The following is a 50,899-nucleotide window of genomic DNA, read 5'->3' as shown; positions in this document are numbered from 1 at the left end:
CTTTTTCTGGATTTCCAGTGTCACCATTGTCACTGTCCATAAAGTTTTTGGGAAGTTGATCTTCTAATCAAATTTACTTTACCATCGTTCCAAATCATTGCTGATTCAGCAGCACCAAGCAAATAGATATGATCATTAAGGTTCATGTCATAGTCTGTTTCATAGTAGTCCCAAAGGAACTCACTATGTGACTTAGAAAGTGATTGAACATCCAACTTTCTCAAGACTTTGACACCCAACTCTCCCGGCTTGTCAATATGTGACTTCATCTCTAAGATGTGATCACACATAGACCTTGCTTGCCATTAGGGCTTGAGTGACATTGAACTTGTGGGTTACGGAGAATAATTGGAGGAGGTGGAGGAAGAGAAGTATGACTTCCATGAGCCAAACTCGGGAAGTCATATTCATTAGGAAAGCTTGGTTTGGGAAGATCATTGTTGTCTAAACCAGACATCAACAATGGGAGAAATTCACGTAAAGTTGATTTAAGTCCTTAATATAACACCCAATATGATATATTAAGGCTAGGACCCAACAAACTCTTTTATAACTTGGAAGAGGGATGTCGTAATCCAAGCTATAAAATATTTGAAGGTAGGTGAATGACGATTCACCAATTTCCACCAAGATAAACGAAACGTATTATTAGGTTTTAATTGGTTTTGAAACTCCTAGATTCTTTTGAGATTCATTGAAATTTTCAATGACATGTTTCAATCTCGAGTGTGCCCTTCAGGTTTTGTGACTGGGATGCCGAGGATCACAAAACAAGATGTGAAGTAACCATGCAAATATACTTGGTACCCTTAATATTTACCCCTCAATCGATGTGCCGGTTAACCACACACGCTCCAACGATACTATGATAAACATTAAGTTACCCTTTGCCTACCTTGTTAAGTCCAGGTTAGTGTGCCGGTTAACCACACACGCTCCACTAACAGCTTAAACAAAGTGCAAAGTGTAATTTCATGGATTAGCACCTTATTCACATTTTCCTAAGTAACTAAGATTGGGAATTTATAAGTGTTTAGTTACTTAGTATTTATCATTATACTTATAATAAAGGGAGAATTATAGTCCTTGTCCTACCTGTTCGGCTAACGACCCTCCACCGGTCAAGGAAGCGGTGAGTGAGAGTGGACACCCATTAAACTGCCATTTTATAAGCAATAACCTTATACCCCCCTTATAGACCGGCTTCGTGAATGAGGTCTACTAATGGTAATACGACTTGCTCTTATGCATATAATATATTAAACTTTTAATATTATAATAGTATAAGGGTGTATTTTAGACATTTAAAATACTTGGTGGTTTAATCTATTAATTAAACTATACTCTTAATTTAATTAAATTTAAACCATGTCATTATGGAATTATTAATTCTTTTTTAATTAAACACTTTAATTATCTATTAATAAAGTCCATAAGAGTTAATTGAATTATTCAATAAAAACATCATAATTCCAATTATTAAATTCAAAATTAAAACCATTTAATTAATTGTTTAAGTTATGAACCCAAGAGTTTTAGAATTCAATTCTTTTTTTTTTATCATAAAAAAAACTTTTTCCAAATTCCAAAACTTGAGGGCAAGTTTTGTAACTCTTGAAAACTTTTGGATTCCATAACTTATGGAGTTAAATACTTGTTTTATGATGAAACTTTTCATGTTCCATAACTTAAGAACAAGTTATGGAATTCTTTAAAACATTAAGACTAAGTTTTGTAACTCCATAAAAAACTTTGAATCAATTTTTTTAAAAACCTTTTCATATCCATAACTTATGGAGGTTTCAAAAAACTCTTTAGATCAAACTTTTAAAACTAATAAAATAATCATATCATTTTATCTTTTACTAAATTTGACCTAGTTCAACTCATATAGCAAATGATTCAAATTTTACAAATAATTAGTTTTTCACAAAAACAAGTAATTATCTTAAAATTTGACAAACGTCATGTTTTTTTCCTTTTTTTTCCAACTTTGAAAATAAAACATTTGCATCAATATAACAGAAAACACTAACCTGGCTTTGATACCACTGTTGGGTTTTGAGCATTCTAACACTCCTATGGTGTACATGCAACCCTATAAACATTGGATCTATGTTTTCTCTATTATACATGCAAATATTAACTATTCCAAGGTTTCATCCTAACTAGCATATTATGAAGCACCTATACTACAAAGTTCTAGTTAGATGACATACTTTTTGATGTAGCTTGATGTCTTCAAGCTTTAAGAGCTTAGCCCCAATAGTGTGGAAGCCTCAAATGGAATCACAAATCACCAAAACACCTTGGAAGAACTTGAGAGAATATGTATGCACACTAAAATCGACCCACTCTTATTTTCACACACTTGTGTCAATTTTGTGAGCCAAGGACCCCTTTATATATTATGGAGGATTAGGGTTACATCCATGTAAACCCTAATACCCATGACCTTTCATTTACATAGGATCCATGGGTTAAAAGCTCCATGGACCATCCATGAAAGCTTAGCCCAACCTAAATGAACGTGGCCCATTCCATATATATAAGAGTCCATATTTAATTAGTTCTTTTTGATCACTTAATTAATTCTAAATTAATTCTTGATCAATACTAATTAAATAATATGATTCCATATTAATATATTAGAACTTATAATATATTAATATAAATCATAAATATACTATTCTCAAAAGACTATCCATATAAATTGTGCCGGTGAAGTGCAACCCAAATGGACCATGCCGGGTCGGGTCAAGTACATACCAAATATAGTTATGGACTTAGACATTAATCCAACAGTCTCCCACTTGGATAAGTTTAAAACTATTATTGAGTATGACTTCAAAACCTAACTGGCAATCGTAGCTCTTAAAGCCGCTGTCGAACTCTGACCTTGTCAATGACTTGTCCATTAGATAAGGGATCATATATTCCTCCATTCTAGATATCATATGGACTGAGACATGGATTATAATCATTCTCTCTGTCCATTTGTTGTTTTCCGATTTTTGATTTATGATGACTGACTGATTGAACAAATCAAATCAGTCCTGGCTTGGCCAAGCACTCACATGTGTCATCGCTAAATCATCGAGGGGCCCACAGATATCGCTTTTATCCCGAAGGTAAAAGGAATGGATAAACTTCGACTCATATGGCTTGTTCTACTACTTGTTGAATCATACACAAATGCACGTTTTATAACATCGAGTTACCAAATGCGTTTTCGTGCAATCAATGTATAACCAACTCATAGTAACAACTCATATCTCTAGGTTTGAAGAATATAAGATATTATCGTCTCATGATCACTTGTGATAAAATCCATGAAGTGATTCAAATGAGCGCGGGTTGAATCCAATACTCAGAACTTATGAGCACTCATGAGTGTTGTAGCACCACTTTGTCCACCAACTTGGACCTCTACAAACCAACCCTTGACAGTCTTGATTCATATATACTTCCAACATATGACCGACTGTGGATGGTTTGAATAACTTAATCATTCAGGAAGAGCGACTTAGTTATTCTGGAAGTCAAAACATGCAAAGTGAAACACAAGAATAAATGAATCAAATATGGTATCAAACCCTATGAATATAAATAAACACTTTTATTTATCACCATACTGATTACTCATTAGTCATTGTTTCGGTTTTATCAACTTTATACTTGAATTAAAAACACTAGTTGTCCCATGCTCCAAGCATGTACACTATGTTTTTCTTAAACAATAGCTTTGCCATACACCAAGTATGCACTCTATGTTTGTCTATGATCCTTACTTTGTGAAATAAACCCATTGAACATAATTTCAATGATTCTAATTTCACACTCCCAAATCCTTATCGAAAAATGTGAGAATTTCAAATTCCTATCATTTATCGAAATCTGTTTAGATTTTAAACTTATATGCACTGACCCTCCTGTAATGAATATGTACAAAGTCACAAAGACTTGTCAACAGTCATTATAAGGTATTCCAATGGAGATCAACTCCATGGAAACTAAGTCTCATATTCAAAGTACATTGCTTTGGACATGCTTCTTGCATTAAGTTTTCTAATCTTACACAAATAATTTCCACCTATGGAGACAACTCCATATTCTCATTTTGACTATCACTTCTGAATAAGAGATGCCTCTTTTCAGAATATGTCAATATGGTCCTTCCAAAATTAGCACTATACTTCCAACTGTCCCTGAGCAACCAATCGTTGGTAAACCTCAGATTGTCCTCGATAATTGCTTAATCATTTTAGTCATATCCAATTCTAGACCTTTTCCCTTCTTAATGCCTCTGGGCATTTGGAAAAATTTAGAAATGACAAATATTATAGCACATGCAATCGATCCTGTACCCAAAGAAAATGGTACACGATTCACGATGTCTCACATAAAGACATGATTCTAGACCAGTCTTTTGCTACAATATTTTTATTTGCCATGTTTTCAAAATTTGACTATGAAGAGGGATGCCGTAATCATAATCGAATTTTGAGAACGCAATATATAGAATTTCCTTAAGTTGAACCAATCCAACATGAAATTCATATATATATTCTTGACTAAAGATGATTAAGGTCTCAATCTAAGCCTTTAGAACTGAAATGAAGTATATCCTCTCCCTTAATTATAGCAAAACAACTTTTTCAATCTCTGCAGCCTCACGAATTGAAACTTTTGTTTTCTATAATTAACATTGCTAACTTGTAACACTAACAATAATTATCATACTCCCACTAACATGATGATTATTAGCATAACACTTATGCTCCCACTAGCTTTGACATGTACTCAGAAATCAGCTGGACTTCTAGAAATCAATACTTTATTGACTTTCTTACCAAAGTTCAGATTTCTAATACGAGATGCTTTGATAAAACTTTATCAAAATCATATACCTTTCCTTAGATAGCATGCATGTGTGTCTAAACAATTTTAGAACTATGAAAAGGGATGCCGTAATCATAGTATCAATTGTTTAGACCTTTTGTCATCTGCTTCAAATCTACTTGGTGGAAGTGTTTCTTCACCATCATTTTCATGAATCGGAGAGAAAACTTTAGCACGAATTTTCACCCGCAGACGGATGGTCAAAGTGAGTGGACCATCCATACATTAGAGGATATGATGGGAGCATGCGTTCTGGATTTCGGCGGTAGTTGGGATACGTATCTTCTGTTAGCAGAATTTTCGTATAACAACAGTTATCATGCCAGCATCGATCGGCCTCCTTTTGAGATACTCTATGGGAGGAAGTGTAGGACGCCAATATGTCGGGTTGAGGTCAGTCAGAAGGTCATGAGGAGTACCGAAGTGGTACTCAAGACTATTGACATGATTCAGTAGTTTCAGAGTAGACTTCAGACAGCGCAGAGTCGGCAGAAGAGCTACGTAGATAGACGTCGGTCAAATTTGGAGTTCCAGGTTGGGGATATGGTTCTTCTGAAGGTGTCACCTTGGAAAGGTGTCATCCGATTCAGTAATAGGGGCAAGTTAGGCACTAGGTACATCTGTCCTTTTAGGGTTTTGGCCTGGGTGGGCCTAGTGGTTTATTGCTTGGATCTTCCTGGGGAACTTAGTCAGATCCATAGCACGTTTCATGTCTCTCAGCTGCGGAAGTGTTTGGTTGATGATTCTGCAGTGCTTCCATTGGAGGATATTCAGGTGGATGATCGCCTGAATTATATCAATATACTGGTAGCGATCCTTGGCCGAAAGACAAAACATTGAGGAACAAGGTTGTTGAGTTAGTGAAAGTACAGTGGCAGCACCGCAAGGGTTCTGAGTGGACGTGGGAGCCTGAAGAAGAGATGGGGGAGCAATACTCTTATTTATTTGCGATAGCAGACTTCCAGGATGAAGTTTGATTCAAGTGGGGGTGAATTGTAACGTCCGGATCGCCATGTAAAAACTCTTGCAATTAATTTCCTTTATCCGTGGACTAGACCCGAGTACACTGGGCGTACACAAGGTACACATGGCGTACTCCCATGCATGTGCAAAGACGGGGTGTCCCCTACGTATGTTGGGTGTACCCATGCGTATGCAGGGCATACACAAGCCAGGAGAAAACCTTAAGTTTTAGGGTTTGCACCCTATTTAAGCTCGTTAAACCCCTCAAGCCTTTCACCTTATCATCCCCCATTGCCTTTTTGAGCTAATCTCGAGACCCTAGCCATCTTAAGAGCATTTTTGAGCTTACAAATATTTTTTAGGTGTTCTTTTGTGATCTTGAAGAATAAAGAGGCTTGAGGAGAAGCATTGGACAAGAAGAAGCTTGTAGATCCAAAGATTGCTCATCATTTCTAGCTCATTGGAGGTATAAATTTTGAAACTTGTTCATTCTAAGTCTAGATCTAGGTTTAGGGAAGAACTTAGCATCTTTTGCTCCCATAACTTGGTCTCATGGAGTATGGACTACTCCAGACCATTTGATCTGTCCTTTTGGGCTCTTAACGGTGCATGAAGTCATAAAAATTGTATCTTGGAGGTTAGAACTCAACATGCATGAGTTGGTGACCACTTAAGGGATATAGAAGGCTTAATCCATGGTTTGAGTCTCATTAAGTCATAAAAAAGCATAAAGTTTGCAACTTTATGGCTTAATATACTTTAATGACCTTGGATCTGATTTTGGACGACAAAAGCTTAATGGATTAAGACAATTCAAGATGGGGTGGTTGTCTGACCAGTACGTCGGGCGTACTCACGAGTACGCTGTGCATACTGGGCCAACGCCCCAATTCTGGATCAGTAACGTACGTCGAGTGTACGAGCCAAGTACATCACATGTACGCTCATTTGTAGGCCTTTAGAGTTTTAGGCTCGGGATTAGTTGGGCTTTTTTCCTTGAACGAGTTTGGGCCTTAGGCCTATTTGTAGTATCAAGTTATTTATGGGCTTTAGGTCATCATGAAGTTCTTGGGCCCATGTTGCGCCTTAGGGTCCTTTTTAGTTGGACTTGGAATGCCTTTTGGGCTAGTTTAGAGTTGGGCCTTAGTAAGGTAGGCCCAATAAGGCAAGGATTAAGCAGCCTTTTACCCATAAAGCCAAGATTTTGGGTTTGGACTCTCAGGTTGGATTATTGACCTAATTTCTAATTAGGGTTTTAAACTTGTGATTTAGTTAGAGGATTTCGCAAGTCAGCATCCCGAGTGTGATTTGACATCTTCAGTCTGAGGTAAGTTTTCTTCACTATATCCGTGGGTCGAATGCACCAATATCGACCCACTAGATTATGTTTATAGTATAATGATTGTCTTCGTGACAATTGCTTGTTATGTTTGTATTTGCTTGATGTCTCTGTGACTCTTTTTCTATGATTATATATGGTAGTGGTAGGGGTGAAATAGACCCGATATCGGTTGAAAGATACCGAAGGGCTTGAAATATGCCCAATACCGGTTGAAAGAGACCGAAGGGGTTGAAATATACTGTGACATCCCCATTTTCACGTCCAGAAAAGACCAATTTTGTTTATGCTTTATAAAATCAGAGTACCTCTTTTAATAAAAATGTTGCGGAATTTGTTCCCAGTAAAACATGATAGATACGTTATCAAAGCATTTCCGAAGAAATGTATTTTTATTCATTTTAAAACATTTGGGATGTCATCGTCAATACCGAAACATAAGCATAAACAGAACTTACATTCATTATCACTAATTATTTATATCTCCTTAATCTCTCAGTGTACTGTAACTTCATATCGACACCTATGATACAAATAAACTTGAGTGGGGCAGGTTGGGAAACCTGGTGAGTACATAGGGTTTTCAACCCACAATAATATAATTATTATGCTTTAAACATCAAACAATCAACCCAATAACTCATCCCCATTATCTTCTTTACTCTTAAGGGTCTACCCTAAGAGTCACCTATCCTGCATTCGTTCATTCCGAAGTCCATTGCTTCCAGGGTTTATAAGATAGGCATTAAGTCCATAGCTGCCAATGCTCGTTCGTAAAGCACTAATTCCATAGTTGCTAAAGTTCATTCATCGGTTACTAAATCCATAGCTACCAGTGTTTATCTAATAGGTACTAAGTCCATAGCTACCAACGTTTATCTAACGGGTACTAAGTCCATAGCTACCAGCGTTTATCCAATAGGCACTAAGTCCATAGATGCCGATGTTATTTATTAGGCACTAAGTCTATAGTTGCCAATGTTCACTCATATCATCTTTCATCTCTCATCATTCATCTACCCATGTTTTACCCAACATATTCGTAGATATAAAATATATATACAGTTTAAATCATTTAAAACATGTATAAAATCGTTCATCCAGCATAGATAGCAAGTATACAAACAATATGCACACATAGCACGTAATTTATATAAAATACTTCATATCTATGTGTAAGATGAAAGTAACTATGCACTCACTTGATAAGGTGGTGATTCTTCACTCGGACAACGCTTCATTTCTTAAAAACAATTTCCTTTGATGAAACCTATTATTATTATCACTAGAGTTTAGTCTAATATTCACCGAGACTAATTAATAGTCTTAGCATTATTACTATTATATAAGCGTTTAGTCTAATTTTCACCCACTATATACAGACAGGGGCCAGACATGAAACACCGGAGGGTAGGACCATTTTGGCAATAAACACTTCTGAAATCCAACAACCCAAGCGGCCCTTCAAACCAGATTCCCCGTACCGTGAGTGGTTAAAAAGATATTATAACGACACTTATATAAATCATAATGATAGCCCAAATATTTATTATAAGGTCCTAATAACAATACTAAATTTAAACATAAGCTATACTTAAAGTAGGGTAAGCATAACTCACTTATATTGGAGTTTAGCGAAGAACCGGGCTCTGCGCGGGAAGAACTTTTGAGCCGAAAGCTCTTCTTCTCGGGGCCTTCTGGCGCTCCGGGACTCGCTACTAACTCCTAAGAAAGGCTAGAGAAAAGCCTTGAGGCTTTGGGGGTGTTTGGGAGAGAAGTTGAGAAAAGGTGTGAAGAAAAATGAGGAAAAACGCCTCTATTTATAGGCTGTCAGCACCGAGTACGCTGAGCGTACTCAAGAATTACGCTGAGCGTAATGGGTTTTTAAGGGTTATGCTGAGTGTACTCAAAATTACACTGAGTGTAATGTGCCACGTGTCGCGATCTCGTGCAAAGCCGTGGGGAAGAAGGTGTGGCTCAGATTGCGCCACGTGTCACTCGTTGGTTACTCCAAAAACTAATTATCTTTTAAAATCCGTAACTTTTAAATACGTGCTCCGTTTTCGACGTTATTTATATCCACGCGTAGGTGGGACCATACTCTACAACTTTCGTTTAGACTCCGCCGGCTAATTTTGAATTTATTTTAAAGTTATATTTTTAACAGGCCGGGACAGGAAAAGTTCGTTAAAAATTCATAACTTCTTCGTGTGACGTCCGTTTTCGTCTGTCTTTTTACCGTTACGCTACTATTAACGAGATCTTCGATTCTAGTTTAGGTTGTGTCAGCTAAAAATCGGTCGATCTAAAATTCGAATTTCGGACTGCATACTGTTATGCCAAATCTTATAAAAATCATAACTTCCTCATGCGAAGTCAGATTTGGGTGTTCTTTTTATGCATACTCTCGGTTTAACATATACTATGACTTTTGTTTAGAATGCTAAAGTCTAAAAAGTAATTTATCGTAAACTCACTTTTTACGTCACACAGCGTCGTGCCGGTTTTGTCGCGAAACTTCGACGGGTAGGCATGGCAATTGGGTTGGGTTCGAGTTGGCGGGTCACAGGTTGGCGGGTTGGCGGGTCAGAAAACATAAACTCAACCCAACTCATATAACATATGGGTTGACGGGTTGGTGGGTCACTAGTTGGTGGGTTGGAAACCTCAACCCAACCCAACCCATATAACCCATTTAAGTATATGGGTTCGCGGGTTCACAAGTTAGTCGGTCGAACACAACTCATATAACCCGTTTAATAAATAAGCAACACATTTTAAAAAATGAGGTTTTTTTCAAGATAAAGTTATAAAGCGATTAAAGTAATTAACATCAAAAAAGAGGTTTTCAACATAAATTCATAAAGTCATTAACATCCAAATAAAATTGAAAATTTAAAACATTGATACAAAATGGATGTGTTCTTCGTTCGTGACTCATGAGTATCTAAAAATGACAGCATATGTTTTTTTCTTTTTTGACTAGGGCACTGCAAATGCAGACTAGCCACATACGAATACGAAAGGAATACAATGATACGAAATATTACGAATACATAAAGAAATCATATTTCTTAATAATTAAATATATCTATTTTTTAAATGTAATATATATATATATATATATATATATATATATATATATATATATATATATATATATATATATATATATATATACGGGTTGGCGGGTTGACCCGCGAACCCAAACATGTAACGCAACCCAACCCATAAAATAAACGGGTTGATGGGTTGGCAGGTCAAAAATCTCAACCCAAACCCGTCTATTTTTGGGTTGGATCAGTGTCGGGTTACGGGTTGGGTCGAGAGTTGCCACCCCTATCGACGGGCCATAACTTCTTCGTTATAACTCGGATTTCAGCGTTCCTTATATATACGGAACCCTTATGACATATACTACAACTTAGTTAAGATTATTCATTATAAATAATCTTCTATCGAAAAGTCATTTTCGACAATTATTGTTTCTAAATCAACTAGCCCGGATCTACGGGCGTTACATGTACCCAATACTAGTTGAAAGAGACCAAGAGGGTTGAAATATACCTGGTACCTATTGAAAGAGACTGAAAGGGTTGAAAAATACCCAGATATGTCTGATTGTTATATATGTATAGTATGGGGTATTTTGGGGGAACTCATTAAGCTTTGCGCATACGGTTTTCAGTTCATCTTTTAGGTACTTCTAGCTCGAAAGGGAAGGGTCCGGCCTGATGGCACTGCATCCACCTATGATTTTCCGTATCACGTGATTTTGGCTTTTATACTTTGATAATATGTTATTTTGATATACTCTCGACTATTTTGATATGATTATCGTATGATTGAAATGGATTTAAAAATGAAAATTTTATTTGAACTTTGGGATGTTACAGTGCCAGGGTTGATTTAAAATTGTTTCTTTAATTATACCTACATACATATCATGCAAAGCTAGCTAAACCATTACCACCATTCCATCCATAGCACATATATTTAGAACATATTCCTTCTTCCAAACTCTACTATGTTTTTCAGGATTGTTAGGGTGCTCCCCTCTAACAATGTAGTGTCCCAATTCTTGAACCAGATCATGCATATCAAACTTTCCATTTGAAATGGTTATAAGAGCCTTTTGTATCAACACCTTCACTCCTACAACCAGATGAAAACCACAGGCATCAAGGATCTTCATTGCCTCATCTTTGTATTCCGACCTAAAAAAACATGCAATATCCAGGAACAAATCTTTCTCAACAGGTTTAAGCCCATCAAAGCTGATTTTTAGCTTTTCCACAATATCAGTATCCATGATCTCTTTCAGTCTCACTAATTCACTCTTCCACTCATTAATGTCCTTGTCACACAAAAAAGAACCGAGAACTTTAAGTGTTAATGGGAGCCCACAAGAATAAGAGACCACCTCTTTTGCAAGATGCTCATAATCTTCCGTAGCTCTGTTATCTCGGGGAGCATGCTTGTAAAAGAGCTTCATAGCCTCATCATTGTTTAACAAGATAATATTGTGTATCGCATCTATTTTGTGAGCAGTTAATATACGCTCATCTCTAGTTAGCTTCCTTCACCAAACCAATCACGTGATCCAGCTAACGCTTTTAGTTGATCAGGGTGATCGACATCATCTAGAACAATCAGGACCTTTCTATAGAGAAACCTATAATTTATCAAGGATCTTCCTCCTCCAGCTCTGTTTACTCCCATTTGTGAAAGAATTTTGTCTTTTAGTTTTCCCAAACCATACCTGCCTGATTCCTCTCGAATACTTTCTACAAAGCAGTAGCTGTTAAACTTGGTAAAAATTTCATTGTAGATAGAAGAAGCAAGAGTAATCTTACCACCACCCCCAACACCCCATATTCCAACCATTCGAACACCACCTGACCCAATTATTAACTCCAATTTCAAACCTTGCAACCGAGCAGCCATTCCGACTAGGTTTTGATCATTTAAACTTGAAGTTATTGGCTGCAACTTCTGTGAAATTTCGTATACAATTTGTTTGATGTCTTTTGCTTCATGCCTAAACATTGGATATACAAGCATAATTAACATATGATCACACATTCACACTCATAAAAGATCAAAACTAGTTTGTAACAATTGGGAAAGATGGAACAGTTTATGCTATATAGAATTGTTATTGCTTTAACTGAGGTACAAAATTTAGAACTACATCATGATAAATTACATTATAACTTAATTTGAGCTTATCCATATACATATGACCTGAGATATCTTTTAACTTGCCCACTAACATCTACTGAAAGTATCTCATAATCTGGTTCAGGTTTATATTAGATCGGCTCTGATCAAGTGATGTATTCAAAGCCTGAGTGAGGTTATAAAGGTCATCAACTTCATCATCAAAGAATAATTATAACATTTGTATAAAAAACTTAAAAGGTATAAGTATAAATGTGTTGTAGAGCACTCATATCTTAAGCGTAAAAGGTACAAAATTAAACATAGAAGAAATTACCCATTGGCAATGTGCTTGGGTTCCCATTCAGAAATGTTACTTGCATCCACAAGTGCTTTTCTCCATGATTCAACCTCGGTTTTATTCTCCCGCTCGTATTTCGCAAACACTTCTCCGTATTTCCGTTTTTGTTCTTGTACTTCGGTGGGAGCCATGTCATAAAATATAGGCATAACAATTTGGCCTATCGTATCATAATATGTGCAAATTCATCTAGACACCATGACGAATCACCATAGTTTTTTGAAAAGACGATGACGACTATCTGTGATTCTTTGACAGCCTTCATAAGGGATAGGTGGATCGATTCGCCTCGGGGAAGTGTTTCGTCGTCTTTGTATGTGTGGATTCTTTCTTGTTCAAGAGTCGAATAGAGATAGCCCATAAATGTATTGCGAGTATTTTCTCTTCTAAAGCTAAGAAAAACATGGTATTTACATGACTGAGAAGAAAATCCTGTGGAGGAAGGAGAAGATGATGATGATGATGATGATGATGATGATGATGATGTTATCGATGTGTTAATTTGTCAAGATATAATGTAAGGGGGATGTGATTTGAGCACCTCAATGAAAGGAAATATATATACAGAGAGAGATGTAAGTTTCCAAGAGAACTTTTAAGGGAAAATGACGCAACAGACCAATAATGTATTTTGACTTTAACCTTTAAGTCACTAAAAAAAATTTCTTGACTTTTAAGGGAACAAAATTTGTTGAGACATGTTCAGTTAGTCCCTTTCACTTATTTTTACCGGTCACAAATGCCATGTCACAAAATTAAGCCAACTCTATTATACTGTGGAAGAAACGATGTCGTTTTGGACATGACACAACATAAACTAGTACACAATTGAAGTTGCCCATACGACGTCGTTTAGAGTATCACCCTTAGGGAGCAAGTTTCGGCTCTTCATTACCCGAAGTGGTTATAAAAAGGATGTTGGCGCCCTAAAACGATCACTACCAGTAACTTTGTTGCCCTAAATTCGCAAACCAAACTGTACCCTAACTAAGCCGAAAATGCCTTCTGTGACGTCGCCTCGCAACAGTTGGTCCTTCGAAGACCGGTGTCACTTTCCAGCCAATGGCTCTATTGCAGGCGAGCCACAAGACATCCAGATAACACTTCTACAACTTCATCTTGAGGTGTCACTCATCAGGGAGGTAGTAAATGTAGACCAGCGGGAGCTCCAGTAAAGTTTGCGCCGAGAGTTGGATGTCATGAATCGGGAGGTCGACGATGTAAGGGCAGGTGTCTTGGAGATGTCCCATTTGACGGATGACCTCAGGAACCATTTTTATTCCCTCCATCCGACGTATGTCAGGGCATCGACTAAAATTGGTAAGATGAAGAAGATGCTTGTTGTTACAAGTGTATTTGGAGTGCTAGTTGTTGTGGGAGTGGTGGAAGCATACAAGTAGTTTTGATGAAGGGTCGTTGCTTTGCTTTGTTTGGGTTTTCATTTTGGGTGTTAACTGTTAAGTGTTAGTGTTTTGGTAGACGCCGGTATTATAGTTATGGCAATCTGAGTTTGGCATGGTAGATAGTGTTTCTTTGTTGATGGCAAATATGGAAGCCACTCTTTTGGTTGTCAATGATGTTATGTAAAACACCCAATGATTGCAAATGACTATTATGGCATTATACATATTGTGTCTTTATTTTAGTATATGTCAACGCCTGTTGGAGAATCCAAAGCTTTAACTTGTTCTATATACATATTTGGGACCACATGCCTTATAGGAAAAAAAATTGTTTTGTATGCTCACATGTTGTAAAGGTATAAAGGAAAAAGGTCTGTTTTGGACATGAGGCCCCACGACTTGCATATACAATTTATCGAATAAAGTAAGCACATATATAGATAGAAAGCTACCGACTTTGACAAATTTGGTAGGGCAAAAAAAAAATACATGCATAGGCCAAAACTATGACATGCAGTTATTCTTGATTGGTAAGTTAAGGGGCAATTCTGGAAAGTATTTAAACCAACATATAACAATAACAATTAAAATGCAATACAAATTACATAAACATTTAAAAACCAATTCAGAGTACATAAACATTTAAACACCAATTCAAAGTACACAAACACCCTTGTGTACAATATATTACATTAAAAGAAAAAGAATTATGTAATTACCCCTCCATAATAAACTACACCCACACTACTCCAAATCCATTGGCTTTGATGTACTGTTACCTTCACCTTCAATTTTCTTTGCCAACTTCAATTTAAGGATTCTTTCAGATTTTTTCCTCAGCCTTGGTTGTTCTACTTTACCAAAATGCACTTCGTACTCATTAACCATGTTATCTTAACCACCAACATCATCCATTTCAACATCTTCCCTATCAACGTCACCCATTTCAACATCTTCACCATCCCTCTCCATGTTCACTGACCCTTGTGTTTGTTTCACACTTTCTAGTTTCCTACCATTAGTCTTAGGAGGCCTTTTAACTTGAGGACAAGTGGTCTTGTTGTGTCCTTTCTGTTTACATACACCACAACATACAAATTTCCCAGCCTTTGATATTAATTGTGTGTCTATCAGGCCTTTCTGAACCATCTCTTTTTCTCTTCATAGTAGGTCTGCCAGGCATTCTTCTTTTAATTGGGGGCAAAGGAGGGACTTTGTTTGTAGATGGCCACATGTTCATGCCATTCATCCCATGTATGGGCTCTTTGTAAGTATTATGGTATAATGCTGCAAAGTACATTCTGTCCACATGTGCTTGATAATGTGTAATATTTATGAAGGATAAGGTTGCAAATGAGTGCACAAAACCGTAGCCATTCAATTGCCACAACCTACATGTACATTCCCTCTTCTGGACATCAACAACATCAGACTGATCCAGGTTTCTTGTTTCAAACTTCATAACCCCATAAGAAATAATTTGCCAATACCTAAATTTAGCAATAATTGTTAACTTTAATTCTAATTTGTGAAATATTTCATTCAATAGTAAATTTAGGGACATACCTTTGCTTCATTTTTAACAAATTCAACTTGTCCCTGATATCAAGACATATATTTAAACGATCTCATCCTTGACCTTAACTTGCATCTTTACCATCCTTTGCATGATATAAATACGAATATCCTCTAACATACTGATAATAGGTTTCTTCCTAGCATCCAATATAATATTGTTGAAGCTTTCAAAGTATCCATTCTCCACATATTCACAAGCTTGGTGAACTTTGAAGAAAGCCAAAGACCATGTCCTAGGATCCTTGTCCATAAGATGCATAAAAGCATCATGATTTAGTTCTTGAATCTCCTTCATGGCTGCATTGAAATGTTCTTCAGTAGTTGCTTTACTGGCCCTCTAGAAAATATTTTCAAATTGTGCTCCAAGATTTTTTTTTCTGATGGTAGCATATATATATATGCATTGCACACTGTCTATGTTCTGCTTTTGGAAGTACCTCTTTCACTGCCTCAATCAATCCCTAAATAAATATCAATGATATAAGAATTTAGAATGATATACCATATATTGTCCTTATATTGTAACAAATTAACAAAAGAAAAAATACCATACCTTATGTTGATCAGATATTAGTACAACCCCAAATCCTCCATCTTGTAGGTTCAAGTATTGTGTAAGATTATCAATAAACCATATCCAATTGTCTTTGTTCTCTACACATACAACAGCCCAAGCAATTGGGAATATGCCATTGTTAACATCCTTACCAACAACACAAAGTAACTCACCCTAACAGTAACTTTTCAGAAAACAACCATCAAGGTTAATTATCCTTCTACACCTACCCCTCCAACCCTGTTTCACTCCATGAAAACAAATATATATCCTACTGAAGTAGTTTTTTTTCCATCAGGCATTGAATAAACAAATATTTTTACAGTTGAACATGGATTTGATCTTTTAATCTCCTCACCATATGACCATAACTTGGCATAGTTGTTTGCAAGTGTATCTTCAACTAGAGCAAAAGCAAATTTCTTGGCTCTCTTACATTGACTCATACTCACTTCAATCCTAAATGTGTTTTTGACCTCCTCTCTAAGCAGCCTAACACTCATCTAATTGTTTACAAATTCTTGGGTGAAATGGCTTCCTATCCATCTGTAAGTGACAATTGACCCAAATTTAAAATTCCTAGAACAATTATGATCAATTATCAGAGACTTTATCTGGAAAGACTTATCACTCATCCAAGACCCCCAAAGCCTAAATGTACAACTTCCATCACAACATTTAACTAACAACCTTCTACTATTATTTTTCTTAAAACATGGTTGATAACCATTAGCAACTTCCAGGGTTGCTCTTCATTGAATATATTTGGCAAATTAGTATCAACATCAGCCTCATCATCTTCATTCTCCCCCGTGTCACCATTAACAGGTTCAACTGCACCTACATTGTCACTCATCTCACAGTCTGCCTCATTATCTTTTTTGAAAAAATGAGGGTGGCCATTGTCATCTATATGCCCTGTCTCATCTGTTTCACCATAATTATGGACATTATCAACAACTTCTTCATAATTAGTATCAACAACATCCTCTCTTTCTTCATCCACACACTCCTGTGCAACATCTTAAATTTTCAAACAAAATTTTCAATTTTAAATTTCTCAAAACACAGTTCATAGCATCAACCCATGCCAAAATTTAATTGTCAAATACAAATATCATGAAACAAAGTCAAGTATCCCAGAATCCACATAAACCCTAATCATCAAGCTGGTGTGTACAATCATGTCGGTGCCTTCCCGCGATCCTATGATGTACCTGAAACACATTTAATCTACACTGTAAGCACAAAGCTTAGTGGGTTCCCCAAAATACCATATACAAAAATAATTAGCCCCTCGTGGCTAAACCTCGATAAGGACCCTCCGGTCCTGTGTCTCGGTGAAGACCCTCCGGTCTCACGTCTCTGTATGGACCCTCCGGTCATAGCTCAATAGATACACAAAATAATATAACAACATAAGTCACAAAGACAGAATGCATAAAACATATAAATAGATAAAACCCTATGGTTAGTAATACAACTAATACCCTCCGATCCATAACATGAATAAGACCCTTCGGTCACACAAAAGTTACCACAGAGGTAAATATAGTGAGACGACTCACCTCTCGTTGGAAAGCAATCAATCTCGCACCCAAACTGTCGGTCTAGACTCCGCCTAATTATGTCATATTCAACTCTAATTAATAATTAATACTAGTAACCTCAAAATGATAGACCGAGTCTCTCTACAAAATCTCAAGAGGGTGAAAAGACCATTTTCCCCCTCATTGGCCAAAGGTCCATAAATTGACCAAAAGCTCAACGAAAGTCGACACCTAGCGAGTACGTTGGGCGTACAACCAACCATGCATGCATCGCGGGGTCTCAGCACTACGCTGCGCGTAGCTAGGAGTACGCACGGCGTACTCCTCAGATTTCCACTCCTCACTTCACTTGGTCTTAATCCGTTAAGACAAATGCTACAACTACATATCTGAGCTGAATAGGGCCTATTACTTCATAAAGTCGTGGACTTTAAGCCTTAGCAAGGCTGAACAAGTCCCAAACGCACAAACTCTAACCTTCTCTACACAAAAGTCCACATAACTCATGCATGGAGAGGTTTAGACAATCAAGTTCCCATTTTTATGAATCTAGACAACCAAATACACTTAAAAGGACAAAAGATACGCTATGGAGTTCACCAAACTCACAAAGCTCCAAACTTGGGACATAAAACCCTAAAAATGGACCCAAAACATGAACTAACACAACAATGAGCAAGTTTCGAACTTGATACCTCTGGAAGATGCACCAACAAAAGTAGAATTCAGATCCAAGAGCTAGAAGCACAAACAATCCTTCCTTCAAGGCTCCTTCTTCACCAAAAGCTTCACAAGAACACTCAAATGAGCCACAAACACTCACACAAGCTAGGAATACGAAATTAGGGTTTGAGGGAGGTTGAAGGATGGAAATAGTGGCTGGAAATGAGCCCATCGTGTTCCTTAAATAGGGGCACAAAAGGGCATTAGGGTTTTATTCTGAGCCTAGTACGCCCAACGTACTAAGTGGCCTCCACGCTCATGCAAAGTACATGAGTACGCTACGCGCACACATGCGTACTCCCCGTGTACTCAATTGCCACCTTTTCTCAATAAGGACTAGTCTTGACAAATACATAAAAGATTAAGGTTAGAGAACTATACCTCTTTTCTGGATGTTACATCCTGCACGTTAATAGTACCAAAATGGTCTACATACAGTGGGAGTACGAAACGACTAATAATCAAGTTCATTCCTAATTAACCTCAAAACTTTTGGAAAATCGATATCAGGAAGACAGTAGTACAGTTTCTCACATTTTTCTCCTATGAATCTTTCCATAAAATAGTAGCACTAGTTCTTGTCCATACGTGCGAAATCAATGTTCTCTAGTCTCTGCGTAGTACCATCGTTGTATCGTATGGGGTACCTTTCAAATATTCCTTGAAAATGCACATCAACAGCGATGTAGATAGTCATGGTTGAATCAAGATAGTCGATATAAAGATTTGATGAAGACGAAAAGAGTGGGAGAACTGTTGTCGGTACGTCATTAAAAACCCTAACTAAACATAGTCAGCCGTAACATGTGGAAATTTTAATTGATGTGGCAAGGATGTTACCGGCTGACTCCTTCAATTCTTTCAAATGGACCAAATCGACCTGACAATAAATATTTTGTTCCCATAAAAGGCAAGAAAAAAAGTTTAGTGACTGAAAGAGTAAAGTCAAAATACATTATAGGACCGTTGCGTCATTTTCCTAATTTTCAATTTACAAAAATCTCGAGAGTTTTCTAATAATGTAAATATTAAATGTTGAGATAGAAATAGAATATATGTTGTCTGAGTTGCTCCGCAAACTATACAAAGACAGAGAGATGTTGAGTTTCTTAGGAATTTCCAATTAACAAAAAGCAAAATAAATATCTTTTCGACCACTTAATTTTTTCAATATTAGTTGAGTTGGTTTCACATTGAGATAATCAATGATAATGTTACCATTTCATCATTCACGTCATCTGCCATGCAGAAAAAACCAAGGATGTGGAATTTTCTAAATTCAAAGAATGTTAAATTAATTATGTATTGTCAATATAAAGGTTAAATATTTAAGTATTATTTCCGGCTCACCTTTCTCACAAAAGTCAAAACCGATGATGGGAAAAGAATCCAAGTTCTTTGAGGCAATTTTTTATTTTATTTTTTTGAAACGGCAATTAAAAAAGAAATTTCAAAATTCCGACCTGCCGGATTCGAACCAGCGACCTAAGGATGGCTATTGGCTTATTGCCTACTACAGTCCTCCGCTCTACCAACTGAGCTAAGGTCGGTTTTTGTCTATCAATGCAAATTTACTTACATCAAATAACCAATCTGCCAAAACACTAGTTTATTCATATTCCAACATCAATCATCCAATATTGTGATTTGTAGACCTCAAGATTCATAATTATTTTTTCATTATCACTCAGTCATTGCCAATTGCCAAGATGAAAAAAAGGATGATGAAGTGACATTGTCGAGGAGAATTGACAATGATAACTGAAACAAAAATCTTAACCCCAAATCTAGTCCAAAAACTTGAATCAATCAATTAATCAATACAAAACCTGATCTTTTGTCTTTCTATATGTTCAAATCAAAACAAAGCCTAGAGAAATCGATACCTTTACTTGTGTTCTAACAATGATAAAGAACGTTAAGCTGCATTAGGTTGAACTAAATCAGACAGGCAATGAACCTTTGTGTTGGATTGTTGATTAGGGCTTTTCAACTGACGCGGTTGCAGGGGACGGCGAATAGGTATGCCAATTTCTAGTTTTGTTGTTTGATTTTTTTGCATATTGCTTATAAAAAGAATGTAGTCTTTTTAATGCTTCCACCACGCAATCACCCATTGCCACACTCTTCATCGAATCATCTGCGACGAGCCCTATTGGTCTGTAGCAGAAAAAAACCGTAATGATTTCTAAGATGGAATAAGAAAGGTCAGCGGGGACAGGAGATGAGGTAAAAAAGCGAGTCAGGGGAGTTGGCGGTTGCCGGTTGCAGTGGACTGGTTGAGGGGAAAGATGGGGAAGAGTCTTATATATTTGGACCATATAAATTTAACCATGATTAATTAATGTACTAAAATAAAATCGTTTCAAAAAAATGTACTATATAATAAAATAATACCAAAGGGCTTCTAGCCCAGCGGTATCTGGTGTTTCCTTGAGGTTGAGGGTTCAAGTTTCGTCGTGGACATAAGTGGATTTGCCGTTTCAAATATATATATATATATATAATGTTCGAAAAATGCATTGTTTTTTTTATCGTTAGCTCTAGTTAAAACATAAAAAAAAAAAATGGTGTTGGTGATCTGTATCACCAATGTATATTTAAGTGTAATTGATTAATTTGTTGACCGAATATAATCTTGATAAATACTAAACAAGGGATATACAGAGTGCACAATTGTTTAAATTTGTTCCAAATTCATAGTAGACCGTCATTTAGGGACGAAATCCATGAACAAATGGGGATCTAGAGGCAATGCCCCTGGGAGCGGGGTCCAAGGAGCGGCCGCCTCTGGGGGAGTCCAATGGACACAACCACTAGCTGGGGTCGAGCTAACAGATCAGCTCGGAAATTTTTTTTATTTGGGTTATATTGCTATGTTAAAAATGCATCATAAATCCAAATTTTGAATAATTGACCCGATTTTTGACTTTGTCTAGACCCTTATAGAAAACCCGATTTTGTGACAGTTTTTTTATTGTTACAAACTGTCTTGTGGCGGTTTGGACAGTTTTAGGACATGAAACTGTTGTGACAGTTTTCAGACAAAGATATACATAATCCAGTTTTTGGTCATATCTTTATGGTACATACAAAAATCATAACTTCTCATTCTATGTTCTTGTTCTCTCATATTCGTCTTATCCAATTGAAAATTTGAGAATACCACCCAAATACTTCAATTCGAAAGTGATTGCACGATTCTCATAATTCCAAAGTGTTATTTCTTACCCCATAAATTTAACAACCGGTATGGAGACTCTACTTTCTATTTCTATTGAAGTAATTAAGACTTTAAACACATCTAAAAAATAACAAAATATACATAAAATACAGGGTCCCATGAAATATATGCACGATTAACATCCTCAAAATTAAAAACTACGCCATTCAAGTAACTACAACCTCAACGTAAAATTTTTGACCTTAGAAACAATTACAAACATTTTAATAAATGTTATATTGGTAATGTCGTTAGGCTAATCGTGTGCGAGTAAACTTGTAACTCTGATCTAAAACCTTGCAAGCGAGCCTCCATTCCTATCAGGTTTTCATCAGCACTTGAAGTTACTAGGTGCAACTTGTGTGAAATTTCGCCAACTATTTGTTTGATGCCTTTTAATTCATCCCTACACATTGGATATACAAGAATAACTAACATATGCATACATTGACAAAAGAAGTAATTTTTTTTTCATGTTCCATGGGATAAGGAAAAGTAGTCCAAAGTCCTAACTACCCTTAATGTTTCACATCCAAGTAGTACTTGTTAAGTCAATGTCACAAGTAATTTGTAGTCATTTCCTTGGGAAAGATGCAATGGTTATACGATGGATTTGTCACTGTAGCTTGATGTCAGGTTTTAAGTTCTGAATTAGAACTAAAACTCAATAAATTTAATCTTAACTTAATTTCAGCTTATCCATAATCCTAGGACTTGGGATATCTTTTAACTTGCCCATATCACAAGTGACCACATTCTGAAAGCATGTCCGAATCTTCTACAGGTTTATATTTGACTCCGATAAGTGATGAAGTCAAAACCTCTCTGCTTGTCAAGGCCATCAACTTCATCAAGAATAATTAGAACATTTGTATACAATGCTTAAAAAGTACAGGTATAGATGCGTTGTAGAGCACACATATCTTACGCATAAAAAGGTGCAAAAACAAAGAAGAAAAATACCCATTGGCGATGTGCTTGGGTTCCCATCCAGAAATATTACTTGCATCCACAAGTGCTTTTCTCCAAGATTCAACCTTGGTTTTGTTCTCCAACTCATGTTTAGCAAATGCTTCTGCGTACTTCCGTTTTTGTTTTCGTACTTCAGAGGGATCCACATCATAAAATATAGGCATAACAATCTGGCTTCTCGTATCCCTGCATTTCATAATATATGCAAGTTCATCCAGACACCACGACGAATCACAATAGTTTTTTGAAAATACGATGACAGATATCTGTGATTCTTCGATAGCCTTCATTAGGGATGGGCGGATCGATTCTCCTCGGGGAAGTGTTTCATCGTCTTTGTAAGTGTAGATACCTTCTTGTTCAAGAGCAGAGTAGAGATGGCCCACAAAAGTATTACGAGTATCTTCTCCTCTGAAACTTAGAAAAACACCGTACTTCCACCACTTTGAAGAAAGAGCAGGAGCGGAAGGAGAAGCTGATGATGACGATGCCATCGACTTTAATTTATCGATATATAGAATGTAGGGAATGTGATTTGAGCACCTCAATGAAATAAAATTTTTAATTTACAAAAACCTCCAGATCTAGTTAATTTGCTTATAAGATATTAAATGTTGAGATAGAAATAGAATATACATTGTTTGAGCACCCCCACGAACTATATAAAGATTAAAGAGAGATGCGAGTTTCTTCGAAATTTCCAATTATCAAAAGCTGAATAATTAAATACATATCTTATGGATAATTTTTTTCAATATCAGTGGAGTTGTGTTCACATTGATGATGTCATCATCATATCAATGATTTTTAAGGTTAAATGGAATGGTGGTATGACGGGGTAGAAGTTGTTCCCATTTCATCACCCACGTCATCTGCCATAAAAAACCAATGATGTGGAATTTTCTAAAATTCAAATAATGTTAAATTAATTATTTATTGTCAATAAAAAGGTTAAATATTTAATTATGTGGACAATCCATTTGTAGGAAAAATATCCGGCTCACCCCCTCTCTCTAGCTATCTCTCAAAACCGATGATGGGAAAAAAAATCCAATAGACTTGTACCTCATGCAATAGCAGCTTGTACCCCTGTCTATTTTGACTTCGTGGTGGCGTGGTTCATCTTAAAGCTCAAGAAATGGTCTCCTCATGTCAACCCATCATTGTTCATCGAAGCAAAAAAAGAAACTTTTAAAATTCCGACCTGCCGGATTCGAACCAGCGACCTAAGGATGGCCATTGGCTTATTGCCTACTACAGTCCTCCGCTCTACCAACTGAGCTAAGGTCGGTTTTTGTTAAGTATTGCAAATTTGCTTTAATAACAGAACTAACCTGCCATAACATTCATTTAATTATTATTACATTATTACTCCAACAATAACCATCTAACTGATATTGTGATTTGTAGACCTCAAGATTCATAAATATCTGTTCATTATCACTCAGTCATTGTTTATTGCCAAGATGAAGTGACATTGTAGAACCATGGGTTTGTGTGTGAACCACGTCGAAGAGAAGCGACAATGATAACCAAAATGGCAAAATCTTAACCCCAAATCTAGTCCAAAACTTGGATCAATCAATCAATACAAAACCTGATCTTTTGTCTTCTATATGTTAAAATCAAAACAAAGCCTATAGAAATGCATATACACCTTTACTTGTGTTCTAACAATGATAAGAACGTTAATCTGCATTAGGTTGAACAGAATCAGTAAGGCCATCAACCTGTTAGAATTATAATCTAGACTTGTTCTATAAACTATAGTTAGTGTGAATTAATGTTAAGCAGTTGAATGGGTGGTTAATTTAGTTATGTTAACTGTCAAATATGGCAGTTAAATCTGGAAGTTAGTTATTTAGGAAAAGATGCAATGGTTAGAAGGGTTGTATTGTTTGTTACTAGTGCCTATATATATATATATATATATATATATATATATATATATATATATATATATATATATATATATATATATATATATATATATATATATATATATATATATATATATATATATAGAGAGAGAGAGAGAGAGAGAGAGAGATAGATAGGTTCAAATGTTTCCAACAACTATTGTGTGTATGAATTGACCAATCTGAATTTAGGAAAAAAAATCATTAATTGAATAATAAAGGATAGTTTAGTCATTATGTATGTACAATTAATTATATTCTAAAATTACAATCCCTAAAATAATGGGTCAATTTCTCTTAAATAGCATTTAAATCCCTACATCATTTCACTACGTTATCATTCATCCTCAAAATGGGTCTGTCGATGCCTCCACCGTCGAACAACCCTAAAGGACCAGTCGCCGGCAAAAGAAAAAAACGAGACACGAGTGAGTTTAAAAGCCTTCACCAGCACTTCCGTCTCAATTAGCGCTGCTGAGGAAGAAGTAATTGAAGAAATTAATGACAAGTTGCAAATCCAGGTAATCAGTAGCGTAAATTTTACAATTCTGGGCAAAAAAAATTTCATAGATTAGTGATATAATTCGAATAATATTTGATTCCTCTTATTATCTCATCAATTTTAGTTAAAATTAAAATCTTTATGTAAAATCCATTGTTATAATCACGTTTATTCATAAGAAATACATCTTAAAAATTATTGACAGTAACTCCTTTTTCTCAAACCCTAATTGATGAAGCAACCTATTTTAATCGATGTTAAGTTTTGTTGAGTTGTACACTCCTTTAAATTCGCATCAGAAGAACAATGAGGATATTTGTTTTTTTTATACTTTAAGCTTTTGATTCTCTATTATTTATATATGTTGCACAAAATGTGTTTGTGGAAATGCCTGAAAGAGAATCTGGCCATGTTGTATGTATTATGTCAAAACTCTCAGAATGCCTATTATTCTGTCAGAATTCGATTTCAATCTTCTTATTTGTCAAGATAGGAAAAGTAAAAAAACATTGTTAGATAGGAAAATTAAAAAACATTCTGGTAGAATATGCTATCATTCTCCATTATATCGTTTCCATTAAATAAGTAATGTTTGTATTCTGTCAGAATGTCTTTGAGAATGTTTGTTAACAACAAGTATACTTGCTTGTATTCTGTAAGAATGTCTTTGAGAATGTTTGTTAACAACAAGTATACTTGATTGTATTCTGTCAGAATTTATTTATATAAATTCATTTTTGTGTTTTTATTTTATAAAAAAAGATGTTATAAATTCTACTAGAATATAAGTTAAAATTTGTGTGTATTCTGTCAGAATTTATTTATATAAATGCATTCTGTCAGAATGTATTTAAAAATGTTTTGTTAACAACAAGTATATTTGTTTAATTGGTAATGCATTCTAGCAGAATTACGAGTAATGCATGTTATTAGAATAGCGATAGTATATTCTAGCAGAATAACTAGTAATGCATGTTATTATAATAAATTACAATTGTTTAATGTATACTACATTCTATCAGAATTTATAGTTTTTATTATTTTAGAATGCTCTGAATTTTTTAATATCTGAAAGTTGATTATGTTTTTTTAATGAATTTAGGTTTTGAAGAGACTGTCATTGATGTGGAAAAGGAGAAAAAACATGGAGAACTAGAGTGTATTCTTGCAAAATGTATTATGCTAGAATGTATAAAGTGTTTCTTAACAATAATATTCTTTCGGAATGGATTAGTGTTTTTGTTACATTTTGATGTTTTTTTTTTCTTTTTTAACCATTTTTAGTTTTAATCTTTAAAAATAAATGTAATCCTTAAACCATTATTAGTCATAATTTTCTTAGAATGAATGTAAAAAGTATCTTGAATGAAACAATATTCTGCAAGAATAAAACCGCAAATATATTTACTAGTTTATTGTTGACTTTTTGTCATTCTGACAGAATAAAATCGGTTATTATTAAAAGAAATATTAAAATTTAATTAGAATTAATTTAAAAAGTTCAGATTTTTTAAAAATAAGGGAATTAATGATCCTTTAAAATCCGAAAATTTCCTTTTTTAAAATAGGTTAATTGACCAAAATACCCTTTTGCTGAAATTTGTGTGATTATATGATACATGCTATCCTATTGTAATATCATAGACCCTCAGATCATAACTGTTGATTCTATTCATCCGGTGATCCAGATCTGTGCATTCTGGCACACAATAGTTAGTAAAACAAAATAACCTAAGTCTATATATATATATATATATATATATATATATATATATATATATATATATATATATATATATATATTTGAACGGAAAAGTTTTGAGTAACAGGGATCCCCAATGGGTAACAGGGATCCCCAATGGGTAAGCGGGGATTTTTCCCCGTTACAGAGTTTTGAACTTTTATGAAAAATAACTCATAATTATATATTAACCAATAAAACAAAAATTAATAGAATTAATATAAAGCACTATAATCACTAAATGTCTTCAAACCCAAACAATAACATTCAAGTTTACAAATAAAACCATTTTTTGCAAAAAAAAATAATAAAAAGATATAAAAAGTCTTCCCAAAACTATATGTTTGATTGTTAAAAAACCTTAATTCGTCTACTGAACTTTTGCCTATGCATTATTAAAAATAAAAACATAAATAATACTATATATATATATATATATATATATATATATATATATATATATATATGTAGAGAGAGAGAGAGAGAAAGAGAGATAGGTTCAAGTATTCTAACTAATTATTGTGTGAATTTAGGAATCAATGTGAGCCAATCATTTCAAAACCTAAATAAGGTAAATTTTTAATGTTATCTATTAATTAATTTTAGTAATTAAATAAATATTTAATTAATCCCTTTAATTTAGGGAAGATAGTTTAAGAATTAATTAAATAAGGTAAATTTTTAATGTTATCTACTAATTAATTTTAATAATCAAATCTATTTGTTCAATAATTATATATTTAAGGATGTTATTTAGACTATTATTCTGTAACAATATATATGAATCTATATTTGCATTACAATATTTGAATATATAAGGATCATGTTATATTTCAACTGAAGGTTCAAGAATGTTGTTTTTCTACAAGAAGTTACTTCAATCAAAATATGTACTCTATCAGAATATATTCTGGCATTTTCATAGAATATCGTTCTAACAGAATTGCATTCTAAAAGAATAAAATCGAGTAAAATTAAAAATTATGTTAGAATTAAAAATTAATTAATTAAAAAAAATCAGAATTCAAAATTAAAAAAATCAATATCCCTTAAAATCCGAAATTTTCATTAATTAAACATGTGTTTCCTAATTTAAACATGTGTATCCTAATTTAAAGATAGGTAAATCATTACTTAAAATAACTAAAATCATTGGTCTACATTCATCCCTACATACACACAATAATTAATTAGAATACAATAACCTAAGCATATATATATATATATATATATATATATATATATATATGGGGATAGGGTATATACATTACAGCCCCACCTAAGCTTAGGTACTAAACCTCTAAAATATGTCGTTTTAACATGCTAAATATACCCGGTTTGGTTTCACTTGGTAAATATATCATCCTCCATAACATTTCTTTCTTTCATTATCGTTTTACCATCTCTGTTTTCTTTCCTCAATTATCGTTTATTACTTCACCCAAATGAACATTACTAAACCCTAAACCTAAACTCTAAACCCTAAATTTAAACCCTAAACCTAAACCCTAAACCCTAAATCTAAACCCTAAACCCTAACCCTAAACCCTAAATCCTAAACCTAAACCCTAAACCCTAAATCTAAAGCCTAAACCCTAAACCCTAAACTTAAACCCTAAACTTAAACCCTAAACCCTAAACCCTAAACCGTAAACCCTATTGTGTCGATCTTGAATTTACATCTTGAAGTATTAACCGTGAATACATTAACCGTAATCTTTATATAGTAAAACAATGTATTTTCAAGAGATTTAATACCTAAGCTTAGGTGGAGCTGTAATGTATATTCCCTTTTCCCTATATATATATATATATATATATATATATATATATATATATATATATATATATATATATATATATATATATATATATATATATATATATATATATATATGTATATCGGGTACCCACCGGGGCCGGTTTCGGATACGGGTATGGGTACCCGACACGTAGAACCATCCTCATCCCTATCCCCGCTTTTTGCATTCGAGTAATACCCATCCCCGGCCCCGTCCCGGTCAACTCGGGGATTTACCAGGTCAACTCGGGTTAGGGTTTCGGGTATCCATCGGGTACGGGATTGTTTGCCATCTCTAAAAGAAACTCTCATTTGTTGGGTTTGAAACACACTTTTATTCAGAACTAAAACAAAAGGAGGAGCTTACTAGCTCAATATTACAAGAAAAGAAAACAGCCCTCTATTAAAAATACTCACTCTAAGTATTTCTTTATCACTCTCTGTTTAGTGGTACACTCTCTGTTTAATGGTACATTACAGGTCACAACATCTATTTATTCTAAAACTAGCCACTATAACTATTGTGACAATTTATTGTGTTCATCATGTGAAATAGAGAAGCTTCCATCTGTAGTTGTTATTATCCACAACAGAGGTATTCATTTGTCAACAAAAGCAGCTTGTTTTCCACGTTGGTTTATACTCACATTCTCCCCCTTAAACCCAAATTGGCTCAAGATTCGTGACGCCAACATTTCACCATGTTTCATGTATGCTAAAGCCTTTGTAAAGATGTATGTCGGTTGATCCTTTGAGTTGACATATTCCACTATAATTTGCCCACGTTCAACACATTCTCGTATGAAGTGATAAAGAATGCCAACGTGTTTGCTTCGATTTTGATGTTGGACACCGTTTAAAGAACTAAAACAATTGCTAGAGGAAAGCGAGTACACATAATTAATAAAAAGTTCTGAAGACACACCATGACGTGCTCAAGATACCACGATATGGCAATCTAAAAAATCTCAATCGATCGTTCAAACTGAACTCACCATGGCGGCGTGGAGTGTAGATGACCATGTCGTGGTCAATCAAAAGAAGGCAAAAATCGATTTGAAATTTCTACCCGAACATCTGGAGTGGTCAAGCAGGAGGTCGCCAAGCTTTTGGATTCCGGAATCATTTACTCGATCTCTGATAGCCAATGGGTGAGTCTGGTGCATGTGGTACCAAAGAAAAGAGGAATCACGGTGGTCACGAACGAAAAGAATGAGTTTATTCCCACAAGAACGGTAACCGGTTGGCGAGTGTGCATCGATTATCGCAAGTTAAATGATGTCACTTGCAAGGAACACTTTCCTTTTCCCTTTATTGATCAAATGCTCGAATGGTTATCCGGTCATCTTTATTACTGTTTTCTGGATGGTTTTTTAGTATATTTTCAGATTCCTATTGATCCTCAAGACCACGAGAAAACCATCTTCACTTGTCCTAGCGGGACTTTAGCTTATCGTCAGATGTCATTCGGTTATGCAACGCACCGGCCACTTTCCAAACATGCATGATGGCCATTTTCCACGATACGGTTGAGAAGTTCATGGAAGTTTTCATGGACGATTTTTCTATTTTCAGGCCCTCTTTCGATGATTGTTTGTCTAACCTTGATTTAATGCTTGTTATGTGTGAAAAGACCAATTTGGTATTGAATTAGGAAAAGTGTCATTTCATGGTGAAAGAAGGGATTGTGTTAGGCCATAAAAATCGGGGATAGAGGTGGATCGTACAAAGGTCGACATCATAGCTAAATTACCACCTCCAACAAACGTGAAGGGGGTTAGGAGTTTTCTAGGCCATGTAGGATTTTACCGCCGTTTCATAAAAGATTTTTCAAAAATAACTAGGCCTTTAACTCAACTTCTTTTAAAAGATGTCGCATACGATTTTTCTAAGGAATGTCTTAAAGCTTTTGAAGCATTAAAAGAAAAATTGACAAATGCCCAATTATAGTTGCCCCAAATTGGATCTTCTTATTTGAACTCATGTGTGATGCTAGTGATTTTGTTGTAGGAAAATCTATTGGGCCGTGAACCCTCTAATTGGACCCACATTCATGAAACTAAAACTTTTTGGGCCATGTGGGCCTAAAATGGTTCAATTTATCCCTAATGGGCCATGATGGGCCATAAACTCCATTCCCTTCATTCTATTGGGCCGTGAACCCTCATAAGGGCCCAATGGGCCGAGAACCATCCATTTGGGCCTCATAGTATCGAAGTCAAGCATGTAAGGCCCAAACTACTTCTCCTTTCTTCTCTTCTCCCTTACTCTCGGCCCAACTATATAAAAAAACATTTGCATGGAGAAAAGAGGTGACACCTAATTATTACTTAGTGGTAACCCATGCATTATCCCTCATATCTCTAGGATAAACCCTACATGTAATAACCAAATTGAGACCCCTCCCCTCCCTTCTTATTCTCTCGGCCGAAGAACACCCACACACACACACTTCCACTTTCAAACTCTCTCAAATATTCTCTCAAGAACTCTCATTTCCTCTTTAAAATTTTGTGAGTTAGTGTGGGTGTTTCAAGAGAACTTCATCAAGAACTCATCCATTGTGGTAAGATCTTACAAACCCAAGTGTTATACTTCATCTTTAAACTCATTCACTCCTCTTACATCCATGTTTTCGTGAATCATGCTTCTTAGAACCATCTAAGTCTGAAAATCCTCCTCAAGAAGCTTCCTAGGGCCGAGATCTACTCAATTTATCACCAAGAACCGAAAACATCAAAGCAATGTGAGTTCATACCCCTTGATTTTCGGTTTTACTATGTTGTGGGGGAGGATACAAGTTGCTATGTGCTAGATCTATGTATTTGTGCATGTTTATGTGTGTTTTATAAGTTATATGTTGTGATTATGTGAAGAACTTCATAGATCTCGACAATATAGGTAAACTATAACACTTTATACAACATACCATAAAGATGAAAGTGTTAAACATGTTAAGAATGTTGAAAAACTAAACAAAATCTTGTAAAGGGACCATTTTTGACAAATAAACAAAAAGAATGGAGTTTTAAGAAACTTACGGTTTTACATGGACTAGAAGAGTCATATATACATAAAAATGGTTCTTTATGATAATCATAGTTTTAAAAGGGCCAAAAGTGTAAAATTCTGTATTATGGGCCTTAATGTGGGCCTTCACGGTTTTGTTGGGCCAAATTTGTAAATTTATGATTTTTGTGGATTAAATTGTCATTTTACACAAATTGGAACCAAAAATGAAATTTTTAGGTTTTATGGGCCGAAATTGTCATTTTATTTGGATTTGGACCTAAATTTTGTTATTTTACAAAAAAAAAATAGGGCCGAAAATGCCATTTTTATCTAAATTGGGCTAAAAATGTAAATTATATATATAACTAGGCCGAAAATGTAAATAGTTATATTAATGGGCCGAAAACATCAACTTATATATATTTGGGTCAAAAATGTTAATTTATATACAAATGGGCTAAAGATGTAAATTTTCATGTTATTGGGGCTTAGTGGTCCATTTACATGCTTATTGAACCTAATACTTGCCTTACGTGTTTATTGGGCCTTAAGGGTCCATTTACATACTTAATGGGTCTGGAATGCACAACACATGCTTGTTGGGCCTTTGTGGCCCATTTACACGCTTATTGGGCCTAGACTATACATTACATGTTTATTGGGCCTTAGTGGTCCTCCTACATGTTTTATTGGGCCTCGTACATTCACATACATACTCGTTGAACTTTTCAAACATAAAGCGTACTCGGAAAACATTATACATAACATGATACCATATTCGCGTAAACACAATTAAGGATCTAGTGAGACATGTCGGTTGATACCTCTATAGTGTACGATCGTAGCTTGTAGTTATAACCAGAGTCTCCTGGAGGGAGAGCGAGAGTTTGTGTATAGATCTATATGGGATGACACCCCACACCTGAGCTGTTCGCTACAGCTAGACTAGGCCAGTCTAGGGTGACAAACCTTACCTTAATCAAGTCGGCGCCTAAGAACGCCACGACAGGCGAATTTGTCATAATCAAGTATGGTTAAAACGGCTCACCTAGAGATCCTCTCCAACATAATTTTATTGAACACTTATAAAATCTTGTTGATACGAAAACATACATATACTGGTATTCTGTCTTAGGGTTGAGACCACAACACTTTTATAAACATAAAATATAGGATTTTCTGGGGAAATACACAGCTAAACAATACCTTTTCCTTACAACAGAAAATACAGGATTTTTATCCGGATTACATTTTTATATACATTCCAAAAACAGAAAATACACATGCATTAATACTTGATTTTGAAACATTACTTTCAAACTATTTTACAGAAAATATTGGATTTTCTGGCGTTTTACGAACAATACAAAACTTTTCATTCAAACATGCTTATGAACTCACCAAAATTATATATGTTGACATTTTCAAAATAACTTGTATTCTCAGGGAATCGTTAAGCGGAAAGGTCGTCAAGAAATATGGAATTTGTTATATTTTGTTATCATCATACATTGAATATTTTGGCATGTAATTTATGATACTATACTTGATGTAAACAATGTTGGTTGTATTTTGATATGTATGATGATGGTGTTGTCTTGCTTCAATTATATACATTGTGATGATATTACAAGATGAAGTCACGCGTAAGCCCCCGGACGTTTTCTGCCGTCTGGTTCGGGGGTGTGACAGAAAGTATAGAAATTCTGATGCATTGCCACAGCGGACAACCGGAGGACATCACGAAGTGCAATACACAACAAAGAAGATATTCGATGCAGGATTTTGTTGCCCCACGATTTTCAAGGACGCTACAAAATATGTCAAAGATTGTGATTCGTGCCAACGATCGGACAACATTTTTTCCCGAAATGAGATGCCCTAAAATAACATCCAAGTTTGTGAAGTATTCGATATTTGGGGTATCGAATTTATGGGTCCATTTCCGATTTCTCGAGGGAATAAATATTGTTGGGGTCGAATGTGTATAGTGAGGAGTCGAAATCAACATGACTTCGACACTCTATCTATTTTACAAGGCATAGTAGTTTCAACACTTTAATGTATAGTCCTTGTAACTTTTTGTAAGTCTGATGTACCCTGTAAATAGGGTAAGTACATAGAGTTGAGTAACGACCTAGAGCGTCATTTTTGTCATTTATACTCTCGAACTCTTGTACTTTTCTAGACTGATAATTGAGCCAACCAAATTATATTTAGATCGTGTGTTCTTTAGTGCTTTCTTGGTATCATTTGTGTTCGTAATCAAATCTAACACACTACAATTCATATCAGAGCAGGATTCACTCAAACGATTAAAGTTTTCTCGTATTTTTCATTTTTTTTAATCGCTCGTTCTGATTCAAAATCTTCCGCAAATGGAATCAGGAAACTGGTGTCAATTGATTGTTTTGAATTGATTCTACACTCTGTGTGTTAGATCGATTTATTTTATATCAATCTATGATTGATTTTCTTCGTAGATTTCTATTTGAATCAAAAGCTCTTTTTCTTTAAAATCTGTACAACAATGGAGAACTTCAACATGAACACGATGTCTAGTTTCTCTCACTTGCTCGGATCATCAACTAAGATTCCGATGTTGATTCCGGAGTACTGTGAGCAATGGGCTGATAGGATGGAAGATTATCTGAATGGAATCAATGAAGATCAGATGAGATCCATCAAAAGAGGAGAATATTGTCAGGTGATGTTAGTCAACATTGGTACTGCTGCTACAAATGAAGATATGATCACACGCAAGGAAACAAAATGAAGGCGAACGATAATAAATGTCTACGTGAATTACGTGGTGCTCTTCCACCAGTAGTTTACAATTACGTTCGAGGTTGTGAAACTGCAAAGGAGATTTGGATACCTCGAATGATAAATATCAAGGTAATGAGAAGATAAAGAAGAGTTCTGTAAAAACAATGTTTGCTAGAGTTGGGAGAATTCAAGCAAAAGGACAATTAATCAATCAAATAGTACTATGATCGATTGAATGAATTGATTTTCAAGTGTTCTCGATATGGAGTGACTCGTTCATCCCAGGAGTTTAATCTTACTTTTCTTATGGGCTTACGAAAGGAGTGGATGAACATTAGTTTGATGATCAAGACTCAAGAAAGCTTTGATGGTTGTTCTCTTTCAAATCTGTATAGTGTCTTGAAAGCACATGAAAGCGAGATCAATGACATTGTTGAAGAAAGTAAATTGAGTCTTGGAGGACCTTTAACTTTGGACTCGAAAGTTGCAGTAAAGGAATCTGAAGTCGAATCTGATGAAGAAGCCAAAAATGATGAAGAAGGTTTCTTGTTTAACCTTGATTATGAAGTTGTCACTTATTATTCAAACAACAAAACAAAGAAATTCTTCAAGAAGCCTTTTAATCCAAAATTCAAGAATAGCAATGAGGTTAAAGGAAATAGTTCATTTGGAAAAAGTGTGAAGGATGATTTGAAAGTAGAAAAGAATGATGTTAAGGAGTCGTATGAGAAGAAGGAGTTGAAACTTAAAGGAGACTCGAGTTACGATTGTAACTACTGCAATGGGTCGAACCATTTGGCAAAGGACTACATGCTTAGGAAGAAAAAAAAGAAGAAGGAGAGAGTTAAGGACGAGGCGTATTATGCTGAGAAGATTGAGGAGAATAGAACTCGAACTAAGAGTGTTTCATTGAGCGTGTCCACAGTCTCGACTAAATCACCAATGACTGCTAAGGTACGTAATATGAAGCTAGAAATAAACTCGAAGAGAAGAAGGGACTAATGGAATCTCTTGATCTTAGAATAACAAATCTTTTAATAGATAGAGATTCACTTAGGATGGACAATTCGATGCTTATTAAACAAAGAAACATTTATTGTAATTCTGCTAAGCGTTTGCATGGTAAACTAACAGAATTTTATCATTCAGCTGACATATGCGATGAACATCATTGGAAATTGCTTCCTTTTCTTCCGTATAAAAATGAACAAATTGATGGAACAATATGACTGTGAAAGTAATATAGTTGCATATGATAAATTTCCAAATGATTTTTACGCATATGGTATTGTAAATATAAATGAATGTTTGAATGCTCATGATCTTGTGAAAATTGTGAATGAGACCTTAACCAAAAACGAACAAGTCAAGATTTTAAACATGACTGAGAAGTCAACACTTGGCTCTCAACAAAATTTTGTTGATATCAAAGATAATTCTTACACTATCTGTGAAATTGAGACTGAGAAATATGTCGATTGCTACCGATTGTCTATCATTAATGTTGTTGGATTAGTGTCTAAGCCCATAACCATATTTGGTAAATACTTGACCCGGTTGTGCATGGTCCTTTTGGGTTGCCTTCACCAAAGCAACTTGACTAGAGAAATTAAATAGAGAGAGAGGTTATTATGATTTATTAATATGTTATAAGAATAATATATTAAAGGAGAAATCATATTTGTTTAATTAATATTGGTCAATAATTAATTAAGAATTAATTTTGTGATCAAGTGTAATTAATTAAACTAGAGGGGCTGAATTGTAATTATGTAATAGTTGCAAAATAGGGCAATGGTTATCCTTGTTAAAGGATGGACGAATTCAAGGATAAGGATATCCTTAAAATCGTCCAAGGTCCAAGAGATAAGGGTTTTCAAGGCTTATCTTGTGGTTGCTTGGTGGGCAAGTAACTGGATAAGGATAAGGACTGAAACTCTAATCCCAACCCTATATAAAGACCCCTAAGGCCTTAGGAATTCGTGTACATGCTTCTAAGAAGTCCCAAGGACGATTTCTACCTCTCCCCTTCTCTCTCTATAGCCTCTCCAATTGCTTGTGGTGTTTGTGAGCCATTAGAGGCACTACACTTGTGGTGCTTGCTTTCAAGACTTAGGGTTTGAAGATTTAAGTTGTTATTGCAATATAACAACAAGAGGTATGTGATCTAACCTTATATATGAATTTCGAAAATAGTATGCTACATTAGGGTTTTATTCATGTGTTCATAATGTTGTCTATCTAATAGTGAAAACATAGATCCAATTCTAGGGTTGCATGCATACATAGGATTGTATGTCTAAAACCCATCAGTGGTATCAGAGCCTTTGGTTAACTTGTTTTCAATTAGTATTATTCAATTGTATGAACTTGACAAATTAGGGTTTATAGCCAATAAACCCCAGGAGGCCATAGATTTCGAGATTAGGGTTTCCTAACCCTAATTTGCGAAAATCTTGAAAGGGTTTTTGAATCCTTTCCTTTTAATCCAAGATTTCGAAATCTAGGGTTTGCAAACCCTTAGATTTCGAGATTTGCCTCCTTCCCAAGATAAGATCCTAAATTTTAGGGATTAGGATAATCCCATATCTTGTAATTATCTTTTAATGGTTAAATATGTTAAATCAAAGATTTAGAATTATCCCATCCCCTTATTTTCGAAATTTAGAGGGATTAAAGGGATTAGGATAAATTAATTGTTTAAATGGTAATTATCCTTATGATTTGATAATTAAATTAATAGTTTAATTTAAGATAATTATTAAATCAATTGTTTTAATATTTAAAATTTTAATTTAAATGGTATTAAATTCGAAAATTTTAAATTGAAGATTAAAACCCTAATATTTTGAAATGTCTAAAATACACCCTATACTATTATATTATTACAAGCTTAATAAATATATATGTATAATTAAAAGGCTAGTCTTACCGTTAGTAGGCCTCATTCACGAAGCCGGTCTATAAGGTGGGTATAAGGTTGCTGCCTATAAAATGGCGCTTAATGGGTGTACACTCACACCCACCGCTTGCTTGACTGGTGGAGGGTCGTTAGCCGAACGGGTAGGATAGGGCAATCCACTCTTCATTAATAAGTATAATAAAGTAACTAAACGTTTTTTTTTACAAATTCCCAATCCTAGTTACTTTAGGCAAAAGTGAAATTGATGCAATCCCATGAAATTACACTTTGCACCCTTGCTAAAGAAGTTAGTGGAGCGTGTGTGGTTTACCGGCACACTAATTGGTTCTAAGCAAAGGTGGCAAAGGGTGATTCATTGTTTATCATAGTTCGATGGAGCGTGTGTGGTTTACCTTCACATCGAATAGGTGATTGTAACAATGAAGGCACCATGTAGATTTGCATGGTTATTCACACCCACTTTGTGATCCTCGGCATCCCAGTCACAAACGAGAGGGGCATATCGAGATTCAAACATGCCATTGAAAAGTTCAATGTATCTCCAAGAAAAATCTAGGAATTCTCAATACATTTAAAACTTAAGCTTATGTTTTTCATGGTGAAGAATTAGTGAATCGTCATTCACTTACCTCCAAATTATTTGCGTGTTGGATTACGGCATCCCTTTTCTAATATGTAAATAATGTTGTTGGGTCCTAGCCCTAATTTTTCATTTTGGGTGTTTAATTAGGGATTCAATTCTAATCAAACTTTGTCCTTTTCTATTTGTAGATGTCTAACGCAAACAACGCTGCTGCTAACTCATTCACGCTAATGAGTCTTTGTCTAAAAGTGACTTTCGATGGATCGAACTTTAGCGAATGGATAAGATACATTCGCACCATCGCGCGTTACGAGGACAAAGAGTATGTCCTCGACGAGAAGCTCGAGAAGATCAATCCAGAAATCGCTACTCCCGAAGAAATGGCTGTCTTTGAGACCCACGAACGTGATGCAACGAAAGTCCATTGCATCATGATAGCCACAATGAACTCCGAATTCCAAAAGTCCTATGAGGACATGTATCCTTATGAGATGCATATAGACTTGATGGAGAGATATCACCAAAGCGCGAGGCAAGAGCGCTATGAGATCATAACGAATATGATCACTGCTAAAATGGGAAGTGGAGAGTCTCTTACCGTGCACTTGCAAAAGATGCAAAGATATGTTGATCGTCTTCGCAAGTTAAATGTTAACTTTGGGGAGGATTTGGATATCGACATTATTCTTCACTCCTTGCCCTCGTGTTACAACCAATTTAGGATGACCTACCACATGAACAAGGAAGAGGTCACCCTAAGTAAGCTCCAAGGTCTCCTTAGGGTTGCTGAGAGCAACCTCAAGGACAAGTCTGTTGCACCCACTCCCAATCCACCCGCTGCTCCTGTTTTGGCCATTGGGCAAGGAAGAGGAAAGAAGAGGAAGGCTTCGTCTAAGAACCATCGCAAGGTTAAGTCCCGAGATGGTGCCTCTTCTAGTGGGACCAAAGTTGATCCTACTAAACCCTGTCCTAACCCAAAGGAGGCAGAGTGCCACCATTGCCACAAAATAGGGCATTGGAAGAGAAGCTGCCCAGAATACCTGCAAGCTATCAAGGAAGGAAAGATCAAGCCATCTTTTGCAGGTATATACACAATTAAATCTAATGATTCATCTCATGCTATTTCTTGGGTTCTTGATACAGGGTGTGGTTACCACATTTGTTCTGATTTACAGGGACTAAGAAGAAATAGGGATGTGGAGCATGGAAGAATAAATCTAATCATGGGGAACAGAAGATCGTCGCCTGTGACCAAGATTGGAGTGTATTCTCTAGTGCTTAGGAATGGTTTATGTTTAGATTTGAATAATTGTTGCTATTCGCCAGAAATGGCAAGAAACATCATTTCATTTCTTGGTTTGTTTAGACAAGGATTTAGATTTTCTTTTAATAATGAGAATGGTTCTATTTGTGCTTATCTAAATGGTGTCTTATATTTTGAAGCAATGCCATGTAATGGAATTTATGAAACTGTTATGATTGTAGATAACCTAGGAAATGATGTTTTATGCATGGATTCGTCCAATAGTATGGATAAAGCATGTTTGTGGCATTGTCGTCTTGGACATGTCAACAAGAAGCGCATAGCCCGACTCCAAAAGGATGGAGTGTTGGAGTCATTCGACCTTAGGGAAGATGACACGTGTGAGTCTTGTTTACTTGGAAAGATGACCAAGTCACCCTTCACTGGTTCCTGTGCAAGGGGTGAGGGTTTGTTGGATCTCATACATACCGATGTATGTGGACCCTTTAGATCCACCACAAAGGATGCGAACCGCTTCTATGTGACTTTCACCGATGATTATAGTAGATATGGGTATATTTACTTAATCAAGCAAAAGTCAGAAACGTTTGAAAAGTTCAAAGAATTCAAACATGAAGTGGAGAATCAATTGGGCAGGAAAATCAAGATGCTTCGATCCGATCGAGGAGGAGAGTACCTAAGTCTTGAATTCCACGATTATCTTAAAGAATGCGGAATCGTTTCGCAATTGACGCCACCTAGGACACCGCAGTTGAATGGTGTGGCAGAAAGGCGTAATCGAACCTTGTTGGATATGGTTCGTTCTATTATGAGTCGTGCTTCACTACCTATCTCTTTCTGGGGGTATGCCTTAGAGACTGCCGCCCATATCCTTAACCTAGTCCCTACGAAGAAGGTTGCCAAAACACCTCACGAGATGTGGACAGGGAAAGATCCCTCGTTGGCACATATCAAGGTTTGGGGTTGCGAGGCTTTCGTAAGACGAGATACTCACGACAAGCTCGAACCTCGTAGTGAGCGATGTATTTTCATCGGCTACCCGCAGAAATCCTTTGGATATCTCTTCTATAGACCAAGTGACAATGTTGTCTTCGTTGCAAGGAGAGGGGTTTTCCGAGAGCGAGAACTCATAAGCCAAGGAGACAGTGGGAGGCAAATCGAGCTTGAAGAGATTCAAGAGTCGAGTGATGAAGGAACCTCTACCGCTGCCACTCAACCCGAGGAGGAAACTCCGGTTGAACCAATTGACAAGTCCTTACCTCTAAGACGTTCCGAAAGAGTTAGAGTTCAACCCCAGTTATATGGGTTTCATATTACTACCGAAGGGGATACGTATATTAGTGATGGTACACTAATAAATCTAGATGAACCTAAAAGCTATAAGGAAGCCGTGGCAGGCCCGGAGTCTGCGAAATGGAAGGAGGCAATGGACAGCGAGATTCAATCCATGTATGATAACCAAGTTTGGAATTTGGTTGATAATGTGCCCAGACGTAAGACCGTTGGGTGCAAATGGATCTTCAAGAAGAAGACCGACGTGGATGGAAATGTACACACATATAAGGCGCGATTGGTTGCGAAGGGCTTTACTCAAACTCCCGGAGTTGACTATGATGAGACCTTCTCACCAGTTGCGAAAATAAAGTCTATTAGGGTGATGCTAGCCATTGCTGCATTTCATGATTATGAAATATGGCAGATGGATGTCAAGACCGCTTTTCTTAATGGAAAGTTGGCTGAGGATGTTTACATGGCTCAGCCAGAGGGTTTTGTCGATACGAAGCATCCGAATAGAGTGTGCAAGCTTGAGAAGTCCATTTATGGGCTTAAGCAAGCGTCTCGCAGATGGAATCTTTGTTTCGATGAGAAAGTCAAAGAGTTTGGATTTGTACGAAGCGAAGATGAATCATGTGTATATGTCAAAGCCAGTGGGAGTATAGTTAGCTTCCTCGTTCTGTATGTCGATGACATACTACTCATAGGAAACGACGTCCCGACACTGCAGGATGTTAAGTCCTGGCTCGGGAAATGCTTCGCTATGAAGGACCTCGGAGAGGCTTCCTATATTTTGGGAATAAGGATAGTGAGAGATAGAAGTAAGAGACTAATAGGACTTAGTCAGAATACTTACTTGGATAAGGTACTAAAACGTTTTAGTATGGAGAATTCGAAGAAGGGAGAATTACCGATACAAAGTAATGCCAAGTTGAGTAAGACTCAAAGTCCGAGCACAGAAGCTGAGATAGCAGAAATGAGCCGAGTTCCATACGCTTCCGCAGTTGGCTCAATCATGTATGTTATGACTTGTACTCGCCCTGATGTGGCCTTTGCTTTGAGCATGGTCAGTAGATATCAAGGGAACCCTGGCAGAGCCCATTGGATTGCGGTCAAGAATATACTTAAGTACCTTCGGAGGACGAAGGAATGGTTTTTAGTCCTCGGAGGGAGTGATGACTTGAAGGTGCGAGGGTATAGTGACGCCAGTTTTCAGACCGACAGGGACAACTACCGTTCGCAGTCGGGCTGGGTCTTTACCCTGAATGGAGGAGCAGTTACTTGGAAAAGTTCCAAGCAGGAAACAGTAGCTGATTCAACGTGCGAATCAGAGTACATTGCAGCAAGCGAAGCGTCAAAGGAGGCAATATGGTTGAAGAACTTCATCGGTGATCTTGGAGTTGTACCTGCCATACAGGAGCCTATGGAATTTTTCTGTGATAATGAAGGAGCGGTTGCCTTAACCAAGGAACCGAGGGATCATGGTAGATCTCGACATATCGACAGAAAGTATCACTTTATTAGACATCGAGTAGAAGAAGGACATCTCGTGGTTAAGAGGATATCATGAGAAGATAACCCAGCAGATCCGCTTACGAAGGGACTGAGTAGGGTTAAGCACTTGCAGCACGCTAGGAGCATTGGGCTGAAGGATGATACTAGTTTAGATTAGATAGTTTTAGAAACATGTAATAGATAAATGTAATTGACGTTTGATGATTAAATAAAGGAGTATTATTTATGAGTAAAGTTACTGTCTTATGTTAATTGTTTAACTATTGTTTCACTTTGCATGTTTTGACTTCCGGAATAATTGAGTTATTAAGAATAATTGAATTATTCGAATGATCCACAATCGTTCATATGTTGGAAGTAGATATGAAAGAAGATTGTCATGAATTGGTATGTAGATTGTCTAAATGGTATTAGACATAGCAAAGGTTTGCTACAACGTTCATGAGTGCTTATGAACAAGTTTTGAGCATTGGAATAAACCCGCGCTTGCTGGAATCACTTTACGGAACGTGACAAAAGTGATCGCAAGACGATAATATCATATGGTCTTAAAACCTAGATATATGGTTTATTATTTACTAATTGGTTGTGCATTGATAATGCGAAACCGCATCAGTAAATTGATGTTATAAAACGCATTGTTGTGTATAGCTGATTAGTGGATAAGTAAATGCATATAAGTCGAAGTTTATCTGTTACTTTTATCCTAAGAGGGTAAAAGCGATATCACGGCCGCTCGATGATTTGATTTGACTTATGTGTCGGGCCCGGTCAGGACTGAATTGATGTGTTCAATTAAGTTCTATGTCAAATGAATCTGAGATCGAGAAACCAACTGCTGGACAATTAGTTCCATAAAAATTGTCCGCACAATATCAAAACAGAGGAATGTACGATCCCTTATCTAAAGGACAGGTTACTGATGAGATCAGAGTTCAGCAGCGTCTTTGAGAGCTACGATTGCTAATCGAGTTGTACGTTACATTTGTGGTTACTAGACTTATCCAAGTGGGAGACTGTTGGATTAGTGTCTAAGCCCGTAACCATATTTGGTAAATACTTGACCCGGTTGTGCATGGTCCTTTTGGGTTGCCTTCACCAAAGCAACTTGACTGGAGAAATTAAATAGAGAGAGAGGTTATTATGATTTATTAATATGTTATAAGAATAATGTATTAAAGGAGAAATCATATTTGTTTAATTAATATTGGTCAATAATTAATTAAGAATTAATTTTGTGATCAAGTGTAATTAATTAAACTAGAGGGGCTGAATTGTAATTATGTAATAGTTGCAAAATAGGGCAATGGTTATCCTTGTTAAAGGATGGACGAATTCAAGGATAAGGATATCCTTAAAATCGTCCAAGGTCCAAGAGATAAGGGTTTTCAAGGCTTATCTTGTGGTTGCTTGGTGGGCAAGTAACTGGATAAGGATAAAGACTGAAACTCTAATCCCAACCCTATATAAAGACCCCTAAGGCCTTAGGAATTCGTGTACATGCTTCTAAGAAGTCCCAAGGACGATTTCTACCTCTCCCCTTCTCTCTCTATAGCCTCTCCAATTGCTTGTGGTGTTTGTGAGCCATTAGAGGCACTACACTTGTGGTGCTTGCTTTCAAGACTTAGGGTTTGAAGATTTAAGTTGTTATTGCAATATAACAACAAGAGGTATGTGATCTAACCTTATATATGAATTTCGAAAATAGCATGCTACATTAGGGTTTTATTCATGTGTTCATAATGTTGTCTATCTAATAGTGAAAACATAGATCCAATTCTAGGGTTGCATGCACACATAGGATTGTATGTCTAAAACCCATCAAATGTACCATCCACAAAATTCATGAAAAACTTTAACTTTTTAAAACATTCAAAAATCATTATTGTTTACAAATTGTTTTCAAAACAAGGTTCTCATCAGAGCAATCCCAAAATCATGTAATAAAAACAAGAGGAGGTGCACGATCACGCCTTCACCTTCCCGCGATCATCCGAAGTACCTGAAACAAAATCCACAACTGCAAGCCCGAAGCTTTGTGAGTTTCACCCACTATACTGATACATAACAAACAATACACATAATAACAATAACAGCATGCAATGGGTCCACAACTCTACTACATACTGGATTACCCTTGTTCCCACAGTATGAGTCTGGCATAGGGGCATTATTAAGTTTGTTTTATATGGACCAATGGAGGGTTTTATATGGGATTCGGGGTCAAACATAGGGGCATTATTAAGTTTGTTCACCCGGGGCATGAAAACTCTATGGACCGGCCCTGCGGATGAGATTCAATTAGTTAATTGTGTTTAACTTTGTCTAGATCAATAATAGATCCCTTTGTAATTTTATTTGTTGGTTTGATTGTGTTTTATGTCTGTAACTTGTAATGTTTACATTCTTTTTTACTAGTGTCTTCCCTAGTGGTTTAATACATTCACCGTTCAAAAATAATCTAATATAACATATGTTTTTGATTCTTTTGACCTCGCTTTAGCTTCTTGCTATGGTGGTGCTTTTTTAACCTGTTGTTTCCAAAAAAAACTAATATAATCATATCACCATTCATAAAAAAGGATTTGAAATGTTTTTTTATTTACCAGTTATCATTAATTTTTTATTATAGTTCTTTTTTTTAAAACTACAAAAATGGTCCATCTTATTTGTAATTCTTTTTATTAAGGTCCAAAATAGTTTCAAATTGCAAAAAATGTCTTTATTTGAGGGTTTTTTCGTTGTGGATTTAGTCCCTAATTATAACAAACGTTAAAATGTCTTCGTTTTCTTCGCCACGTGCCCCTCATATGAGGGTATTTTCGTCTTTTTTTTCTTGAGGGACCAATTTCGCATTAAATGTTTGAATTTCAGCTATTAAATGTTGTCTTCCCAACCTAGTTATTTCAAACCCACGACCAATAAGATGTTGCTATGCTACAATGTAGATTTTGTTGTCAAAAGAAAAAACAAAAACCTTTGTGAAACAGTGACGTTGTTTGATCAATGCTAATTTTTGTTCACATGTCTTATAGTATTTTTGGGGTGAACTAACTATAAGTACATGCTTTACAAATAATCGGTCTTTGATCGATTGTAAACTAAATATTACTCCTTATGAAGCCATGACCAAATGAAAACCAAATGTTAAATTATTTCATATTTTGATGTTGATGTTTCATTGTAACATCCCGAAAACCCGCGTCAAAATTTTCATTTTTAATAATGGTACATTCAAAATAAATCATTGTTCAAAAACCATTATTCGGAAATCAGAGTTATAATGAAAACAACGTAGAATCTCGAATCATAAAGTTGTTGATGTGTGAGTAGAGTCCCGCCTTCGTAATCCAATAGGCACTTGGAAAAATAGTTAATCTACAATTGTAAGCACAAAGTTTAGTGAGTTCCACAAATATCTCATACAACACAGCATACATAACAACAAACTTGAAACTATCAGAAATTCTGAATAGCACATATCGCACGCAATATAACAGTTATGGGTCTTCAACAACCATGGGGACTATCAGCAGTCCTAGTGGCTAACAGCACACCCTGTGGATTAACAGCACACCTCGTGGGTTATCAGTAACCCTGGGGACTATCAGCAGTCATATGGACTTATAGCAGTCTAAAAGTTATCAACAACTCAATTCACATGCAGCAATAATCAACATATAAGGCCCAACTGGTCAACACATACCACTGCACAGGCAAGAATGGTGAGAGGAGACTCACCTCGTAAGTAGCAGCTAAAATCCACAGCTCTCACTTAGCAAAGACTGATCCTACATGGCACCTAACAGCAATAAATAGTACATTTTCGGTATGAAATCCAAAACCCTTAGTTTGACCAAAAGTCGACCATGGTCAAAAGTCAACATCAGCCAATGGTCATGTCGTGAATAGTTAAGGAAAAAATAGTCGCGAACACTACATCTCACGACGTGACAGGCTATTGCTCACGTCGTGAGATCTACTATGGCAAACTTTGAGCATTAAGCTCTTAATCCCTTAATCCATTCCTTGAGACTTTCCAGAGGGTCTCCCCCAACCCTAAGGACCATAAACAATTATTTATAGTCATGCATGTCCAATGCATGACTTGAACACCAATTAGGTCAATAAGAGGGAAAATGAGATCAAGAATCATGCTTGGAGTCTAAATCAATACCAAATCTCAGATCTAATCTCATACTAAAAATGAAATGCCTCAATGACCCATAAAGTTGCTAACTTTATGGATCTCATGCATGCTACCAAACCCATCCATAAAAAGGAAAGCATAAACCTTAGATTTAGCATGCATTAAAGATAAATGTAGAAGCTTTATAACATACAAGGGTCCAAAAGCACTGCAAGATGATGAGGTAGGAGCTTGGTAGCCAAAAGGGCGCACCCAATGAGTCTTCTTCTTCTTCAAAGAACCAAAAATCACTAAATGATCACCAAAAACCACCATGAAGAACTAGGGTTAGCATTTCTGAGGTTTACAAAGATGGAGGCTAAAAAATTAACCCTAAAACCAAGTTTAGGGTGCTTAAATACAAAGCAAACACTAAAAGATCATGGGCTTGGGCTACAACAATTCTCATGTCGTGAGCCTCTATGTCTCATGTCGTGAGATCAGTCCCGAACACAATTTACATTTTAACCCATGTCACGTCGTGACAACTCAAATGTAACGTGAGACTCAATTTCTTCCAAAAATCGACCTTTTGACTCCTTAAAACCCTAAATCGATCCATCCAGGAAAACAAGTGTTACATTCATAAAGAGAAATAAAGATAACTTAGGAAAGTTTGAATCTAGATAACAAGGATGGATCTTCTTAGTTTACTATTTCACTTCAACGTGTTTTAAGCGAACTCACTAGAGTAATCGAAGAAAGTATTAATGTTCACTCTATCAAATTTTATAGTAGGAAGCTAGATAGTGAACATTTTAGTTTCCAAATGGTTGTATATACTGTGCAAAATCCCATTTAACCCATTTATGTTCATAAGCCCATATGTTCATATATGAACTACATTTCCTAACATAAACACAACAATATGTCTGCGGTTCACAATAAATCCAATAAGAGTTGTCAACTCAATCATTCCCACTAATCATCAAGTACCATCTACCGATTCACATATGTACATTCATTGAACATCTGTCCAGCACATCTCAAGTCCATCTAAAGCACTTATTTAGCTAGAACATACGCTTATTCAACCATTATGGGACATAGTGCAAGTGTATTTTGGGTGACATCTATGCTATTAAGTTTTGAACATGCGCTTATTCAAATTTTAGGTTTACTTTGAAGTTCTTGATTCTTTTTAGGTTGTGGGCACATTTGTACTGTAACGACATAAATTTTCAAAACAATTTTTCATTTTTAAAACATGCTTTCATTCATAAAATATCAGAGTAATCCAGTGTATCACATGTTATCATAATACAAATCCCAAGATCTCCAAATACATAAATCCTCTCAATGTGTACGAATCATGCCGACGCCTTCCCACGGTCCTCGCTAGTACCTGAAACACATATCACAACAACTGTAAGCATAAATGCTTAGTGAGTTCCCCAAAATACCACATACAACACATACGCCACTCGAGGCTATAATACGACCCTTCGGTCGATGTGTCTCAGCGGGACCCCCCAGTCCCGTAGCTCGTTGGACCCTCTGGTCCAGTCATAGCTCATTGGACCCTTCGGTCCGGTCTGTATCGTTGGACCCTTCGGTCCGGTCTATATCGTTGGACCCTTCGGTCCGGTCTATATCGTTGGACCCTTCGGTCCGGTCTATACAACACATAGCATACATATATCACAATGCACATAATCTCATACATACACATAGCACACGAGACCCTCCGCTCTACACATAGATACCACTCTAGGTAATGTATAGTGAGAAGACTCACCTCGTATGATGTCTAGTAACTCACGTGCTCGAAAATCCTGAATCTCGAAATAACCACCTAGCCCCGCCTAATCACATAAAGTAATTATTCCAAATCATTAACGGCTCTCAAGGCTAGACTAAATCCCTTTCTACAATCCCACAGAAGGGTAAAAGACCATTTTACCCCTCCCTGACCCAAAAGTCCACATGTTGACCAAAACCCTAAAAGTCAACGAAAGCCAACAGCAAGCAGTACGCGGGGCGTACTTCAGCGATCCAAAATCGGGGTCTCGGACCCTTACGCTGCGCGTACTGAGAGTTACGCCCAGCGTAAGTCTCAGTTTCAGCCATTCCATGGTTTTTGGTCTTAAATGGTTAAGACACTTCTTCAACTTCCAGATCTGACTCTCCTTAAGCCTCTTATCCCATAAAGTCGGAACCTTTAAGCCTTTGCATGGCTGTAAAGGTCCCTACACCCTCTAACACCTTTCCTTTCTCCTCCAAAGGTCTAGATCTAATGCATGGCTCAATATTTACGTCCAAGATTGCATTTTTATGAACATACAACTCATATAGTCCTGAAATATTATAGATCTAGGCCAATGGAGACCATTTGCTCATAAAGTCTCCATCTTGGGACCAAAAACCCTAGAAATTGGTCCAAGAAGCACACAACACAAAAGACAAGGCAAGTTTTGAGCTTTTTACCTCAGGAAGAAGCTCCAACCTCTAACAAGCTCGGATCTACTCTTTCCCACAAACTTCTAGCTTCCACAATGGCCTCTTCTTCTCTTCCACCACCTTGAAATGACACTTAGAAGCTTAGAACACCAACACACTAGCTAGAAACAAAGGAGGACTCTCTTTTAGGGTTTCACTCTCTGGAATGGAGGCTGAGGTCAAGGCCATAGCATTCCTTTTATAGTGCACAAGCCCCAAATTAGGGTTTTCACCTGGGCCGGTTACGCCCGACGTAACCTTGGGTACGCCCAGCGTACCTAGGCGCCTTCGCGTCCAAAATAAGCGCATGAGTACGCGCAGCGTACTCTTGAGTACGTCCAGCGTACTCATTTGCTACAAATTCCACTTAAGGGCTAATCTTGACAATTTGACAAAATAGAAGGGTTAAATAGATGTACCTGAATTTCAGGATGTTACAATTCTCCCCCACTAGAACCAGACTTCGCCCTCGAAGTCTCATGCTGCAAATAACTCCGGATGCTGCTCCCGCATCTCTGACTCTGTCTCCCAAGTCAGCTCAGACACCCTCCGATGTTGCCATTGAACCTGAACCAGGGGCACCTCCTTGTTTCTCAGAACCTTGATCTTTCGATCCACAATCGCGATTGGCCTCTCAGCATAATTCAGACTCGCATCCACCTGAATATCCTCCAGTGGTACCATCGCCGACTCGTCGGCTATACACTTCCTCAACTGAGACACGTGGAAGGTATCATGAATCTGGCTCAGCTCCTCAGGTAGCTCCAACCGATATGCTACCTTGCCCACACTCGCGGTCACCTTGAACGGACCGATGTACCGGGGCCCCAGCTTGCCCCTCTTCCTGAATCGGATCACTCCTTTCCAAGGAGATACTTTTAGGAGTACGAAGTCCCCTACCTGGAACTCAAGCTCGGATCGTCGTCTATCCGCATAACTCTTCTGATGACTCTGGGCCGTCAGCAACCTCTGTGTAACCTGCTGCATCTGCTCTGTCGTCTGCAGCACTATCTCAGTGCTACCCATCACACGATGTCCTACCTCTCCCCAGCAAATGGGAGTCCGACACCTCCTCCCATACAACAACTCGAAGGGAGGCATACCAATGCTAGAATGGTGGCTGTTGTTGTAGGAAAACTCAGTCAACGGCAAGTACGTGTCCCAACTTCCTCCGAAGTCCAACACACATGCTCGAAGCATGTCCTCGAGCGTCTGAATCGTCCGCTCACTCTGTCCGTCCGTCTGGGGGTGGTAGGCGGTGCTGAAATGCAACCTCGTGCCCAACTCCTCGTGGAACTTCTTCCAGAACCTGGAAGTGAAACGTACATCTCGATCTGACACAATCGAGATCGGCACCCCATGCCGCGATACCACCTCCCTCACATACAACTCGGCCAACCTCTCAGCAGAAGAGCCCTCACTGATAGCAAGAAAATGCGCGCTCTTTGTCAGCCGGTCGACGATCACCCAAATTGCATTGACACCCCTCGCGGTCCTCGGCAATTTGGTGATGAAATCCATGGAAATCTGTTCCCACTTCCACTGGGGAACCTCAAGCGGCTGCAACTTTCCATGCGGACGCTGGTGCTCGGCCTTAACCTAGCGACAGGTCAAGCACCTCTCGACAAACCACACGACATCCCTCTTCATACAGGGCCACCAATAATCTTTCTTCAGGTCCAAATACATCTTCGTGGCCCCGGGATGGATCGAGAACCTCAATCTATGCGCCTCCTCCATCAGAATGGTACGTGCCCCACCTGCATATGGCACCCAAATCCGACCTTGAAAGGTCATCAGCCCTCGACTATCGGTAACGAACTCGGACATCTGCCTGATCACCCGCTCCCTCTTGCGGTTCTCCGCTATCACGGCCTCTGCCTGGGCCTCCCGAATGGTGTCCAACACCGGAGTCATCACTGCCAATCTCAAGCAAACATCTCGTATCGGGGCGCTCTCCGCCCTACGGCTCAGAGCATCAGCTACCACATTAGCCTTGCCCGGGTGGTACAGGATCTCACAATCGTAATCCTTTACCACGTCCAACCATCTCCTCTGGCGCATATGCAGGTTGGGCTGGTCCATCAAATACTTCAAGCTCTTGTGGTTCGTGTATATAGTACACCGAACCCCATACAGATAGTGACGCCAGATCTTGAGGGCGAACACCACTGCCCCCAGCTCCAGATCGTGGGTGGGATACCTCGTCTCATGAGGCTTCAGCTGCCTCGATG

At 36.8% G+C, this 50,899-nt stretch overlaps 2 non-coding genes and 1 pseudogene across 2 annotated transcripts; all 3 read right to left on the bottom strand.

Annotated features, from left to right (window-relative positions):
* Positions 1–11,162: 11,162 nt before the first annotated feature.
* LOC145130556 (disease resistance protein Roq1 pseudogene) lies at positions 11,163–23,227 on the bottom strand (annotated as a pseudogene).
* On the bottom strand, positions 19,996–20,088 carry TRNAY-GUA (transfer RNA tyrosine (anticodon GUA)). Its single transcript has 2 exons — positions 20,052–20,088; positions 19,996–20,031 (listed from the first exon to the last, which is right to left on the bottom strand). It is a non-coding gene; the product is annotated as a tRNA-Tyr (tRNA).
* Positions 23,228–23,931: 704 nt separating the features above from the next.
* Positions 23,932–24,024, bottom strand: TRNAY-GUA (transfer RNA tyrosine (anticodon GUA)). Its single transcript has 2 exons — positions 23,988–24,024; positions 23,932–23,967 (listed from the first exon to the last, which is right to left on the bottom strand). It is a non-coding gene; the product is annotated as a tRNA-Tyr (tRNA).
* Positions 24,025–50,899: the final 26,875 nt, after the last annotated feature.

The sequence above is a fragment of the Lactuca virosa genome, chromosome 8, assembly GCF_052849685.1.
Source record: "Lactuca virosa cultivar CGN04683 chromosome 8, Lactuca_virosa_CGN04683_v6, whole genome shotgun sequence".
NCBI lineage: Eukaryota > Viridiplantae > Streptophyta > Magnoliopsida > Asterales > Asteraceae > Lactuca > Lactuca virosa.
Note: the sequence above shows the minus strand (reverse complement) of the source record. Positions and strands in the feature narration are given on the sequence as shown.